The sequence below is a fragment of the Dermacentor variabilis genome, chromosome 2 (assembly GCF_050947875.1).
Source record: "Dermacentor variabilis isolate Ectoservices chromosome 2, ASM5094787v1, whole genome shotgun sequence".
In the NCBI taxonomy this organism is placed as follows: domain Eukaryota; kingdom Metazoa; phylum Arthropoda; class Arachnida; order Ixodida; family Ixodidae; genus Dermacentor; species Dermacentor variabilis.
Window position 1 is genome coordinate 211,211,184 of NC_134569.1, and position 72,089 is coordinate 211,283,272.

Genomic DNA, 72,089 nt, shown 5'->3' on the forward strand with positions numbered 1-72,089 from the left:
GACTTCCCTGAACTTTCACCTGAATGCTTCAGCTGATAATCTGTACTTTTTAAGCAGATTTGCTTTGACTTCATCGAAGTCCTCTGCTTCTTCTTTCCCCATGCGGGCGATAATATCAGCTACCTCACGTGGCAGTAACGTAAGCAAGCGTTGCGGCCACGTGTTTCTCGCGAATTTTGCCTTCTCACACGTGCGCTCAAACTGCACCAGAAAAAGACCTATGTCCCCTCCTACTGCGTAGGGTGCCATCAAGTCTGTCATTCTGCGCTCGTTTTCACGTGCCTCTGTGCTAGGTCTTTCGCTATTTTGTGCTTTCAGAAGCTCAATCTCTAGGCGCTTCATTTCGATGTCGCGCTCTTCTTTGGCCTCACGTGCTGCCCGCTCTTCTTTTGCCTCACGTGCTGCCCGCTCGCGCTCCTCTTTTTCCTCTAGGCGCTTACGCTCTTCTTTTTCCTCTTTCTCGAGGCGCTTACGCTCTTCTTCTTTTTCTTTAATGCTCTCGAGGCATTCCGTCAGTTCCTCGTCGTCTGCCCCGGTCGCTTCGATCGCCTCAATGATCTCCGGCTTTCTCTTTGATTCGACAATTTGGAGGCCCAACTCTTTGGCCAAGCTCAACAATTCCGGCTCCTTTAGTGCCTTCAAGTTCATGGCTGCCCTTAGTGCTGCTAAACCTTCACTTTATACAACCTTGACGTACTCAAACTTCCGTCAACGGATTAAAGAAAAATCACTGCTATGTACTTTCCAAAAAATACGTAAAAGCCAAGTGATATCTCAGTGAAGAAAAGCCGTGCACTCACCATATGCAGTCATGATCCGGACGCCTTCCTTCCGAACGTTGTCGCCAGGACGAAGAGGCTACGATCTCGTAGTTGTCGTCCAAGCTGGGGTCTCCCGGATTCCGTATCCCAATCGCTGCCAGCCAGTTTGTTGCACTTCAGGGGCTATCCCACCGTTAGGAACCAGTTTGTTGCGTTTGTAGGCGGGCTGCAGGCATCCGGTAGATCATGGCGACCAAGCAGGGGCGAGACGATTTGCTAGTGCGAAACTTGCACTGTTTATTCAAAGGTATTTGAAAGAAAATAAGAAAAGCATGAAGTATGAAGTCTCAAGTAAGAAGTGTATCAAAGTACATTTCGGAGCCCCTTAAATAGCTCTCTACAAGTGTGGGCGGGATCTTGCTTCCATCGATGACACGTGACAGGCACGGAGAGAGGGCCCCTCCTCCTGCAATACCAAACACGGGAAGGAGAGGTCGATCCTCTCAGCGACGAATTCGGTCGGGTGAATGACCCCTCCGGTGCACGTGGGCTCTGTTTCAGGCAGTGTAGGGTGAATGACCTGTCGCCACGTGGTGTCAGACGCCAACCCTAACAGCGGAGATTGGTTAAATTTGCAGATACGCGATTGCCATTTGCCATCACCCAACGTGGTCCTTCATGCATCAGTTAACTATCCATCCAGTTATTAGACAAGAAAATCCCGTATCTGCAAATTTAACCAATCTCCACGCACATGCATTCTCAAGTCATTCTTTTCGTGTTTTCATGTCACTTATCTTTTTAATTTTACTTATCTGCCTATGTATTCTGCGCTCGCGCAATAAACATACTTGTTGGGAGTCAGCGTCTGCGTCGTGTGCCACTTTTCCGTGCCCCGTTATTCGCGCTTTTTGCTAAAGAAGGAAGATACACATAGCAGGGTGCCGCGCATATCCCGTGACATCACTTGCGCATTGCGTGGCACCGCCACCTGCTGCCTCCGACACCGTGGCCTCGGCTATAGACCTTGATGATAAGAGGCCACGTACACGCTCCTCCAGGTGACCCTGCGATTCCAAAATGTCATTAAAAGTTATTTTCAGCGCGCTAGGAATACTTATAGCAAGCCGCTGCGCCAATACGTTGCTCCTCGGCCGAACGCTACTCATCCGAAGCTTGTTTTTCACCTGTAATGAGAGTTTTGATTCGTTGTCGAAAATTAACGGGAACCCTTTGAAACGTGAAATTTGCCTAGTGAAGATGACGGCGCTAAGAGCAGTGAATGGCGCAACATTGAAATTTTTTTTTTTATCAGGGGACCTTAGCTGTGGGAGAGGGCCGAGCGGCCCTCGGTGCCCTATCATTGCATAACTGAGTGGGCGCCTGCAAGCCTGCAAGTGCGCGACAGTTGCGTGATAGCTGATCCTCTAGCACATGAAGGCCGCACAGCTTCGGACTTCGTTGCGGGTGATGCGGGCTTTCGTTCCCAGAGGGAACAGGACCCCCAAATTATTGTTTGGTCACGTGACTCAGGTTAACTAAGTCTTTACTACGTATATAGTGCCGATTGGCTGTTTTCAAATTCCTATATTTGCTGATCACTTCACGCTCCTCACAATACCAAGAACTTGAGTTTCATTTTAAAGTTTATTATTGAACTATTGCTTATATCTTCAAGGTTTTTGCCGCATGACAGATGACATAATAGGAGTAGTTTAATATTGTAGCATTATTTTGCCGCATTTGTAAGCAGGAAATTGGTTTTTTTTGAGCAGAACCGAAAATTTGATAATGAACTTCCGTGACCTTGCTGAGAGTTTGTATACAATGCTTCGCATTAAAATGCCATTAGATGCCCGATGGCAGAATCGAGCTTCGGCCCCTCCAGCACACCATCTCGGTGCTCTAACCATTAGACCACAATCGCATTTACACTTCTATCGTTCCAACGCCGACTGAATCTTTGCGATCTCCGCGGGCCTCACATTGAGTAGCAAAGGTGCGCCAGTGCGCACGCGCGTGCCGCCTAGCAGATGCGAAGGAGCTGCATTTGGACAGCTGGTCACCTGGTTCATGTGATTTCGGTGACTAGCCTGGGCATAACCAGGGTCTTTCGATACTTTAACGCCATAGCGTAAAGGGCCCCGCGTCGTAAAAAATACAGCTTCGGGCGTCCAGCGTCGACCGTCACATCGGGAATAATCATACCGAACCACGCATACCCAACCACCTAGGTCCTCCGTTTAGCGCAAATAACTTGCGGAACTAATTGGATTTGTCGAAGTAAAACGCGTCCGAAGAACCGTAACGAACGACTTTCACACAACCTACAGGCATGATAGCGTCGGATTGTAATTGGAATATGCGAGAGAAAATTGGCAGTGGCTTAGGTCGGCTACGGCAGGATATACGTAGCGAAAGCTAAGGCGTAGCATGGTTAGCCTTCGTTAATCTTGATTGCAAGTCCAGGTTAGACTGCTTGTCTAGCTATGCAGCGGAGTTTAACCCTGTTCGTCTGTTTCCTGGGCGATTCATTTCCTCTTCCTCTCGTTCCGATGTCGATTGCAGGCCTCCTCCTGATTATCAGTATTGTCGCCGTCCATACTGCCGCCTCAACTGTGGTTGCGGCGCACGCGAGCTCAGTCGGGCTACTCGGGCGACTAGATTGCTTTCTCGGTGCGGCCGCTGTTGACGTAGAAGGACCAGGAACCTCTCCAGGCTACTCCTCGTCCATCGCCGTAGTTGAGGGAACAGCGTCTCCCACAAAGTAGCTTCAAATTCTCAGAGACAAAACGGCAGCGTTCCACACAGGACACTTCGTCGTCGTCGTTTGCAGAACAGAATAATAGGCGGATAATGAATACCTTCTTTCGCAAGCGGGATAGCCGAAAGCGGACGTGGAGGAGCCCGAATGGCGATACTAGAAATGAAATAGACCTTATACTCTGCGCTAACCCTGGCATCATACAAGATGTGGAAGTGCTCGGCAAGGTGCGCTGCAGTGACCATAGGATGGTAAGAACTCGAATTAACCTAGACTTGAGGAGGGAACGGAAGGAACTGGTACATAAGAAGCCGATCAATGAGTTAGCGGCAAGAGTAAAAAAATAGGGGAATTCCAGATCAAGCTACAGAACAGGTATTCGGCCTTAACTCAGGAAGAGGACCTTAGTGTTGAAGATATAAACGACAATCTTATGGGCATCATTAAGGAGTGTGCAATAGAAGTCGGTAGTAACTGCGTTAGACAGGATGCCAGTCAGCTATCGCAGGAGACGAAAGATCTGATCAAGATACGTGAATGTATGAAAGCCTATAACCCTACCGCTAGAACAGAACTGGCAGAACTTTAGAAGTTAATAAACAAGCATAAGACAGCTGACATAAGGAAGTTTAATATGGATAGAATTGAACATGCTCTCAGGAACGGAAGAAGCCTAAAAGGAGTGAAGAAGAAACTAGGAATAGGCAAGAATCAGATGTATGCGTTAAGAGACACAGCCGGCAATATCATTAATAATATGGATGAGATAGTTCAAGTGCCTGAGGAGTTTTATAGGGACTTATGAGTACCAGTTGCACCCAAGACGATAATGGAAGAGAGAATAGTCTAGAGGAACTTGAAATCCCACAAGTAACGCCGGAAGAAGTAAAGAAAGGCTTGGGAGCTACGCAAAGGGGGAAGGCAGCTGGGGAGGATCAGGTAACAGAAGATTTGTTGAAGGATGGTGGGCAGATTGTTCTAGAAAACTGGCCACCCTGTATACGCAATGTCTCATGACTTCGAACGTGCCGGAACCTCGGAAGAGCGCTAACATAATCCTAATCCACAAGAAAGGGGACGTCAAAGACTTGAAAAATTATAGACCGATCAGCTTACTGCCCGTTACCTACAAAGTATTTCCTAAAGTAATCGCAAATAGAATCAGGAACATCTTCGACTTCTGTCAACCAAAGGACCAGGCAGGATTCCGTAAAGGCTACTCAACAAAGACCATATTCACACTATCAATCAGGTGATAGAGAAATGAACGGAATGAGCTTTCATTGACTAGGAGAAAGCGTTTGATTTAATCGAAACCTCAGCAGTCATGGAGGCATTACGGAATCAGGGTGTAGACGAGCTGTATGTAAATATACTGAAAGATACCTATAGCGGCTCCACAGCCACCATAGTCCTCCATAAAGAAAGCAACAAAATCCCAATAAAGAAAGGCGTCAGGCAGGGAGATACGATCTCTCCAATGCTATTCACAGCGTGTTTACAGGAGGTATTCAGAGACCTGGATTCGGAATAACTGGGGATAAGAGTTAAGTGAGAATACCTTAATAACTTGCGATTCGCTGATGATATTGCCTTGCTTAGTAACTCAGGGGACCAACTGCAATGCATACTCACTGACCTGGAGAGGCAAAGCAGAAGTGTGGGTCTAAAAATTAATCTGCAGAAAACTAAAGTAATGTTTAACAGTCTCGGAAGAGAAGAGCAGTTTACGATAGGTAGCGAGGCACTGGAAGTGGTAAGGGAATACATCTACTTAGGACAGGTAGTGACCGTGGATCCGGACCATGAGACTGAAATAATCAGAAGAATAAGAATGGGCTAGGGTGCGTTTGGCAGGCATTCTCAGATCATGAACAGCAAGTTGCCATTATCCCTCAAGAGAAAAGTGTATAACAGCTGTGTCTTACCATTCCTCCCCTACGGCGCAGAAACCTGAAGGCTTACGAAAAGGGTTCTACTTAAATTGAGGACGACGCAACGAGCTATGGAAAGACGAATGATAGGTGTAACGTTAAGCGATAAGAAAAGAGCAGATTGGGTGAGGGAACAAACGCGAGTTAATGACAGCTTAGTTGAAATCAAGAAAAAGAAATGGGCATGGGCAGGACATGTAATGAAGAGGGAACATAACCGAGGATCATTAAGGGTTACGGACTGGATTCCAAGGAAAGGGAAGCGTAGCGGAGGGCGGCAGAAAGTTAGGTGGGCGGATGAGATTAAGAAGTTTGCAGCGAAAACAAGGCCACAATTAGTTCATGATCGCGGTAGTTGGAGAAGTATGGGAGAGGCCTTTGCCCTGCAGTGGGCGTAACCAGGCTGATGATGATGTATTCAAACAACACAAAGTGGTTGCAAGGAGATGAACAGCTGAATTGACTAGCAGTGGTGAGTAAGAGAAGCGTCAGCCTGGACCCAACGTTTCAACAAGCAAACATATTTGTGAGAGCTTGAGTCCTCCGGACGCTGAGGCTTCCATTGCTCGTACACTGTTAATTGGCTGAAGATAAAGCCGAACTCATTCTTACGGCATATTTCAAAATCGTTTTGGTAACACACTGTGCTCAGGTTTGTCATCTGCTGTTTAAAGAGAATGATTTTAGTGATTGGTCATGCTGGTTAAGTGTGTAGTAAGCCGGTTGTGTGAGCTTGCCTTTTCTAGCTATCTCTTACGGTGCAGGGCTAACCTAGTCATTTACTGCATGCTAACTTTACATGAACCATGTTAGAGTGACTACCAGAGATTCAGTCAACAGTCAGTCAGTCAGTCAAGAACTTCAGTGAGGTCCTGAGGAGTTTTAAGCCGTTAGAGATCCCATGCGGGGAGCTCCTCGGGCCGAAACCGTAGGCGACGCCCAAGTCGGGACGGGAACGTGGTGACGCTCCGCCAGTTCTTGGGCCCTCTGGACGGCCTTGAGCTGCAGTTGGAGGTCCGGGCTTTTGAGGGCTTCTTCCCATTCGGGCTCACTAGAGAGAGGACCCTTTGGTAACGCGGTACATTGCCATAGCATGTGCGAGAGTGAGCAATAGAGTTCTTGGCAGTCTGGGCAATTTGCCGGGATGTCTGAGTTATAGTGACTCAGTAGGCCTCGTGACGGATACGAGTCCGTTTGTAGCATTCGAAACGCGGCCGCCTGCGCGCGTTCGAGTTTGGAGTGTGGGAGCGGAAATTTCATTCTGCCTTTTCGATAGTATGAGGTGATTTCGTGATAAGTGAGTAGCGGGTCATTAAATTGAATGTCCAGCCCCTCGGAGACCGTAGGACCGTCGCGGCGGGCAAGTTCTCGCGCACGGTCGTGGGCCGTTTCATTGAGGTTAGCTTTTTGCGGGTGAATGTCTTTCCCCATATGAGCGGGGAACCAGGAGAGGCGTCGTTTGCTCTCCTTTGAGCTCGCTAGTAGGATGTGCGCCACTTCTTTACATACGTTGCCGCTTTCGTAGGCCCGAATTGCGGCACGCAAGTCCGTGAGGACATGAGTAAATGTGGGGTCTGCCATGGCGATGGCTACGGCTATCTGTTCTGCTTTAGCGCTGGTGGTCGTTTTAACCGATGCGGATGATCGTAAGATTCCGTTACCGTCCACGACTGCTATCGCGAAAGTGGATGCGTTGCCGTACTGGGCCGCATCCACAAATGCGGTGGTTTCACGATCCGCGTCGGTGCGATCGAGAATCGCGCGGGCGCGGGCCCGGCGCCTGCCCACGTTGTGTTGTGGGTGGACGTTTCTAGGAAATGGTGAGACCTTGTAGTTGTCTCTAATTTCGCTCGGTAGGGTAATCACATGCTCGAAATAGGGAGATGGGGAGATATTAGCTTCGTTTAGGATTAGTCTACCGGCTTTGGACGAGGATAGGCGTAGTATTTGCGCCATAGTCTGAGCCTCGATTACTTCGTCGATGTTGTTGTGCATTCCTAGCTGGTCAACCTTTGATGTACTTGCTCTTTGTGGAATGCCCAAGATCTGTTTGATGCTCTTGCGAATGAGTGTGTTTAGTTTCGTCTTTTCTATTTTCGTCCAGTTGTGGGCAGAGGCGACGTAATTAATGTGGCTCATAAGGAATGCGTGGTATACGCGCAAAAGGTTATCTTCGCAGAGACCCTTTCTGCGCCCCGAGACTCTGTGGATGAGTCTGATCATGTTTTCGGTTTTGGCGGTTAAATGTTTGATAGTGTGTCCGTGGCATCCGGTGGCTTCGATTAGGAGCCCAAGAATGCGTATGTGATCGACTCGCGGAATCTGTTGTCCGTCTCTTGTGTGTAGTGCTATCGGAAGTTCGTCTAGAGGTGTTAGGTAGCGGACTCCTTGGCAAGACTGAAACATGAAATATCATTTTCTCAAAAGTGCATTGGGCGCATTTGATTCTGTAAAAATTATATACATTTTCGTGTAAAAATCTATCGTTGTGATGGAGCATGTCATACTTGGTGGTAATGTGCACGAAGCTGATTTGCAAAAAGCAGATCACATAGTTTGTGCACTAATAAGTAGGAGCTTGCTACATAGCTTCATGTTCTGGTCGACATGTCTATAATGACTACAGAAACGAAACAAGTTGGACCTCAATATATTACTTCTACGTTTGTCATAAAATTGCCTTAAAAGCAAGTAACGTTGTACGCCAAATTTTTTGCATTCCCGCTCGGTATGATACAAACAGACTGCTGCTTTTCCGGCAGGCTCACACCGCTCTAAATGGCAAACTGGCAGACATTTCATGGTGAGGTACATCGTTCAAAAGGACTTGTTGTCCTTGTGGTCACTGTTTAGCTTTTTACGGCATGGCGTGGGCAGCTTGCAGACCAATAATCTCTCTTTTGTCCGTCTTCCGAAAAAGAGAAATGATAAAGCCATCACAAGAGAGAAGAATTTATTTAGAGAAAGGCAAAGAGGTCGGCCTGAGCTATAACTTGCTCTGGCCTGCTACTCTACACTGGGGAAAAGGGACGGTGAGGGAAAGGTTGATGAATGATGGTGGTATAAGGAAGAGATGCGTATATACAAATTCACAGTTGTGGCCTCTCTAAAGCCGTGCGTCCAGCCCAGTGGCTTGGAGAAAAGCTATAGTGGCTCTTGTTACCAGGGCTGCGCTGTTTGCATTAGGCCAAGGACCTAAAAGAAACTCGTCTGATAGCAGTCTCTCATGGATCTTTGCAATGGAAGAGACAAGTTGCTGTCGTTCTTGCGCGTTGGCGGGACACACACAAAATATATGTTCAAGTGTCTCTGGCACCTCACAGCATTCACAGTTTGGGCTAGTATCACTGGCACCTATTATATATGTATAACGGTTGGTGAATGCGACACCATGGCGAATCCGGTGCACCATGCTCGTGTGGCTTCGTTTGAGCTTATGAGGCATACGAAATTTCATTTCTTGGTCCCATTTGTGTAATCGCTTGTGTCGTCGATCTGGCTGGGTCCAGTGTTCTAACGTAGAGTTGCGGTTTACGCGACGAAGTAGGGGGTTTGTGTCTGTTCGTGAGAACGGAATGCGTACTTCACAAGCATTATCTAAAGCAGTTTTCGCTTCAGCGTCTGCCTGTTCGTTCCCGATCAGGCCACAGTGTGAGGGTATCCACTGAAAGGTGACATTGTGGCCATTTCTAGTTGCGTGGTCGAGACGTTCTGTAATTTCTATAGCCATGGAATAATACGGGCCGCGTCTGAGGACACAGTCAATCGTTTGAAGAGCTGGCTTGCAATCGCAGAATATCGTCCATGCGTGAGGAGGCTCCTCGGAGAGAAATCGAAGTGCCTCCCGGATAGCAAAAAGTTCTGCGGCGGTTGATGTTGAGCGATGGTCTAGTTTAAACCGCCGGGCGATGATCATATGTGGAATGACGAAGGCTGCAGTGGAGGCATATGGTGTGACAGAGCCATCGGTATGCACGTGTACAGTATCTCCGTACTTTGCAGAAATGTGCAACAGGATGAGTTGCCTGAAGCCAATAGATACAACGGATGACTTTTTAGTGATTCCAGGGATCTTCAATGTAACGACAGGTTTTGGCAGAACCCACGGGGGTATTCTGGGAATACAGGCGGGAGAAAATCTTGATTGATGGCAAAACACTCTGATGGTGCGATATAGTCCTTGAAATGCTGGAACCTGGGTGGGTGGCAGGGAGCCATCACAATGATGCAGGTATAACATGGTGGAACAAACGTTAGTGCAATAAATCAACAAATCACGGTTTTAGGTGAAGTGTTCAGAAACATACCTCGCGAGGATTCTGGGCCTTGATGTTACTTCCGGTTATGACACATTCACTGTCGCCTTGTACGTCCAGAGGAAATAAAGCCCAAAAGGTTAACAAAAATGAGCAACAGCTTGGAGGCTGGAGTCGAACGAAAAGAGAGCCACAGTTAGCATGGTGAAAGTGTGGGTGAGGTTGTGATTCATTATTGACTAATAATTGTGCATAAAAAGCTCTATGACTGAAAAGCTCACACACACAACGCTGTCTCGTGTGTGCATTTCTTTAAATGGGGTCCTTGTGGTGGCAGTGCGTATTCAAGCTTGGATTAGATGAGAACTGTGTTTCCCACTTTTAGGAAATGACCACAGGTATCTGTTTTATCCTCACGCGCAAAGAAATTCGAAGTAGAAAATGGGAAGAACTGCGTTTTTGGTCGCCGATGCGCACGCCTAGAGGCTGCAGTGTGAATTCGCTTTTGAGGACAGTCTCCAAGCATATTGTACTAGGTTCTAGCGATGAATTTTCGCACTAGCAAGCACATTTTCTTTGAAGCAACACGTCATTACGCGGCCAGACTTGGCAAATCACTAACGCCGGAAGCCGTACAGCCTTGCACCAGTGAAAGGTCGCAGCTGATAAAGTTCCCCTTCTTTAAACACGTTCGCTTGGTGGCGGCGAACGAATGTTGGGCGCATAAACTGGCTGCCGTCTTACTATTGTCTAATTAAAGTGAACCTGCGTGCTGATGCGCAAGGGAAACGACCACCCCGATGTTGAAAGTAGCCGCCGTACAATTTGAATCGATAAACGGCCCGGACTGCAATCGGAACCAATGAGGTCTCAAAACCTTTATTCACCCAATACAGTGTAGACTTAAATAACAGAAGTCCAATAAAACCAACGACTGATTATTTTGTAGAAAAATGACATGCCAAATATGTTTGCCCGTTATTATATGGACAACTGTAGATGGCATATTCAGCCGTGTTGAGCGCCCCTAGCAGAAAAATACGAACTGACGTACACGACCCAACTAAAGTAGTTCACCTTAGGCGCTTCATGCTGGGAGGCGCGGCGTTTGATTCGTCGTCCTCTCTGGCGATCGCTGGAACTTGAGTCTGCGTGGCCTGGTGTTCTACTGCGAAGGCCAGTTCGCTCGCTGCTGCTGCTGTGCTTCCTCATACCAAAGTTTTTCACAGCGAGTTTCCGCGTTCGTTGAGTGAGGTGTTTTGAAGTTTGCTTGTGTGCTCGTGGCCCCAGGCTTGTTAATTTATTTCATAAGCAAACGTTTACAAGTTTACACGGCCGATAAAACTCCTATCCTTAGTTCGTATATATGTATAATAATTTGCTCTTGCAATCGATGTTTTGCCTTTCTATATACGAAACTACGACTTTTTATTACACAACACTTCAATATTCCGAATATCAATTTCAGTAAAGTAGCACGGTGGTAAGAATTTGGGTGATTCAGGAGCATTATACGTTTTAGTAGCAACGAAGTGGAAAACGATCGCTAGCTTTTTGGTTACAAACACACGCGTGCTTAGAGTAGCAAAGGATAGCATACCGCGTTGCTTCGTACTGTGAAGACGAGAGCCAGATATGGTGCCACAGTGTCTCCGTGCGCCGCCTTTATGGCAATTAGGCAAGCATGGGAATCCTTTGTAGTACATGGACTTTTGCAAACTCTGCAACTGTTCTTTTCAGTTGCTTTCTTCGTGCTAATTTACCACGGCCAATTTCGCGTAGGACGATTATAGCATCATTTGGCTTGTAAATTTTATAATTGAAATGGTTTCGGTGCACTAGCAAATGAAACTGTTCAGGCTGTCAAAACAAATTACCCAGTCCCATTCTTCACGCACCAGTATTACTTAGATTTGGTGACACACATCTTCCACAGAGTAGGTAGTTGCTTATGCGCTGAAAATTTGAGTAAACGATATAACTGACTTATGAAATTACAGCACATAACATATATCAATATTTTTTAAACCTATTTAGGCTAGCGGTTTCTGCAATTGAATAGGGACTAAGAGGAAGAATATAATCGGCAGTGCCTCGGTTGACGAAGCCGTGCAGAAGCGTAGTGACTTGCCATTATTAATGGCTTTCGAGGTTGCTCATAGAACTTCCAGATCTAATTTCCCGCTAGTAATCTTAAGATAAAAATAAAGATACTTAGGCACACACGCTGTACAGCGCTACTGCCTATTAAGAAATTCCGGTATTTTATCTGTCAACATAACGATCTGATCATAAGGCACCCCTTAGTCGGTGGCTCCGGAATAGTTTTGGAAACCTGGTCTTAACGGTGCTCTCAAACCATGACACACGAGATGTTTTGCATTCCACCCCATCGGAATATAGCCACCGCGGCCGCAACCAAGCCGGCGACCCCGAGCTCCGCAACGGCACGCCACAGGCACTGGCTTGCGGCCGGTTTCAATATATCGACACTCGCAGCAGGAAAATGTATAAAAATAAGAGACGCAACCAAAGTTTTATGAACTAGATGGTGTCCCGACTTCACCGTAATACCTTCCCATCAGCTGCCTGCGCTATCGGTCTTGCTGCTGCCAGCAGGTGCCTCTTGTTGTCGGGCGCACAATCTTATCGCTGTCGCACCTATCTGCCTCAAGGGTCACTCGAAGAGAAACAACGCCTCGGCCCACTGTGTTGAAGCACTACCACTTGGCACCTGCCGGCACAAATGGTCTTTCGCGCGTACTGCAAACGAAAACACCTGCTATTTAACGCGGATATCGAATTAACGTCTCCTTTCAGGCAACGCAAAGATGTGAACGAGCAACTAATTGTTAACATGGTGGTTGTACACGATGACAAAGAAATCAAGGTATCTTATGTAATCGTTTGACTCACTTATACTGCGGTAAGTTATTGTTACGTACATTACTTTGGTCACGCGGTCTGACTGTCTGAGCCGATCGTATACGCGCCCCTTCGCGTTTTCTTCCGAGTATCTTGCTGCCGCTGCCCACCGCCGCCTTTCCTAGTAGCTCGCACAGAAGAGCAACAATATAACCAATTGGCTTGCACCGCATGTTTCACGTAATTTGAACCAGACATTTAAAACAGAGTGGCACACATTAGAACATTGATACCAATGGCGTATTGATAGTGCTCTTCAGTTACTCAGCTCACTTTCTTCCAAGTGTGGTTGATTAGCTAATTAGTTACATTTAACCACGAAATTTTTTTTAATATTCGTTTTAATCCAACCCGCCGCGGCGGCGTAGCGGCTATGGTGCTGCGCTGCTGAGAACGAGGTCGTGGGATCGAATCTCGGCCGCACGACCGTATTTCGATTGGGGCCAAATGCAAGAACACCCGTGTCCCGCGCATTGGGGGCACGTTAAAGACCCCCAGGTGGTCAAAATGAATCCGGATTCCCCCACTACGGCGTGCCTCATAATCAAATCGTGGTTTTGGCACGGAAAACCCCAGAATTCTTTCATTCGCTTTAAAGCAGTAGCTGTATACTGAAAGTTGCAGAGCACCCTCAAAAACCTAATAATATTGTTTGCATGACATTTTCTTTTACGGTGTTAGTATTCCAGGGTTCCGAAAGAGGTAGCCCGTGTAAATGCATGTAAACTACGTCACTGCGCATTTCCGCGTCTGGATGGCGGCGCTCCAAATCATGTTTCGAAAGAAGGGAGCCCGCGTGCCCATCGCTAATGAAGGAGCGTTCGGCCACGGCGTGCGCCAGCACCATCATTGTTAAACTGAAATCAGCAAAGATACTTAATGATAAGCAATATAGGCCAGCGCTGAACATGGGTTAAAAGAGACGTCGGCTTTCGACAGGTATGCAAGATTCGTTCTTTGAAAAGACGATCGAAAACACTGCAGTTCGGAAGCGAAAGCGCGCAGTGACGTCATGTATATTGTTTTCTTACTGTGCGCGTTTTATTCAAGGCCCGGCAAAAATAATCATTCAACGCACTCTTGCGTGATTCTGACAGCACTGTACAACGCAATTACATGAAATAAGCTATCAAATTGAACTTAAAGAAGTAGTCTGAGTAATTAAGGCGGCACTTGCTGTGGCTGTAACCAAGATATGCGGCACTCCGACGAAAGCACCGGGGTCAAGTGACCAGCTTCGAGGAGTCGAGCCATCTCTGAGCGGAGGCCTCAATGTCCTTTGCTGCACAATCGGGCATTGTCCGCATGGTGTAACCGCGCGGGGAAGCATACCTCGCCTTGGCCTCATCTCCCGATTTCCCAACCCCATTGCCCTTAATAGCGGAGAAGCCTTCCATTTTTTGATAAAGCTGTACCCTACCATACTGAAGGCGACTACGAGGCTATGAGCAATATGTCGCAGATCTCGTTCTATTATGATTTTACTGCGAAAATTAAACAAAAAGGTTTGGTTCAAGTTAGGTGACTCATCCGGTGCACTTCAACCATCTGTACTACCTCTGTGGATGTGCGGGTTGCCTGCTCCTTTCTCTGCGGAATTATGCAACGAAAAAAATGGCACTAACACGCTCTCAGTGCAACATATATAAACGTCTTCAAGCACATAATTTTCTAAAAGAACGAAGCATTCTATGCCTTCTGAAGGGGGTTTTGCGCTTCTGTTCGATCGACTTCTCGCTGAGTAAGGTGAGCCGGTCTTAGAGACCAGACAGTGGAATAGTAAACTAGAATTGATCCTCGAGATGACGCGATGAAATGTGGACGGAGCTAGGATAAAGTATAATCCGCGGTCGCATTGGTCACGTGGGTCGCACGGTGAGGGTTTGTGCGAATTGCTGCTTTGTCACGCGAGCAGGTAATCGCTATGCGGCAAAACACGTTTCAGAAATAAGCGGTTAAAAATAGCATTTAGGTAATCTCTTCACGAAAGCTCAGCTTCGCACTGAGTCCTGCAGCATCTGCGTTGGATATGCACAATTTTTTTGCGTTATGTTTCCATCAGACTACCCACTCTGGCACAAAACCGGATAGATTCGCAGTGTGTTAAATATAATATAACATTACGTAAGAACATCGGCGCAGAAGTCACCTCACGGTGACTGTAGACGGTAATGCGATTAGCATTCGAGCGATGTAACGACAAACCGTATTCCTAGAGGCACTTTATTTGCCATCTGTAGTGGTGATTGAGTCGGCTGTATGCGACATACACCGGTATCGTGCCCCTTTACAATGGCACTCAGTTGCCTCTTATAAGGGAACAGACAATTGGGCAAGTTGGTTAAGCATCATCTTAACAATAGCGCAGATAACACACGGACCCCCGAAACGAAAACAGGAAACTTCTTCCGCAAGTAATTGACAGGGCGGCTGTCTTGATGAAATGGCCGGGCAATGCTACGAAAAGTTCTTATTGCAAAAATTGTCGCCGCGTTTGCCTTACCTGGGAAGCAAACACACAAATAACCAACCAATTAAACAAGCAAAAAATCGAACATATAAATAAATAAATAAATAAATAAATAAATAAATAAATAAATAAATAAATAAATAAATAAATAAATAAATAAATAAATAAATAAATAAATATTCCTGATGTCCTGTCGTGCAAAAGAATAAAGTTTTCAGTGAACTTAGCAAGTGTATCCGTACGTCGGCTGATCTCACCAGCAGACTACACAACGCGGAAGATCAACACGTCGCGCAAGGTTACCGTGTGGCTGTGTGTTCCCTTCCATGATTGGCTTCTCAGCTTTGGCTGCGCTACACCAAATGAGTGAGCGTCGTCTGGGTTTCCGCAAAGCTTTACCCGATGTACCACCAATTTGTGTAAAGCGAGAAAGCGTGTAAGGGATTAGAGCCTGAGTGCGACGACAGCTCAGTGTGAGGCGTCTTCCTCTCCCTTGACTTAGTCCAATTACCTTAAGGGACCCCTTCCTGAGATATCACATTTGAAGTGAACGTACAAGAATATTGCACATGGTTGGCTACATATTTTCAACGCGACATACAACCTGTTACATTACGTATAAAGGTGACGGCGATAGATATGGTGATGGCATGACCACTGATTCATTACACTTAGGTGTAGAAATGTTAGAACCGTGTGGCAATTTATAAGGCCCTGCAATAAGGGGTGAAGTTATGCGCACTCGCTATTATAAGCAGTTTGACCCTATAATGTGGCGCGACGCATACAAAGGGCAACAGTAAGTTGGTGCACCAAATTACCGCGCTTGTGGCGTGCCTGCTCCCCCTCTCCCTTTTTTTTACCCCTTTCTCTTCCCAGGAATTTCTTCCTAGGCGATGTGCCTCAAGCGACAATCACTTCAAAGCGGTGTCGGTGTCGGCACGCGAGAAAAGAGAGAGACAACGGAGGTAGGAAATGGAGGGAGGTTAACCAGAGTAAGCCCACTTTGCTACACTACACGTGAGGCACGAGAGAAAAGTGCGCATGTGCCTGTGATCTTATTGGCAGACTTCATGGGTAGAACTTTGGTGCTGGGGTCCATGGTTCGCTACCGTGATCGGACATGTATTTTCTTCCTTTTATTTATCCGAGAGAAGGTTTCTTTGCCTCTTCACCAGGCTTTCAAATTCGTTGTCGTTTCCTCACTAGATATAGAATTGGTCAATATGTGTAGACATCCTTCTTTTTGACGGTGTCAGGTGCCACTCCAAGTCTGAAAAATATAGTGGACTGGACGGGGATTCGAAATTACCACCTTTAGATTAGAAGCCCAGTGTTCAGCCTCTCGTCCACGCCATAGCGCCAAATCACGCGAGGATCAGTGGCAAATATATCAACTACCTTCGGTTTGGAAGTATCACTGTCCTGTTCAGCAACACTGGCGAACAATTGCTACAAATTATCGAGGACATTAACCGGGAAAGTGTTAAGAGTAGGGTTGAAGAAGGATATATGGCAGAAGACAAAGGAAAAGCTCAACAGCTTGGCTAGGAAATAACAAATCATTATCGCCAGTAAGCCTATAGAATTTATGTGGGAGTACGTTTATCAATAGGCTAATTATTCACAGGAGACGCCGATCATAAAAAAGGAAATTTACAGAAGAATAGAAATGGGTTAGAGTGCACAAGGCGAGCATTACTGAGTACTGACTAGGCGCTTACTGCTCTCGTTGAAAAGAAAAATGCACAAGCATTGCATTTTACCGGTTCTAAGACATGTGGCAGAAACTTGGAGATTAACAAAGAAGCTGGAGAACAAGTAAAGGATCGGGCAAAGAGCAATGGAACGAAAAATGTAAGGCGTAACGTTCAGAGGCAGGAAGAGAGCGGCGTGGATCAGATAGCAAACAGGGATAGCCGATATTCTAGTCGATATCAAGAGAAAGAAATCGGAGCTGGGCAGGTCATGTAACGTGTAGGGCAGATAACCAGCGGAGCATTGGAGTTAGAGAATGAGAACCAAGGGAAGGGAAGCACAGCCAGTGATGCGAAAAATCAGGCGAGGTGATGAAACTAGGCGATTTACAGGCGCAAGTTGTACTCTGCTAGCGCAAGACAGGGGTGATTGGAGATGGTCCTGTAGACTTAAAGATAGGCTGCTGCTGCTGATAATGATGGCAGACATCTTCCGCCACTGAGTATGTGCTGGCTGCTGTCCAGCCTAGTAAAGAACTTTTGTCACTGGGTATGTACAAGTGGGTAAGTGCCAGTGACAGTGTGCCCGTTTTTCGCCAATCTCCCGGAATGGATGTGCCACTGCGACACAAAGGGCACGAAGTTTCAAGCGCATTCCTACTGCGTGTCCTACTGATCAACACCTACCGTCAACAGTCTTCCCTATAACAGCCATCGCACACCGCATTCGTGCTCGTGACGCAGACAACAGCTAATGGTGGTGATACCGTGCTTGCATCATTAACTCCTGCGAGTATCTCGCAAAGTCAAACAAGCTTCGTGTTATTTAGATGCCAATATTGCGCTAAGTGTGCGGTAAGCAAGTAGAGACAGCACTTACGTAGACCTGCCTATCGGCATGGTACCTGGTATTTAGAATTAGAATTTTCCCATTGCCACCTCCGCCGCATCTACTCGTCGATGTGCCCATTTCACGAACCTGAAAAAGTGAGCGTTCAAGCTCGAATACCACTCTGAGCATATATCAGCTATATTCGCGAAATGATGGCCGTCAGGCTAAAATCAGTACAACAGGATGGACTGTCGAACAAGTCCGATGATTTAAGATTGTGGCTGAAATTATAGGCGGAAAGCACGGGTGGCGGTTGCATACACGTGATGCGTAATCGATTGTTTATACGAGCATACACAAGAAGGGATATAAAATAGAAGCGGAAAAGACCTGCGCCGATACCTTGGAGAGTTGAACGCATTGGTGACAAAGTGAGAGTAAATTCACGCGTGTATAAGCATATAGGTTACATTGCGGACAACATATTTTGACGCGTTAACGTTAGAAGTATCAAAGGTGAAAGTATATTTGTGTGTGAAGTGTGGGAAGCCGGTCACGTGGCAGAGGGGCGTGTGTGTATCTGCACGCGCGCGCGCGTGTTTGCGTGTGTGTGTAAGAAATTTATTTCTGGGGTTTGACGAGCCAAAATCACGATATGATTCTGACGGACGCCGTAAAGGGGGGGACTCCGAATTAATTTTGATCACCTGGGGTTTTTTAACGTCCATCCAATGCACGGTACATGTATACGTGTACGCGCGCTCGTGTGTTTGTATGTGTGTGTGTGTGTGTGTGTGTGTGTGCGTGCGTGCGTGCGTGTGAGTGCGTGCGTGCGTGGTCTGCTCCAGACCACCGTCAGTTGCACTTCACCTTCTTGAAGAGGCAGGACGTGTGTCGAGTGAGCTCCTTTCAATGTAGTAAATGTCGTTTTAATTACGGATTTGGTATTTCTAAGAAGTGCGACGGTTTTATAATTACACTTTTCTCCCGCACTTACCGCTAAACTTTCACTGTATTTTTTTTTTATGTTTATATGTGTAAGAATGCTGTAGGAATTCAGCCGAGACTGCGTCCAGCTCATCATCAAGGTATAATCGCGGTCTGCTTTTCAGCGAAATGAAGAAAAGGCTTCGGAGGCGAACCGCGAACAAGCAAGACCGTTTCTGAAAAAAAAAGAAGTGCGAAGTTCTCCTATATATTTTAGCGTGAACTCGGAAAGAGAACGTAGATACTTGTAAGGAAACGTAGGTGGATAAGACAAAATGCACGATTGAGTGTTAATTGACTGCTTTCTTTTGCACGGCTGGGCAAATGCGAAACCGTCACACGTGGAAGGTGCAAGTTCATTCAGCCCCTGTTCCAAAAAGCCGAAAGCGCTGTCAAACTTCGCCAGCTTATTCGGCGCAGTAGCACGTGTGCAAAATCTCCGCCCCTGTATCTTTCTCTTGATTGCTACAGAAAATTCTGGGCCTGTATGGCCGTAGACCTCAGTATCGCGACTGCGATGACGTCATCGCAAGTAACGTAGAGTGCTTCGAAGAAGCCTTTGCCCTGTTGTGAAGTTACGCTTCACTGGCGGCGGTTAACCCTCACGGTATGCCGCCACTGTATCGTCTTCGGCGCAGTCTCCCCTGCCTTTACTGTGGATGCGCTTCAGCAGAGCAGCTACCGGATACAGCGACTTATGTGCCAGACACACCTCGACATGTATCTGTAATGCGACCGAGGCGCCTCATCGAGCCGAAGGTTCCTCGCACGTGCAGTACTGACATGTAAAGTAAGTGAACCACTGACTGCTTCTGAAATTTAAAGGAGGCTACTCGCAAGGTATGATAATTAAGTCGAAAATTGGGATAGTGCAACTAACAACCGATGAAGTCAATCGTCGCTTGCTTTTGTCACAGCCGACGCTTGCCGATGTTCCGGTTGCCCTATAGCGTGTCTAGCACAAACTGGACAGCATTGCTTTCCGCTTGAGCACCTGGCATCTCTAATGCGAATGCCACTAAAAATGTACGTGACAGAAAAGCCGAACGAGCGAGACACGCGTACATAGAGCCATTGTAGAATGTTCGCTCCCCCCCCCCCTCGCCTCTCTACTTCTTTGTCCGCGTACACCTGAGGCAGGCGTGGAGGCAACATTATCGACTCGGCACGCGCATAAAGCTGCTCTCTCCAAGCCCACAGCACGACGCACGCAAGAAACGGCCCGGCGACAGGTGCTCGTTCTCTCCTGAGATCGACCGCATCTGCGGTGCCGAGCTCCGATATTTTCCCTTCCCCTCGAATGAAGGTTCGCGCTCGGTCTCAATTGCGGCGCTCTAGCAGGAGGGGGGAGCTTCCAGTTAACGGGAACAGCGCAAATCCCCCCCTCCCCTCCCCCGAGGAAAACACGGGCAATCCCCGCCTCCTGCGCGCGATCGATAATCCGCCGTTTCGCGGATCGCACTCTGGATTGGACCGCCTCTACGATGACGTCACACTTGGTGGGGGCGGGGCATGGTTGGTCATCCGGAAACACGCCCGTATCCGTGCTCGGTTTGGTCGATACTTTCGAGGCAGGCTTACTTGGATTCTCCGCGAATAGCTCGCCTCGTTCCACCGCAAATGTGATGGCGCGCTCTGAATATCGTGGCAAAGACGGCCCGAGACGGATAATTGGAGGTACGATAATGAAGAAAGTGTTGCAGCCAAGTACATTTATTTAAAATCGTTGAACGGTGATTTCATTTTTCTCGATTGTTTCGATGTTCGTGATCTGGAACTGGCACGTCGTTCTGCTCAGCGACGGGGAAGAATTGGCAACGAAAGAAGAAATGTGATCCCCGCGGCCTTTGTGGCTAAGGACTGCGAGAAAACAGGTCAGTGTATTCTTCAGTTTGCCATATTTAGAACACTCACTATACTTAGTATTTAAAACAACTTAATGATGCCCATTTGATTTATTAAGCAAGAGATAATGCGAAGACACGTCGCCTTTTGCCTCTCCGCCATATTTGAAATGGCTGCCTCTTACGTCCTCTATTTCCAAATGTAACCCAATCGGATTTCACTTCTAGAAAATCTTCGGATTGATATAAGTTATTCGAACGTCTCACTTTTCCCAAATGTGCAAACAAAGATCTTAATAGGGACAAGATTACTGACATAATATTTTATCGAAAATGTTGCAAAGAGAAATGTCGCCTGTTTCTGCACATACTAATAAGTGTAATAAAATAGGTCGTTGGCACGCGGAAATGAACCAGTTTTAAATAAAGGAGAATGAAATAGATATAGCACTTCCACAGGTCTGCATCAAGACACCTCAGCAAACTTAAGTCGAGAATGCACATCGCAGTTGCTTATATAGGCGAACGAAAACGTGGGCAACAAAGTACAGAAGCTACCGCATAGTATTGCAATTTAACGTAAAAATCAACGGGCGCTACATCAAAGTTAAATACAAAGAGAAATTTGTACGTTTATTGGCACTCAGTACACGAAAATAAATCTTGCAGGAGGTTTGAAGAAACACTCAAGAAAAAGAAAAGCTATGGTTAAAGGTTAAGCTAAATCTGAGAACATGGCTAGCCCTGGAGCAGTTTCTTCATAATATTTTGCTGTGTTTGTCGGCCGAGAGTAGCGTATACCTAATAAGAGACACTTGACAACATATTCACCGAAAAAAAAAATATTAAACAAAACAAACTTACCTTAAGGAGCTCTTTCTGGTAGAATGAGTAGCCACCAGGTAAGTGATGTGTCAATAAATCGTACACTTCCGTTGACAAATCACAAGAAATTCATACAGAACTACCTGGGTCAACTGCCTGAGTTGATTATGGGTCGCTCCATTAAAGAATACGAAACGTGAGCTGTGAAAACGAAACAAAACAAAAAGCTTCATGAAAGCGTGTTCATGTTGTATCACCACAGTTGGCAACAAGTCATGTAAATGCGGTGCTCTATGGACTGGGAAAAGAAAGAACTGATGACAGATCTTGGTTATGTAAAGAAGTACGGAAACTATACTTTAAGTTTCTTGCTAAAATTAGGGAAGTAATCCTCCACGTATAAGCTGCCGTCGACGTAAAACATTGTGCGGAATAGTCCAGTGAATCCCTCTCACAAGAATGCTGATATGCTATCATAGATTATAATAATAACATAAGTGCTGTGTCGTGGTGGTTAGAACAGCTGACTAAAGACAAAGAAAGAAAAATATATATATTTTTTATTTGTGTCCATGCAATGTCGTGATGAGACATCCAGCTTTTGATGGACCGACCGGAGGAAGGCATTACGCGAAGGCGCATCTGTGGTTTCTGCATGGCTATCACCCTTCAAAGACGGCGTATTAGTTTTTTTTTTCAACGCAAAATTGATCCTAATTGCAACGCTAACTAATTTTTAAGCGGGACACACAGGCACTGGTGCTTTTGATAGAACGTGTTGCTGGACAAGTTGATTCCGACTTGCACGCTTGTAAGTCGACACCTTAAACGGGCCAAACTAGCGTTTCTAGTTTGTCTGCTTTCTTTTGTCCCGGCTAAGGAGTGCGCTTGTCAAACGTCCAAACTGGCACTATTAATTGGTCGTCTGTATTCTTTCTGCAAAGCTCTGTATGGCTACTCGTGTAATACTTCTTGCGCAAATTGATAAATCAGAGGGGAAGAGACCGGAAATTAGTTTTGCACACACAGGGGCCGAATTCACGAAGCTTCTCGTTCGTAAGTGCTCTCTTCAATTACCCGACCGCCTTGGATAGTAATCTGTACACCATGTGTATTCGTTGAATAGACTTTTAACGAGCGATTCAATGCGTAAGATGTTTTTGTGAATACAGATCTAAGAGTGAATGACTCCTGCAAAGATATTCGAACGTACCAAAAGCAAGTGAAAAGAACTACACTGGAGGAACTCAACATCAAGGTATTCCAGGGAAGCACGACTGAAAAGGAGGGATAAAAAGGCAGCAATATTGGGGTAAATTCTGGATGGCGTTAACATATTTGTGTGCTATATATTAGCAAATCATTTTTAACAGAAATACTTTGTTTTATGGGAGGGGCCAGGTACTTGAGTGCAAGGAATAATATATTGCTGACCATTCATTATTATAGCGTGGTAATTATAAAGTGTACAATGTATAAGGATGACACTGTTCGCGCTTTCGATCTGCTTTCCATAAATACTTGCCAACGCTGGCACTGGATGTCTCAACAAAATGTTTTGTCGTTCGCGTTTTATTTTCATTCCACTGCAGAAAGTTCCGTTCCGGTTGTGCTCCGGAACGAAGAAAAAGAAGCCCCGTAACTCTTCATAACGGTTTTGGTTTGCATGCACAAATTTTCGAAGGAAAGTAAACATAAAAACATGGCGTTTATTTTTGTTAATGAGCGAATTATGAATTCTGAGTTCATGCTCAGCGCCTTGATTCAAGCCACTGAACACGATCTCAGCAGCAGCACGTCATCGAGTGCACTTGCCGAAATGCGGGACCGCTGTTCCGACAAAACCAACTTAAACGAACATACACGAACGATGAAACTTCGGTAATAAAGCGTTGTTCCTGAAGAAAACGAAAGAATAAGCTCTTCAGCGCACAAGCCCTGGGATGTGTTACGATGCCGATCGCTAGTCCACCAAGCGGCAGGCTTTGATTAGTGGAGCTCTCGACCGGCTATGTCTCGCACTGTCCGTGCCTGAAATACGCGAAAATTCTGACATTGCCTGACGTCGGTTGTTTCGGATGGCCGACTTTCCCCTTGAACCTAAAACGATCAAAAATATTTCGGTTTCACCGAGAAACAATAGAATAAATAAAAATTCGGTTGCACTTTCGTTCCGGCAAAAAAATATCGTTCTCATTATTTCGTTGTTGTTTTTGCTCTGTTCCGACACACTGGGCACAGAGAGCAAAACCAGCACGTAAGATAATTGCTGATGCTGTATCTGGCTTCACTTCATCGGTTTCTTCGATCACAAGATGTCTGTTTTCACTATCGATGTACACTTGTAGCGCTTATGTAAGTGTTGACATACTAGGTACAGCTTATGCTGCTGACTGTGGACCACATACTTAAGGTCTGTATTATCAGCACAGAAGGAAAAGCAGCTATTAATATTCTTTGTGCAGAACAAGGAAATCATAAGTCAGAGTTCTCGGTCATTCTTGAAATGTTGTTTCTCCATCGAATAAGTTTTCTTTTTTAGAGTTTCGGGACGAATTCGAAAGGATTTTTGCTTAAGTGCTATATGCCAGCGGCTGGCCCCCTTCATCGTGACCAATGTGCTTCTATGTATAGTTCAGGCGTAAAATCTTTTTTGTCCGTACACCCAGGTCGTTGAGAAATTGGCTCGAGCTTCTTTAGTGTGAGTATCGCCCGCCATTGGCTCGTGCACTGGGGCGGTCGTCAGTGACCAAACTCACAACGCTTCTGATTTTTAAAGTGCTGTTTACAATTGACTAGTTTCCCTCGCTAACAATAATTATGTCCGTCATCACGACTGGCTGGCATGTGACGTTACGAGCAGTTCTAATGTAAGGGCTTTTTTGTGGATAGAGGCTTTCAGCTTTCATGAAGAAAAAAAATATCTCGTTTAACCATAAGGGCGAATCAGTGAATGCAACAGCAACATGTTGGAATATTACACGAGAGAGAGAGAGAGAGAAGTTTAATGATATGAAATGCTGAGAGGTCGGCCTGAGGTATATCCCTCTAGCCAGCTACTCGGCATTGGGGGAAGGGGAAGAGGGAAAGAAAGAGGGAAGAGGTGCATGATGGGTGACGATGACGATAGAAGGAAGGAGTAGAACATATCGCAAGCAATTTGGCATGCTCAAAGTCTGCAATCCAAGCCCGTTGTTTTTAAAAAGTTCAGTAATGCCTGAATGGCCTTGAAACTCGATTGAGGATCTGGCCAAGGGCCTAAAATAACGTCCTCCGACAACGGTGCGCTGTCGAGACACGTAAGGTCGTTGTCCAACCTTTCACGCTCTTCCACGTACTTAGGGCAGTCACAAAGCACATGACCTATAGTCTCAGTCACATTGCACACCTCACAGCGTGGAGACTCGGTGCGTCGCATGAGGTGCACGAATCCGCGCGTAAACGCTACCCCCAGCCTTAGTCTGTGCAGAAGACTGGCACAGCTTCGTTGAAGTTTCGGTGGTAGCCTAAAAGTCATGGCAGGGTCCAATCTCTGGAGTCGTCTGTGGCGATTATCCGGATTGTCCCAGTGCTGTGCTGTCAATTTTCGGATGACACTGGAGAGGAGACAGTTGGCGTCCGCTCTTGAAAAAGGAATTGAAAGCAGTGACTCTCGTTCTTCGAGCGCTTTCTTCGCTTCGGCGTCGGCCAGTTCGTTGCCCTGTATACCACAGTGACTGGGAATCCACTGAAATGTGATGTGGTGGCCGTTTTCTTGTGCTAAAGTGTAGAGCTCGGCAGTTTGAAGAGCCAACACTCTGTAAGCGCTTTCTTTCAACACCACTCTAAGTAGTTGAAGAGCCGATTTTGCGTCGCTGAAGACTGTCCATATTTGAGGAGGCTGTCGCGAAATATATTGAACGGCCTCTCTGATTGCCACTAGTTACGTAGATGTTGAAGTCGTCTTGTTATGGAGACGAAACCGTCGAATGACTTGATGCGCAGGCACGACGAAAGCCGCACCAGACGCATACGACGATACCGATCCGTCTGTATACACGCTCACCGAGGAGTCATATTCTTTCGATATATATTCAAGTGTTAAATGTCTGAGGCCGACGGTAGGTATTCGCGATTTTTTAGAAATTCCCGGAATAGATAGACGCACAGGCATTTTGGACATTACCCATGGGGGCATATGTGGAAAGTCAGCCGGCGCAAAGTACGCTGGAATGGCAGATTCTTGCCATTGAACGGCTCTTGAAAAAGTGGAGTCCGGCCGTATATCGGGTAATGTCGATAAGGGAAGGTGTCCATGACGACAAAGCAGTCGCAGGAATACTCGCAGAGGTTCGCATCGTAGAAAGACAGGTAAAGGGGTGACGCGAGCCTCCTCAATTGTTCCGTGGGTTGAAGTGCAACGTGGAACACCGAGACATGTTTTCAGTATCTGTGCCTGGGCACTTTCCAGCGTGCGTAAACATGACGGGCTCATACCTGATAAAACTGGCATGCTATACCTAGTGTATCCGACGTAGAGAGTCTGGTACAGCCGGAGTAGCGAACGCTCAGATGGACCCCACTTCATACCGGCCAGAAAGCGAAAAACTTGAGCAAGCCCAGTTAATTTTTTCTTTAACATTGCCACATGTTTCGACCATGAAACACCGCGGTCAATGACAACGCCGAGGTACTTGTGGTGGGTGACATATGGGATGGCATTTCCATTGATCATAATTGGATACCAACACATAAGCTTCCGTGTGAACGCTATCGCAGCGCACTTGTCTGGGGCCAGTTGCAGTCCTTGGCACTGCAGGTACTGAGACGTTAAGGAAACAGCACGCTGCAATCTGGCACGAATTTGCGGTCGCGTGACTGCGGATGCCCATATGCATATGTCGTCTGCGTATGTACTGATGTGTACTGTATCAGGAATTATTTCCGCAAGGCCAATAAGGGCAACATTGAAAAGAGTCGGGCTGAGAACTCCTCCTTGAGGCACTCCACGGACCACAGCTTGTCTTGTCGTTTCTCCATCATTCGTGGACATGAAGACTGTACGACCATTTAGGTAATTATCAATCCACATGTAGAGACGGCCGCCGATGCCTAAATTACTGAGGGCATCAAGAATGGCTTCGTGCAGTACATTGTCATAGGCTCCTTTTATGTCTAAGAAAACTGCTCCTACAAGGCGGTGGCGCTTCTTTTCGTGTTCGATCGTGGACACGAGATCAATGACCCCATCTATTGCAGACCGGCCACGTCTAAATCCGGTCATCATTTCAGGATAAAGCTCATTCTTTTCCATGAACCATTCTAATCTAGTGAGCACCATCCGTTCCATCACCTTACCGACACAGCTAGCTAAAGCTACTGGCCGGTAAGACGACATTTCGTAAGGCGATTTTCCTGGCTTTAGGAGGGCGACCAAACGGCTGGTTTTCCACTGCTTCGGGACTGTACTGGATGACCACGTGGCGTTATAGTATGACAGCAGGACTTTCCGACCTTCCATCCGAAGGTGGCACAAAGCAGTATACGAAATACCGTCAGGTCCAGGGGCAGAAGAACGTCTCGACGCAGCAAGTGCAGCTTCCATTTCCGGCATCGTGAAAGGAAGGTCAAGACGATCATCTTTAGGAGGTAGCACGGGTCGATCCAATGTTGGACATGCTGAAGCATCGGTACGGGTGACTCTCTTACAGAAGTCTTCGGCAACCTGCACTTCCGTCAGAGATTGGTGAAGTGCTAGAGCACGGAAAGGATGTTTTTGCTGAGGAGGGGCACGAAGGCTTCGTACTATCTGCCAGATCCTATAAAGTGGCTTTCGAGGATCTAGAGACGAACAGAAGGTCCTCCACCGTTGTTTTCCCATTTTTTGAAGGTGACGCCGTATTTTTCGTTGAGCTCGTCGACATAAAGCAAGGTCTACTGACGATTGAGTTCTCCTAACCTTCCTTTCCGCTCTCCGACGGATCGCTCGGAGCCGTTCATATTCAATATGAATCGCCGTTCTGGATGTAGGTGCACTGATGAACTTAGTTGTCTTCTGCACTGATGATACAATAATGTCTTCTATATCAGATGGTGAAGTGATGTCTCCACAGTACTCTTCGACAGATGTAGTGAATGTGGACCAATCAGTGCAGCGTACAGCAGATGCAGTTGATTGCACAAACCACTTCATCTGCACATATGTTGGTATATGATCGCTCCCATGCGTTTCTATGTCCAAGCACCAGTTGACTAAGGGCAGGAGGCTCTGAGATACAATAGTGAGGTCTAAGCAACTTCCGTAGGTAGTGCCGCGGATGTAAGTTGGAGATCCATCGTTGATGACAGCCAGACCTTCAGTGTCTATGAAGTCCATCAAGTGCCTACCCCGACAGTTCATTGCGGCACTTCCCCAGTAAGGATGATGAGCGTTGAAGTCTCCAATAACAACATGAGGGCCTGGGGAACTTTGTAATACAGTGCAGAGATAAGAGAGTTCAAGTCTTTGTCTAGGAGGTATGTAGGCGCCGATGATCGAAAACACATGCAGTTTATGTTTTAGTGTCACACACACATATTCATTGCTGTCATGTGGAGCGATCGTGGTCCGCACAAACGTCATGTCACTGCGTATACACATTAACACTTTGCTCTTGTGTCGATCTTCACGTGACCAGAGCTTAACGTATCCGGAAAGGCGAAATTCCGACGTGAGATTTGGCTCGCATATCACGATCACTGGGAAGCGGTATTTGAAGACTCGTTGCCTAAAGTCAGACATGCGGCCGCATAAACCTCGAGCATTCCATTGCATTATAACAGAATGATGCATCTTTTGTTCCAATGTCCAGTGTTTTATCGTGAGAGCCATGATTAACACCCTTATTTTAGAGCCGCTAATAGCGGTTCCATAGCATCTAACGCCTTCACGACCGATAGTGCAGTTGGCGTTGCCATTTCGGAGAGTAATATACGCATAGCGTTCACTAGCTGTTTGAGAATGTCTATCACCTTTTCATTTCCAAGCCTTTCATTACCCTCCCGGCACTTGGGGAGGGCCGAAGGAGTATCTCCTCCGGAAGCCCTTAGTGGTAGCGAAGGCCACTGAATAGCCGAAGAGGTTGGACGCACGTAGGATGACGCCTCATTCCTTGACGGGCACGGTGGTACTGGGGAAGGCGCATCTTGTGTGTCCCGGCCGTGCACTCTCTGTGGCACATTTTGCATCCAAGTACTCAAAGGAAGTGCCTCTTTCCCTCCGGGCTTGCTCTGGGAGCGGCGACGCCTTTGCCGCAACCGGCGCCTTTTCTTGCGGACGGAATCGGCAGCCTCCTTGTGCGTGGAGTTCTCTCTCACCATTTTTCTCAGGATTTGCCTCTCCTCTGCCATTTTGGGGCAGTCCTTGGATGTCGCTTCATGGGCTCCGGAGCAATTTGCACATTTCATGGCGTCAGTCTCACAGGAGTATACATGATGTGCACCACCACATCTTCGGCACGACGTAGGATTCTTACACACCGCACTCACGTGGCCCAGTTTGAAGCACTTGTGACACTGTAACGGTCGTGGTACATATGGACGCACTGAGTGCCTCACATAACCTACTTTGACCGATGCTGGCAAAGAGTCTGACTCGAAGACCAACTTGATGCACCGCGAACGGCCGAATCGGTGGATGTCGAGGATTCGCACTGTCGACGATAAAAGAGATCGCAGGTCTTCATCCTTTATGTCAATGTCCACATCTGATATCACACCAGAGCAGGTATCTTTGCCGTACGCTAGGAATGAGCGAACTGGGATGTTACCAACCACTTGAATGCCTTTCAAAGCCTCCAATACTGCCTGAGAATTAACGTCTACTGTCAGAATGTTCTTCCGAGCATTAATGCGGATCTCTCTCACATGTCCTGAGGCTATTCGATCGAAGTATTTGGTCAGTGATTGTCTGTTCAACGAATTCATATTCGTACCTTCCGTTGTTGGCGTGTAGCCCACGGAGAAGACCCGTTCGTCACATCTGCTTTTATGAGTAGAATCACTGCCTGCTGACGTCCGGCGAAGCTTGCGCTTCAAGTGGCGCGATTGGACTAGCGTGTAATCACTGTCCGATTCCATCTCTGCCGCTGTGGAGCTGTCAGATGAATCGGGAAGCCTATAGTCGGTGATGTCGCGGTTTCCCACGGACAGGGCCACCGCCGCGGGACTCGCCTTGCCATGAGGGCGCGGAGGTCCTCCGTCCTCCATTCCGGAGGATGACGTCTTCGAGGAAGCTCCTGATATGCAGAAGTCGCACAACTTTGAAGAACCACAGAACAAGGTCTACCGTTCCGCACTTCTTCGTCGTCGTCCCTCCACCAATATTACACGAAGTGTAAATGTGTATTGGCAGCTGTAGTGACAGTATCAAGTGAAGTAAACGTGAGCTGGCTAAAAAAAAAAACCTACTGTTGTGCTAGAAGTCCTGTGTTTGACTCCTGCCATGGGACAATTTCATTTTGGTTTATTAACTAAAGCCAACGTCTTCTTTTAGCGACTTTTCCACCATTTTCCTCTGTAGGGCATGTTTCAAACTCCTTTCGTGGGCCGATCCAGGAGGTACGCGTGTAGAGCCGCATCAAAAGAATGGCATCATTTTCGTATTTGAGCTGTTATAATTGATCACATTAATTATTTAAGTCTGTGAAGATTTAAGATAAAAAGCATGCGCTCCCATTGTTTCATTTAACAGCATTTGTTTGTGGGCTGTCATTCTCAAAATTGAAGGAATATTTTGTTCTAGAATATAAGACTTGGTATGACCAACTTTAGCGATAGATTGTAGTGACAATATCACTCGCATACACCGCATGTCATATAGCATGGCGTGGCGTATAGCATACATATACCTAAATACATACGGAACCTCACGGCGACGTGGACGACGGCAAAAATTCGATTGAGTGCCCATGTGATTGATATCGCAATGAAAAGTACTTACGATAAATGTGTTCTGGAGAGCAGATACTAGCCAGTCGTAATGGCGGGCATGGTATTACAGGAGGCAGTGGTGCATGGAAAAAGCACTTACGGACGGGCTTATGAATTTATAAGCTTTCTTAATTTTATTACGGAGTTCCCATTCAAAAAGCAGTTTTACACAGGAATTGTTCGTAATAGAAAATTCTAGCCAATCCTGGTGCTGTATATATTCCTAGTGAATCGAGTGGACCGGCCAACCTCACAGCGTAATCACGAACGAAACGATTTGTGAACTCACCCGTTATTATGCCGATCTCTACCATGCGGGCAGATGCCCGAAGGCCAGGCAATAAATTATTTGATGTACAAAGATTTGTGAATAAAGTCCATCACCCGAATTCTCACACAGAAAAAATCATGCAGTTACGGCCTTGCTACTCAATTATTCAATTACTCAATTACCAACAAAAGCTATTTGTTTCGATTATTTGCGTTTAGAATTAGACTTGCACATAATTAAGCCACACCCACTTGAAAACGTTGCTCGCATGTGACTCACACGTTTAGAACATTGTCCACGTACAATGCTTTCGAGAACTTCACTAAGGAACTTTTAGCAAAAGCTGTGTGCACAGTTAACTTCTGCACGTGAGCCACAACGTTCCCCTATGTCCAGCATATTGATCCCACTGGCTGATATACTTCTTAGAATAGCGATACATCAATTATCCGGCGTTCTGAAAACGCGTTTATAACGGTCTGATGTGCTTACGGAATCAGGGTGTAGATGAGCCATATATAAAAATACTGGAAGATATCTATAGCGGCTCCACAGCCACCGTAGTCCTCCATAAAGCAAGCAACAAAATCTCAATAAAGAAAGGCGTCAGGCAGGGAGATACGATATCTCCAATGCTATTCACAGCGTGTTTACAGGAGGTATTCGGAGACCTGGATTGGGAAGAATTGGGGATAAAAGTTAATGGAGAATACCTTAGTAACTTGCGATTCGCTGATGATATTGCCTTGCTTAGTAACTCAGGGGACCAATTGCAATGCATGCTCACTGACCTGGAGAGGCAAAGCAGAAGAGTGGGTCTAAAAATTAATATGCAGAAAACTAAAGTAATGCTTAACAGTCTCGGGAGAGAACAGCAATTTACAATAGGCAGCGAGGCACTGGAAGTCGTAAGGGAATACATCTACTTAGGGCAGGTAGTGACGGCGGATCCGGATCATGAGACGGAAATAATCAGAAGAATAAGAATGGGCTGGAGTGCGTTTGGCAGGCATTCCCAAATCATGAACAGCAGGTTGCCGTTATCCCTCAAGAGAAAAGTATATAATAGCTGTGTCTTACCAGTACTCACCTACGGGGCAGAAACCTGGAGGCTTACGAAAAGGGTTCTACTCAAATTGAGGACGACACAACGAGCTATGGAAAGAAGAATGATAGGTGTAACGTTAAGGGATAAGAAAAGAGCAGATTGGGTGAGGGAACAAACGCGAGTTAATGACATCTTAGTTGAAATCAAGAAAAAGAAATGGGCATGGGCAGGACATGTAATGAGGAGGGAAGATAACCGATGGTCATTAAGGGTTACGGACTGGATCCCAAGGGAAGGGAAGCGTAGCAGGGGGCGGCAGAAAGTTAGGTGGGCGGATGAGATTAAGAAGTTTGCAGGGACGGCATGGCCACAATTAGTACATGACCGGGGTTGTTGGAGAAGTATGGGAGAGGCCTTTGCCCTGCAGTGGGCGTAACCAGGCTGATGATGATGATGATGATGATGATGATGTGCTTGCATTTGTATTTACTGTAAAGTGCCTATTACACGCACACCCTTACAACGTTGTCTGCGCATCAGTCATAATCTTCCTCCTATTTGCGCAAAATATGGGCAACGAGGCTGGCTCGTTTAGTCTACATAGGACTTCGCGAGTGCCTCTTATTTTCGATGGATATAGTAGATAAATTAAAGTTCAGTAATTATTTGCAACAATTATTGATGAACATTAACATATCTCCGCGCATCACCCTTACCACAGCTTCAGTTTTCACCGAATGTGAAGTCGGTGTCACGTACAGATCTCTTACCACGCTGGGTAGGACCGAGGATGACGGCTGTACGCGTATTTGAAGCAACTACTAAAGGATTTTTTCAAGTATCTGTACTCTGTCTACACACATTAAAAACCTCAAGCACACTGGTGATAATGCTATCTATCTTACATTAAATTTGATAGTAGTGAAGATTATAGTTCAGCCAAGTCAGTGGGCTAAATTCCGCGCCGTTCGTAATACACGCCTATATATATGCACTGAAGGGCTTGCATTCGCGATTTACCTCAAATTGTGTTATAAACCCATACACCTTGATATTTGCTACACATCACCCATAACCATGCACTTCGCTTGCACCAAATACAAAGTAACTCGTGTAGTTATGTGAGGAAGCCGCGGGCGCCTCGAGATTTACAACTAATCTGAACTCGTTGTATATACACAGAGTTTTCTGGGGACATTAAGAAACATTGCGGATCACGACCTTAAAACGCATTTGAATACTTAATGAAGAATTTAAAAAGTATCATATATCCACATGTTTAATTTCGCATACTCACTAGTTATAACGTTTCCCGTATTTTCACTAAATTTGACGCTGATGAGAGCAGCAGTTCTGTCACGACAGCGTGCTGAATTCGATCATTAACTAAAGCATTAACTTCGCGAGCTTATTGGGCGTAACGTTCTCCCCATTTTCCCTGAATTTGACCAAAGTGACAATTACACTGCTGTCAAGAAAGCGGCATAAACACTGCATCATGCATAAAAAGCCACGTTCGACGCTCCGGTTCTCTTGCACATCTAATTTATGACAGCGGCTCCAAGTGACCCTCACAATTCGTACTCAGCCTGTCCTGTACCCATGAGCAACGTTAGAACCACTTCACCACGTTCCCTTTATTTTCAGTAAATATAATAGTTCCAAGAATCCTACTACGTGGTAGCTGCTTGCGAAATCTACTGAAACATACTTTCAGCAATAAAAAAAGCCTTATTTTGCACACACTTGACAACGAATGAAAGAAGGCAACAGGACAGAACACTTTGTCCTGTCACCCTCCTTGTAAAGTGTGCGCGAAATAAGGCTTTTCCCACTGCACGTGTCGCGGAAAGCATGAAAATGCGGCGAAAATGACAGTTCAGTAATTATTAGCAACGCTGAAATTGAAGCAAAAGCGTTAAATTTTGCCCCGCACGTTACACTTCACTTGCGCCCCCACTTCACTAAATATAGATTGCAATTGACGGATGGTTCTTCTCTTATTTTACGTTTGAAACATGGGGACGTAGGCTCCACGTTAGAGACAGCTATCTAAAGAATGCATAGCTCAGGCTACAATAAAAAAAGCTAGAAGATTCGACAACAAGCATTGTACGTGCACGAACACAAGAAACACTAAGAATGTCCTAATATGCGGATATACACCTGCGCCGAAAGCTAAGTCCAGTAGCTATAGGATGGTCACACATCTTACAGGAGTTGAAGAGCCTGTGCAAGGTGTCTCGTGTGTACGTGTATAAGGACAACATGGCCGTGACGTCAGTTCATTAAAAATAAAGCAGAGTGTACAAAAGAAAAAAAACGTAATGCAGCTTACATGCAGCACCTGAAATCTACACTAAGAAATCTCGAAAGCCAATCACGGGACTTCTCTGTTTATCTCTCGTGACACAGGGTAACTGCTGATAACAGCCCTAGCTGTAACAGTACAACGCTTTCGTGCACTTGCTTTAGTTATTCTTTTCAGAAAGCTGTAATTTATTGATGCTCGTGAAACCTTGCCCACGCACCCCGCATAAGTCTTCTTTTATTCCATTACAATGTCTATGTTGTGGCATGCAGAGTTCTTTCGGGACTTTGGGCTAACTTCCTGTGCCGTTCTGAAAATACCCATATAAGGCCGTGGAACGCTCGTATAAGAATTTTTCCATAAAAGTTGTAATTTGCATGCGCACTTCAAATTTTCGCTACACGTCGCCCATAACATGGCCCTCATTTTCTGCATGCATACAAAATTTCCAACGCCTTCGGATCTTCTAGGGCAGCGGATAAACTTTGTAAGCGTTTGCTAGAACTCCTCTACCATACGATGGTTTATCGATTTTCATTCAGCCCTTAATTGATCAATGCAGTTAAACGTTTCCTGCATCACCCTTAATGTTCCGCACATGGCTTCAGACTATAAACTGGATGAATAGCGCACTTTGAGAACATCGTAAAAAACGCGCATATAACGTTTTCGAGCGTTTCTAGTCACATTAACAGCTTCGCTGTGAAATGCGGCAATTTAGTCGGTAGGGCGAAGCACTGTAAATGGAAGCACATCTTAGCATTGCACTAAAACTACTCGTACAGTATTTTAGCAATAAGGGGGCGATGATATGGTAGCGACCAGCCGTCTCTTTACCCTGGCGTGATAAGAAGCGCCGCGAGTGGCATTGTAGCCGTCGAATTTATTGCTAGAGTAGAGAAAGCCACAGCTGATACCATCAACCACCGAGGTAAGAAGTTTATGCCCGTGCGAGGGATCAGATTTTTTTAAGCATTTGTAAGGGCTTACCAAAAGAGGTTTGCTATAAAGGAGTTCGACATCATGCACACTTCAGCACTACATATTGCGCGTGCCACTGTTAATTGAAAGATAAGCTCATGTGCACGATAAACACTCATGAGTAAACACATGAGTGTTTACTCATGTGCACGATAATGAATTACCGTGCACATGAGTGCAAAACTTTACCAATATTTTTAGAGCAGAAAAGACATTATTTAGCTTATTAGCACAGCTTGTTACTGTAATGCGAGCTGCTCACCAGGAAAGCAAGCTTCATGTTCCTGAAGTTGTCCCTCAGTTTCCAGTCTCCATGTGAATTCATGTTTTACAATGTCTGATCAAATAAAAGGTACAGAAATTCTGAGAATTGTCTACTAATGCCTAAGCATTATTTACTTCGGCTCTCACTTCGTTTTTGCGCAGTGTTGCTTACTTGCTTTTTCTAGCTTATGCGCGTCTACCCATGGCCTTGCCGGTGGCAAAGAATGCTTAGGCCTTAGAACAGAATTGTTAGATTTTCTGGCCGCACTCGGCCCTTCAATGCAATGCTACCAATTGAGCCGGAACGCCGGGCACGAGCGCGCCTCGACGGAGCAGAGCGATTGCAAGGGAACACCAGCTGCCGCAGTAGCGCGTGAGGCGTTGCGTGAGGGGAGGGTGAATCGCCGTGATGCCACGTCACCCTCGCTGTCGCTCACGCAAGGCTATGTTATGAGCTCGTTCCTTGTACAGGCAAGCAATCGCCCGAGTTCTGACTGCGTCTCGGCAAGGTCCCATAAAAACATGCCAAGCGTCTCAACGCGCTCGCTTGCTCGCGAGGTGTTCATAACTCAAAAGACGCTCGGCAGCGTTCAATTGGGCACGTAGCAGTCAACACTGTGGAAGCTATGCATGATGTACGGCCAAGAAAATTGTCACTACGCGCATTCCGTCTGTGCTTCGTTGGGCGTTCGTTCCATGCCTCGCTGCTCGCCAACAGCCGTTCGCTCGCTCGAGCATGCCAGTTAGGCTCCTTGCGACAGGTTGCAAATAAAAGAACAAAAAAAGAAACAGCAAAAATAAAAATTATTGCGATAACACATTAGCAGCCGCATATCACAATGTGTTTGTTTCTAATGATTAAATATTGGCAGGGGCTTAGTTCGGCTATGCCAGAATATTTGTAGCGAGAGCTAAGGCAAGCATGGTTAGCCTTGGCTAATCTTGATTGCAAGTCCAGGTTGGTCTGGTTGTCTAGCTAAGTTGCGGCGTTTAGCCAGTCGTTCGGCGCTGTTCGTCTGTTTCCTTGGTGATTCGTTTCCTCTTCATCTCGTTCCGATGTCGATTCCAGGCCTTCTCCTGCTTATCAGAATTGTCGCCGTCAATACTGCCGCTTCAACTGTGGTTGCGGCGCACGCGAGCTCTGCTTTTTAATTCTCCGACATGTTATCAGGCATGCAACGCAGCTGGCGAAGCGTGCGGAGGCGAACGCGACGACGAGGAACGCGGTGTGACGTCATGTGCCTGCTCGGAGCACCGCCACGGCGAAATCGCAAGTTCGCGGCCAGTAAAGCTTTCGCTTTAAGACTTGTTTCATTCAATACTGAGCTCCTATATAAAAACAGTTGCGCACAATTGCGTTAAAAAACGTCGAACTATATCCAAGTGCGAATGCAGCCACTGCAGAAAGCCCTAGTGTCCACAGCGTTGACTGCTATGTATCGAACGGAGTATAGTTAGCCTACACCCTAATTTGCAGTTGGCCCACCCGCAAACGTAAGCCGACCCATGCCCAAATTGCAGTTGGCCCACCCTGACCCCCAAACTTCTAGTCAACCCACCCCTAAGTTTAAGTTGACATAGCCCTAAATTTGTATTGGCGCAACCCCAGATTTCAAATTGGGCCACGCCCGAATTACAGTTAGCCCACTGTGAAGTTTTAATTTTGCCCACCCCCAAAGTTCACTTGGCCCATGTTCAAATTTTGAAGTAGGCCCACCCGAAAATTTAAGTTGGCCTGCTCCCAAATTTAAGTTGCGCCCCCCTCAAATTTCAAGTTGGGCCACCATCTAATTTAATTGAAACAGAACAGCGTGGTATTCACGGGGCAAGAAGGTAGAAAAGACACGGACGAGCGCTGACTTACGGCGCTGACTTACAGTTGTAAGTCAGCGCTCGTCCGTGTCGTTGCTCCCTTCTTGTCCCCGTGAATACCGCGCTGTTCTGTTTCAAATATGTCTTACCAACTCGCCCAAACGTCTGTTTTATCTAATTTAAGTTTGCCCACAACCGAATTTAGGTTGCCCGCCGCCGGATTTCAATTTGGCCCACTCCCATATATCTGTTGGCCCATGTTCAAACTTAAAGATGGCCCACCCCCAAATTTCAAATTGACCCGCGACCCAATTTTAAGTTGGCCCACCCCCTAATTTAAAATTGCACTGCCAAATTTCAAGTTCACCAACCCCCAATTTTAAGTTGGCCCATCCGCAAATTTCAAGTTGGCCTACCTCTAAACTTCTAGTTGACACAACCCCAAATTTCAAGTTGACCCACCCTCAAATTTCAGTTGGCCCATCACTACATACATATTCTAAGGAGTCCAATGCAGCTCTGTTCGTACTCTGTTTTTATTTTTTTTTTTGCTTTAAATTGTTCCTTATTGCTTGAAAGCTACCAATCATCTGCATTTACACCAGCACGATTAAATGTATTAACATTACAAGCTACGCATTTTTGGGCATATCCAAGGCCCGTTTCGCCTAACAGGACTGAGGAGCTCACCAAAGAATGCTTACGAATTAAGAGAAACTCGCCTAATGTACCGAATGCATTAAAGTTAGTGTTTAAGATAAATTAAATCCAAACTCCTATCACAATATTTTGAGTAACTGAGAGCTGAATACCTGCAACCGGTTGCGCGTCCATATAGCAGTGGAAGTGTTACGCACTTTCGTCGCTGATCCAGTTGCAATAAATGTAACTCTAACTGAAATGCGATTACGTGAGTTGAACGCGAAAGAATGAGAACTCGTCTTACTGGTCACCTAAAATTAAAACTACACCTTAATCAACTTAGTTCTAATTCGCACCAATCTTAGTCCACCTTGCTATAATTTTTACCAATCTTAATCTACTTTAATCGGTCTTAATCCGCTTTCATCCTCCTTAATCCAATTTTGTGAGTGGGCCACGGCGTCCTGCTCGTCGTGGGATTTCGCAGTGCGAGCCGCAGCAGGTACAGCGCTGGTAACATGACGTCATCGCTTCTTCACGTGGGTTTTCTTGCAGTCTGATGCTAACGCCGGACACTGGCCCGGATTTTCTGTTTCATGGCATAAGATACGCTGCGAAGGTACTTAAGACAGCTAATTTTGAAGTGGTAGCTTTAAGATGCTTGTGTCGCACAAAATCCGATGTCGGCGTCCCCGTGCGCAAAAATTTCTCTATATATTGACGTGTATATGTGCACGCCACGCCTTGCGATATTGCATGCAGTATATGCGGGCTGTATTGCCGCACCATTCGAAAGCGAAAATTGCTCATATCTTGTCTCACATTCTTGACAAAAGACAGGGAATGCGGGAGATGAAATTTCAAGACGATCAGCAACCATAGAACAAGGTGAGTGCAGAAGATAATTTTTCGACAACTGGACCTATATTTTTCAAGGCCTTGAAAAAAAAAACAAGTTCACTTGTCGGAACGTTGGCTCCTGCTCTCACCTTGTTCTCGTGTTGCTGACATTCATGGCAAAGTTATTCCTCGCAAATTTGAGGATGACGGCGCATATCTTTTATGTTAAATCTTCTCAGACTGAAATATGAAAAGTGCGAAACAATAACGGAAACCTGAAAATGATGTAATTTTTTTCGGCGCGGCTGTTCACAACCTCCGTGATCGTCCCACACATTGAGGCTACGTTTCTATCAGAAAGCTTGCCTTAGCGCATAGCATTCGCCGCCAGCGTTTCCTGATTAAACATTAAAGTTACGTAAGTTGGAGTTGCCGGGAAGCGTTAGAAGCAGTCAGGCATCTCTGAATGCTGTGGTGTTCCAATCTTAAATACAAAGCTTAAGCATCCTCCGAATTTTTTTTCAACACAGACACAGGGTCGACATGTGTCTTGGTGTTACTGGCCTTAGGCGCGAAGCCTGGATGTCCTAACAAATTTCATTGGATGTTGCGTTATCAGTACTCGACAGGAAATAACACTTCTTTTGGAAACACACAGCTTGTATTTTGTAATAAGCCTAGTATTTACATAAACAAAGAAAAAGTACTCGATCTGAGCACGGACTCCAACACAGCTCGCCGAGAAGCGGTCAGTTATCATCTATAGCAATAGCCGGGGTATGCCTTGTTTTCCAACCGTATTTTGTAGTTCGGCAGCTGCACAGAAGAGCGCGCGCTATTTCGCAAGTCGTCTAATATACTTAGGTCCCTTGAAGTAAGGATTAATATGTCATGATTCGTCCATCTGTGATGCCGCCTATGTTTTGATTAATGTACAGATAACAAGGTGCACGTCAGGCAGATTTCTGTCTTAAGCCTAGTCATCCCAGACAAGCTGACGTCTAAAAGTATTTCAAAAGAAAGAGGTAACCTGCTGTAGGAAACGCTACTTGTTTGAAAGGTTCGTCCTTGCAGCCGCCATGTGGGCATTACAGCATCAGCGCTCCGTTGTCGAATGCGCGGCAAGACACAACGTACTAGGGACCACTTGTCGAAAAGAATTGCCATTCTTATCTGGACAACACTGCAAGATGAATTGATGGCGTGCGTCGAGCACAATTTGCTGCGCCGCTGGTATGTAAAATTATGGACAGTTAGTTGATAATGCCTGTCTAGATCCTGTATTGCATTAACACAATATTTTGTACCGCTTTATGCAATATTATATGCTACACCGTTAGTAATGATAGTTTCATTGTCTAGAGCCTGTATTGCATTAGAATCTCATTATTTTCGCTCCTTCACACAGGATGCTTTATGAGGCTCTTCCAAGCCCACATCTCTGCAGGAAGCCGTTCGGCTTAGAAATTTCTACGTGTGTTGCAGTTGCCATGAGCAGCACCATATCTGTTTACGTGTCACAAAGCTAACTTGTTTTAACGTGTCACAAAGCTGAATTAAAGCTCCATAATAGGTTCCCTTTTCTAGCTACAGCTGCAATTGACGCGTGGGCAGATGCAGCCAGAGCGCTAGTTTGCTTCCTGCGGTGTATCGGCCTGAGAGATAGGCTCTGATAGTGACGTGTGTCATTTCTATCTTAAACGCCAATCCCCTTTTCTATGCTCTCCTTTCTCCCTTGCTATCTGTACACGTGTCAATGTAAATTTTCCCCGGCAAGATAGCAAAGTGGATTTCTTCTGGTTAACTTCCACGTCTTTCGTTTGTCTCTCTCTCTCTTTGCAAGCCTGCAGCGCTCTACAAGACAATGAAAAGAACCTTATACGAGGTCATTTAGCTCGCGAGCTAAGTGATTCTCAGTGGCGACGCAGGCAGCAGGCGCTACCAACGCTACCAACTAGAAAGACCAGCAAGATAATGTGCTGTGCATTATTCACCCTTCCCTGACTTGTCAGTTACGTGGAACACCGTGGCATGTTCAATATGAATTTATTGTTGCATGCTTATTAACTGTTGCAGAGTGGAGAGCTTTACTCTGTGGACGCTTGTCGGTCGCATATTCAGTTGTGCGCATAGATGCGTAGAGAAGGCGAACAGGCTCACTCGCACATGCAGTGCTCACTTTGCGGCGGCGCCGTTCCTTCACTTTAAGCACTGTATCATTTTCACTAACATGTTATCACCCAATTGTGGAGTTATACTGGGTGTTTCAGCGAATGTTTTCGAAAGGTGCTAAAATTTCCTGTGGAAGATAACGCTATTCTATCCCATGAGCTGGTCTACTCGAGGAGAGGGAAACTACTTGCACAAGAACTGAAATATATAAAGGAGTAATCCACAAAATATTCCCAATTAGGTCCTTAACTAATTATCTTATGGCACAAATTGCAATCTAGAAATTCTAGCCGGGGAATCGGCAAGCCGGGTCCACTTGAAACGAATTCTCAGTATGACACCAGTTTCAAGATAATTCCCGAACTTTGCAAAGGAATACGTTGGCGTTCTAGTTACTTTTGTGCTTCAATGCATAAGACGGCATTTTGTTAAGCAAATATGTGGAACGACAGTGCATTTTTACTGCAAATTCTCGTCAGTGGTGTTACATACACAATACTTTTTCAAGTTGATATGGCTCATATTCTCACCCGCCAGAATTTGTAAATTGCCACGTGTGCTATAAGGTAATTATTTAAAACATAGTGAATTTATGTTATTTAGGCGATTATGCATTTCAATATTTTTTGCAAGCAATGTCCGCCTATCCAAGTACACCACCTCATGAAGCAGAATTGTGCAATCTGCCACAGGTAACTTTGACAGAGAACAAACGTTTAATGATGCGAATCAGTGAGAGAGAGTTCTTTGTCCACCTAAAGTGGGAGGCCTCCTCAGTCCAGGTAGCCATTGGCCTTTGCTGCTTCCCTGGCCTGGTCCACCAGCTTTCGCTGGTTCTCAAGTCCGGGGCGGCGAGTATGGCCTACCACAACACTTGGAGGTCTTCTTCCGTGCTTTTGTTTTCGGTTCCTGATTGAGCTTCTCGGTTGTTGGGTTCAGCAAGATTAGAACACGCCGTCACATGTGACAAAGGGTGTCCGGTGCGCAGCAGGACAGGCAAAGGTATCAGAATCGGGTCGGGTGCGTTCTATGCAATATAATGCCGTGTACGTAGGAGGTAACCTTGAAAAAAAAAATTAAAAGGTTCGCTGAAACACCCTGTTGGCTTGATCAACTGGTAGGCGACAGTGAAAAACGTTTTCTTCGTTGCTCTTCAACGAAGTGCTTGACTGTGCTCGACGCACAGGTGAGTTTACGTATTCTTCCTTACTAAACGAATGGAATTAATTACCCGTTTCTCGTATGGCCTATGCGAGCCAGCGCACATTTCAGAGCAATTCTACTAACTGTGTTTCAATCTTCAGTGTAGCCTTATACTTAAGTGTCGTGTCTTCATAAGTGACAAAGTGAAAAATGTGTTCATCGTTCACGCTCGTATCACGTACGTTTGTAGTTTTTTTTTTTCATTCGTACTCTTCGATGTTACAATTTGTTCTTTATAAGCTAAAGATTCTGCATGAAAATTCTCTTTTAAGTAACGGTTATCTGAAAGAGTTTACAAGGTAAGCACCACAGGTGGCACTAGTAAGAAGACTTCTTTAAGGAGCCTTCATCTAAGTTCTTTACCGCCAGCGTAAAGGCTCCTTAGACGTCTTTGGCTTCCAAATTCTCGTGCACCCCTGCTACATGAATTTTATTACGATACCATAGCAAAGCAAACGAGAGTTCTAAGCTTTAACAGTGGTTCACGATAACACAGCATGTACTAACTGTCGCGAGAAAACGCTGCCTCGACGGCAGATAGCTCAACTAAATGAGCGAGATTGCGCTATCCAAGAAAGTGAGAAGCTCTGCGCTAAATACTGCGACTTTGCTTTACAAATTGTTGATCTGTGAGCGTGGATGTTGCCCTGCTTTAAAGCAATAAAAGTTAATTTCACATGACTACGACATTTAGCAAGGTTGTAAATATACATACAACCACTCGAGAGATCGCAGTCGCAATAATTACTTAAATATTCGTGAATTGGAGAGAATCAGTGAGCTATTGTTTCGGAAACCTAGCGTCGCAGGAATGCTCTAACAAAAACCGCACATCAGTTAGTAATATTTGAAATTAAAAGTGAATGTTATTTTTACAATGTCAAAATGTGCTTCCATAAAGGCTTAAATGTGTTTGGAGTGTATGCTTATAGAAACTATATCTGACGCAATGTTTCAGAGAACATCTACCGCTAACGCTCTTTTTATCACTTCATTTATATATTGTGTACAACTCCTGTGTGCGCTGCTCCTGGCCATGGCGTGAGCTGCACTGTGTGTGTAGTTACCGTACGGCAAAAAAAAAAAAAAAAGGCGACGGTTTTTCGTGTGAATGCGCGAGAGGTGCAAAACGAAACGTCTGAACGCAGAGGAAGAGCGCGGAGGTGATCGGCGTGGTATACGCGCAAAGAAAATTCGGCTGTGAAAATGACGACTTTGTTATACTGGCTGTAGGGAGCAATGTTTCCCGCCACTGCTTTACCAATAATTCCGACGCAATGTGCTCTTAAGCTGAAGCCATTACCCGAGCTATGTCAACGTGCATGTGACCGACCAAACGATAAACCTCCCTTCAAGGCTGTCTCCGGTCTTGGCATCTTCTGTTATGGCGATAGCAATTATATGGACACTCTAGGCGCATTTCCGCCGTCGTCCTCAATGTCGCCGTGATGTTCAGTATAAAGTTCAAATGCGATAACAGCGTGGCCGCGGGCCATATACTGTTGGTGCGATTTAAAGCGTGCGAGGGCGAGCCAAGGATGGTGCCTCGATCTCTCGCACGCAAGGGGGAAGGTGGAGAGGGAGCGCTCCGTTTCCGTCGCGCACAATGCACCGTGGGCGTTTTACTCCGACAGCGAATGCGTATGGCGCGACTAAGTGCCGCCGCGCGGCTCCTATATTGAAAGCGATCTTCGACGAGTACAGACTCGGCGCGCAGAGGGCTGACGCCTTCGCGTGTGCTGTATTCTCGCCGCTTAGTTCGCGTTTAAGCGAGCGGCAGCACGAAGGTCAATTCGCTCGCTGCTGCTGCCGAGCTTCTTCACGCCAGCGTTTTAACAGCGAGTGTCCGCGTTCCTCGCGTAAGATGTGTTCACATTTGACAGTTCGCGCGTTAATTAATTTAGTAAGCGATTGTTTCGAAGTTTATACGACGGATAAAACTACAATCTTCACTTCGTATAGCTGTGTAATAATTTGATATCGCAATCGAATGCTTGAGTTTCGGGCGAAAGCGACTTTTTAAAATTTTCCATAACTTACTTCGGTTAGTTTGCAGTTTCTTTGGAGTTTGGAAACACACGCACGCAGGTACGCACGCACATGGGTGTGCGCGCGCGCTCCAACGCAGGTCAAAGTGTTTGCGGTGCTCGTTTGTCTTATGCGAAACAGAAAACTCGGGTGAGCAACATTTCTGGAAATGCATATAATGACGTCAAAAGACGACGTTTGTGATCCTCTGGTGTTGAGCAGCTGACAGCCATCAAGCTGTAGTTGAGACGACGTAATTGAGCTATTAAAACACCACAAATTATTCGATGATAATTCTGTAATGAAGCCATGACTGGCTGTTGGCTCTCTAATTTTGCAATATCAACACATAGGGCCAAATGCTACACTCGCGCAGGCCACTCTGGACGCGTAACTTTTCTCCTGACATTTATCCAAAGAGAACAAAAGCGGTGAATCATGGCCTAAATTTACTGTGTCCTTTGAAAGCAATTTACCCTGTCTGGTTAGGTGCAGCTAATTGCCGATTATATTTACTAAGTGCTTCGGGCACTGCAGGCTACGCGCAGATGCTACCCGTAAATGTTTCTGACTCTGGCCGTAAAATGAGCAACGAACATATTTGTTGGGACGGCAGGCAGCCTGAGTGAAAAATAACAGCCAGTAAATAGTCTCGGCATGAAAGCATACAGGCCGAGTATTCTGGCTCTATGTATCAAGCTGGGGCTTCGCAACCTCGCAACTTGATATACATACACGTTCGCACCCTATAGCTCACATCGCTAGACTATAGCTTCCCAAGAGTAAGCCTTGTTTACCATCATTGGTCTTGAAGTCTACGCTATCATTATGTTTTCTGTTCCTGCTGCACGTCGCAACCTGCCAGGGACCACCGTGAATGACAATGATCAGCAGGGGCAGAACAAGGAATGTCGCAGGAGGCAACGTTTTGACTAAAGGACGGGTTTCCCAGAGCTTTGACGATGGCATATCTTTTCGCCGAAAAGCTGACTGAGCCTGAGACGTCCTTTCGTCTACCCCTGTTGCTCACTTGGCGTCTCCACCTTATTGTGAACCACCTTGTTGTTCAGTTTGTTAATGACGGTTACCCCTTTTGCCACCCAGGTCAGGAACGAGAGCGCGAAGTCAGCCTGTCATCGATAGAACCGAAGCAAGCACAAGCGCCCAGGGCACACGAAAGAAGCCGAGCGAGAGCCGAGACATGGACCAGTTCGACCTGAGCCGGGGATTCCTGCAGCACCTGGAGAGCCTGGGCGGCGCCCGTCTGCTGCAGAGCTCGCCGGACCAGGAGAACGACGAGTGCTGCCGGCCCCGGAGGTCCCGCAAGCGTGGCGGCGGAGGCAGCTCGCAGCCCCGCTGCTCTGGCGGCGCCCAGCAGGCCGCCCATCAGCGGCAGGCGGCCAATATGCGCGAGCGCCGTCGCATGCAGTCGATCAACGACGCGTTCGACGGGCTCCGGGCGCACATTCCGACGCTGCCGTACGAGAAGCGCCTCTCCAAGGTCGACACGCTGCGGCTCGCCATCGGCTACATCGGCTTCCTCACCGAGCTCGTCGACTCGGGCCGACACCCCGCGGACACGCTGCAGCAGCAGATACAGGAACAGCAGGCCAAGAAGGTCATCGTGCAGTGCAACAAAGGCGAGTGCGGTGCACTGTAGCTGGCCCAGAAGGTTGAAAGGGCCAGCGGAACAGCGAGCACGCAATGCGCAGTGCTAGTTGTTAGAGAGCTTTAGATTAAGGGGACGCAGGCGTTTGGCGCACCAACCGGCAGGGCGCGCCAACGCCTTGAGTCCCCCTAATGTAAAGCTCTCGGTTGAAAAGACGCATACCCGGCCGTCTATCTACGAAGACTGTCAGTAATATTAAAAATAGTGATATTGAAATAAAAGGGCAGTTCCCTCAGGAACATACCGTCAATGGTGGTTACCATGGTATGATGTGTGATACGCGGTAATTAGTGGCTAATTAACGAAAATAGGTTAATTGCCTTTTAAACCTCTAGTCTCAGCAGCCTTATCGTAATCCGAAAATTTAAGCGATTTCTCCGTACAAGATTTATCAACTTTTGGATTTGGTAGCACGCGGTTACCCGCGGAACTGTAGCACGACGAGATTTGGCTGTCAGAACGTGCGAAAACAAAACTGGGAGGGCTTTTTTTTTTCTTTTTACGACTTTATTTCTATAAATCCGGAGAAATGCCCGAAGAAAAGGTCGGAATAATTTCACCTAACAGAGATTCGGGCCCCCACAGCAAGACGACAAATTTCAGTCAGACTTTTCCAATTTCAGACTTTCAAGGATTAGGATGGAAAACTTGGCCTGTTGGTTTAGCATATTCAGAGGTGAAATGCACGTAGGCGACGACACACATAAGAGAGATACACGCAGAGCGGGCAGCCTGCGCGCTGCTGCGCTCTGTTCCTCACTGTCGGAGCGCGCTGACTGCCCTCTGCTGGGTGACGTAAGCAGAACGTCGCCTCGAGGGGCGCGGCTTTGCGCTCGCTGCAGCCTCCCAGTATCGGTCTTTCTTTTTTTTTTTTGCGCGCTCTCTGAAGGCAGAAATTTGTCGTGCCACAGTTACGCGGGCTATGACATTTTTCAGGATCTAAAGGTCCGTATGGCTTGGTACGAAAAGCTCGCGTCAATTTCTTAATTACGATGAACTGAAACTAAAAGATAAACAGCGAGTTATTGGATTTTTGTTAATTAGCGACTATTTACCACGTATAACCCGCCATCCCATGCTCACCACCACTGACGGTATGTCTCTGAAGGAAATGTCCTTTTATTTTAAAACAGGTATTTTTAATATTACTTACAATCTTGCTACAAACAGCCGGTTTATCAAGTGAGCAACGCTTATGCTACTTCTTCTTTTGAGAACTTACTTTTTAGAATTGCTATTGATGTATTTGTCGCCTGCATTTTCAATTAGTAAGTAGATACAAGCCAAATCTTTGAGAAAGCGCCAGCTCCCGCTGTAGCGCATAGTGTACACGTTGATAATTTTTAAGTTTTACACAATTTTTATACTCGCCTGTGGCACATAGGGTAATTCTGATCGTTAAGGTGGAGTAAAGGAAGAGGCGGGCATTACTAGCATGATAAATGTAAACATATATTGAACTAACTGACAAAAGTTGACTAATTAAATACTGAATTGATTTACGGCACACATTGCAGCCGGTGAGTTTGTGAGACGCTTTTGTTGAAATGAATTTCTAGAATGACAGTAGTTTCCAGACGTTATTTCCCGAAGTGTGAGACAAAATAAATGATCGTTCCACTTACTTTTGTGTTTCAATGCACAAAAGAGTGTTTTGTTAGAAAATTAAGTGGGCCAACAGTATATTTTGACGGCGAGATTGATGGCGCATATCTAGTAACTGGTGTCATCCTGGAACTTCTTCCGAATTGGATACGCTTCACAAATTCACTGCCTAAAATTTGTAAATTGAAATATGTGCTGTACAATTAGTTAAGGAGTTAGTCAAGTTCTGCTACTTATTTGAATATGTGTTTCGATTTCATTCTGCAAGTAATACCCGCCTCTCTGAACCATCCAGCTCGAAAATTACAATTATGTCCTATGCAACAGGCGATATTCGAAAATGCCATAAACCTTCAAAATGATCACTCCGTATAGCACGAACCCTAACTCTACGACTATAGCATAGAAGTGCGAGGGCACGAGACACACGAAGGAAACAAAGGCCACGGAACAATAGCTCTTCCCGCCACCTCCTTGTGCCTTGAGGTCGTGTGCTACTGCAGATCATATCCGGTCTATACTAACTACATGATATGGCAATATGGTATCTTGCACAAACCGCACAATGGAGATATGAAGCTCTCTTTTTCAACGTGTAGCGACCCTGAGCGCAGGTCGCCCAAATAAATTTACATCTTCACAACAGCTCACATATGTGAGCCAGAATGTGCCAGAAATTGAACATCAGTAAAGTATTACGTAATTTTGACGCATCCCCACCGAGAAGAAAAAGTGGAACAGAATTGATGATGGCCGTTATTAGATCGCGGTTATATATGGTCCGCGTGCGCGCACATGTATTGCGCTGTGAACAATCTGACGGAAGCAACCGCACTGAACTTCGGAGTGGATATTGTGAATGACAGTGCAAAGTTCTAAGTAAATGTAGCGATGCTAAATAAAAGGAACAGTGTCTATTGAGAAATGAGCACTGTGAGGCATTATGCGTCTCTCTCCGATTATATTAAGTAATGTTGGCTTGATTCTATCTTCATTTCTGCTTTCCTCTCCTTTTTACTCAGGCTCGATTCGCCTCACTCTTTTTTTGTTTCGCTCAGGCTTTCTGTTCACTACTCTTCTGTAGGTTATTGTAATTATTGTTCTTTTTTTCGAGAAATATGTGTCATCACAGTCACACATATTAATCTTTCTTCTGTAATAACTTTGCACAATCCGATGGCATTGATCAGTCTTGAGGGTGCTCATCCTCGTCATAACTGCGTCGTTAACCCATTTTCGGTTTTAAGTGACACAGTACTACTAACTTTTCACATTTTTCAACATCATGAAAGTTCTAATACATACTCGAAATATAGCAACGGCATAAACTTTACTCTTTCACCATGCTACTTGATAACACGCAGTCGACCTAACAAACAAGAATTTCATGCCTACTTCAGTGCTGCATTCCTGCCAGTGTCGCGTTTGCATCGCACAAACAACACTCTCAAGCAAAATTAAATTTTTTTGCCAAGCAACAATAATCGTCATCTGTCTTGTCCGCATTTCCTTTGTTTAACGCGGCGAGCCCGGTACTTCGCAGTAACGAACGGCATGCGCGTTATCAGCTTGGCATAGCATTCCCGACAAGAACGTAGTGGGCGCGGTGTTTTCAAGAAAGGAAACGCAAGCAAGGCAGATGAAGATTATTGTGTGGCAGAGATGCACCCTAAAGGATGTAACTTTGCCTACGAGTAAAGAAGATGGCGGTAGCAGGGTGCAATGTTACATAATAATAATATTTGGGGTTTTACGTGCCAAAACCACTTTCTGATTATGAGGCACGCCGTAGTGGAGGACTCCGGAAATTTTGACCACCTGGGGTTCTTTAACGTGCACCTAAATCTAAGCGCACGGGTGTTTTCGCATTTCGCCCCCATCGAAATGCGGCCGCCGTGGCCGGGATTCGATCCCGCGACCTCGTGCTCAGCAGCCCAACACCATAGCCACTGAGCAACCACGGCGGGTGCAATGTTACATGCGACTAGACCACTTAGTGTTTGCCATATACGAATGCAAGAACGCGTAAGGCATCCCTGATATGAAAATTTATTCTGAAAACTTATGAAAGTTAAAGACAGCGGAATAAGAGGAAAAGCCGAACCTGTGCGTGCAAACTGTCCCTAAAACACGCGCTATGCGAGATTACAATTTTAGCATGAAGTTTCCATTATAAAGCAGGCGCGCCCCTTACTGTATTTTCTTGTATTCTCTTTTTCAGGTCTGATGAACGGTTCCTACCTTCCCCTGGCTGGCCACTCGTTGTCCTGGTCTTCAGAAAAGCAGGGCCCCACTGGCAACGTGATGGTAGCCAAAGTCTGGACGCCCGAAGACCCCCGGAAAGTGCAGCAAAGGAACAGGAACGACAACGAGCCATGAACTTCTCGCCGCTTTACTGCCCATCTTGCTGAATTCCTATAGTCTTCGCCACGGATCACTAGCCTCCAACACGAGGGGCGTCAGAAAATGGCGTCATCGTGTTCAATGCCTATAATAATTACCCGCGCATGCGTTTTGAGATGTAGTAAGCTCCGTGCATCTACTATTTGCAACGCCAGATCAGGCAACGCTCTTTCTTGCCGCCTACTTAAGTGTGTGGCGTACGACGATCTCACTTTCTGTGCGCGACTTCAACTGTGTTTACGTTTTCTTTTGACAATTTCTCCGGCCACATGTCTCAACTAATCAGTGGGCGCGTAATCTGCGCAATGGAAATGGTTAAAGAAGCTGAGAATTGTCGATGATGCGCTTATTTAAAAACCTCTATATAGGGATCCGCATGGAAAGCTGTTACGTAGTCTCACGTGTTTCTTTTGTTTGTTTTTAGTTTTGTTTTTAGACAAGAGACACCTTTGTCTTCTAGTCCAAACGGTGGTCAGAATGACGGCGTTGCATTCCTTTCGTTATGTGGAAAATGCGCTGGATGGGACCTCGAATGACGAACGATGAGAGAGAATACTGTTCTAAACTTGTATCTGTTAGGGCAAATCTGTTCTGTGGAATTCCACAGAGTGGAGGAAGTTTCATGAAAGGAAAAAGTGTCATCTATCCGAATGTAGCGCGAAGCTACAAAGGAAACCCATGCCGGTTTCCCTTGTAGCTGCCTGCTACATGCGGGTGAATGATAATGTTTCCTTTCCTGTATCTGTTACCTGAGTTGCCATCGAGTGCGTTTGCCGTATGGCACAATGGGCGAACCTTGTAAGCTTTGGACTCTGATAGAACGTCTAGTCATTACCTCAAGACACTCAGTGCATTGTATAAGCGTCTGCTCACTTGTACCGGTGTAAATTTTTGTGAATTGCTGTTAGTTCTTGCGGCTCTATGTTGCTTTGAACAAGTTTGCTTATCTAATAATTCGTGAACACTTTTCAGTCGATGGTGGGCCACAGAACTTGTGTTTATTCGGCATAAGAAGGTACCAGTAAATTCCTGCAGGCGCTATCACTTCAGAGTCACATTGTGTGCAATCTTCGTTGGGTGGTCGTTGATTTTTTTATATGCGTTGCTTTAGCCCATGTTAGTTTATGTGAACAGTTGGGTCATATTGGCGTGCTTATTGTCATTCCACTGTAGATTGTATTGCTGTTCACAGCCATTATTTTTACATGAACAGAAGAGATACTGGAAAAGTGTCGTATCTTCATTTTTTTTCTTTTGTGACAGTGCTTACTGTGCGAAAGAAAATGACTGTCAAAAATATTGATTGATTGACTGATTAAACGATTGGTTCATTGGCCAACCTAGTGACCGAACGACTGACTGACTGACTGCATGATGGGCGATTAGTTAGATGCAGCTTGGTGCCCAATGCCATCAAGTGAGTTGTGAAAGACGTCGTAGTATGGGGCTTCTGAGGAATTTGAAGCATCTGGAGTTGATAGGCCTGCAGCGAGAGCCTTATGCGCGAGTATTTCTTTATTACCCCCTTACGGGAGTGCAGCAGTGGGGTCCAGCGACGGAATCCGCGACGCTCCCATCATCATCTTAGGAGGAATCATAAAGGAATCTCAGAGCAAGACAAAACTGCAATTTTTCTGTTCCTTCGTGCGCAAGATGCTCGAGTCCCCTACTAATACAGCCGATGAAGCGATTTGCTGACGCGATTGAACTAAAATTTGTTGTGAGAGAAAAAGCAAGGCAGCGAGCATACAATCTATAACGTAACGCAATTCATTTTCGCGCTTCGTGAGTGAGCCCAGTGATGCTCCGCAAAAATTAACAATAAAGGGCCGTCGTGAAGAAGATTGGATAATAGGAAAATAGTAGAATCAAGGACAAGGATCGTTGCATTAATGCAAGCCTAAACTTTATCGACCATAACAACAAAATGTTCATATAGGGCTTGACTTTTAAAAATAATGCCACAAACCCAGTATCAATCTCAGATATCACCATTCTGCAAAATAGCATAGCAGGCAGTCTCAAGTGGAAAATATGATACGTTAGTTGCATACAGTCTGTGTGACATGGATAGGTTATTAGCGGAGGTCCCGAGACAGTTATTTTCCTAGACTATTGATATATCTTAAATCGCTGTGTATGCGGTTTTCTTATCTTTAGATGTCTTAAGAGATGCAGCTGACAGAGTTGTGACATTGTTTGCTAGTGTAGAATGGCAGAGTTCTTAACCTGACGCGTCAGCTTTATGATATTTTAATGTTGTAAACAATTCCCGTTAAAAAAAAAAATGGAGTGCGCATAATCAGAAGGCTCTTTTTTTTAGAATCGGTAGAGTTTCAATGTTTATTTTATGCGCTACAAAGCTAGTGAAATTCAGTGCCAATGCATTTAGATAGGGACTCGCGATTTGAAGCTGTTAATCCTACTAGGCACGTACCCTTCCTCCAGCCCCCCCCCCCCCCCCCCCGCTGAAATTTTACAGTGCCTGTTATAGAACGACGTGCGACGACGCACGGCAATTTTTTTACAAAAAATTGGCAAAAAACGTAAATTTTCTGAAAACAATAGTATGAAGTTCATAACTATGTAAGTTAGCAATAAAAATGATATCACAATTCTGTCAATTCTATCTAATAGTACATCTAACGCGGAAAAAATTGATGTATTATATATGGCCCTCAAATAGACCAGTAAAATGCTAGTAGGCCTTTTGCAAAACTTTTGGAAAAAGTGTAACACGTTCACGTAACATGTAAATTGATAAATCCAATTTCTCAGTTTCAGATGTTCTAACGGACGCAGTTTACAGAACTGCGTTATCTATTGTAGGTGCGGCGCTACGAATGTGTAAACTTCGTGATTCTGTTCTTTTCAAATTTGCCAGTTTCTGAATATGTCACTATAAATTTCAGCCCCTAAAGCGAAATTGCGCTTCCAGCAGTCACTACAATTGAGCTTTCTCTCTCAAATGCAATACTTCTCATTAAAATCGGCCGTGTAGTTATCTCCGAAAAGCGTTTCAGCGTTTTACATGTACTTGAATGGGCGACATCGGAGTTGGACCCGAGGCTTACTCTTAAGGACGGAAACGAGAAAACGTTTTTAACGTAGAATATCTCTATAACACTCATTATACGTTAAGGATGAAAAATGTAATCAAGTAGAGGGCAAGAAATAAGTTATATGTCAAAGTGAATGTCTTAGATAACGCAGCTAAAAAAAAGATGCCTTCATAAACGTATACTAATCCGATCGATTCCTACATGAGAGACCGCGAAGCTCGATAAAGCCTTCACACCCTTACCTAGTCCTAGGGGTCTGTTATGCCACTGCTTGAAACCTACCCATGACTTTACAAACGCTTTCTTTAGTACCTTAAACGCTGCATTATATTCGACATACGGTGCTGCAAACAACGCACGTTCAGATTACATTGACAGCTGTTCGTGACAGCTCGTCACCGACGCCGCCGCTCAGCTGCGCGTTCCCATCAACGCCTTGGCCCTTGGTCGTACGGGTGGCTGATTCGGGGCTCCAACATAGGCTGCGATGCTGGCTGGTGTTTGACATTTGATGTCTACCGCGCGGCCAAACGCAAAGCGTCGTGAAACGCATTAACAGATTCGATTTAAAGTCGCTTTCATCGCATTGTATCGCGAAAAATAAACTATACAAATGGCTCAGTTCAGGAAAACATAAGGCGTAGGATTGTTCCTTCGACCCGGTAGGCGGCTGTATAAAACGCAAGAGATGACGCCCGAAAGAAGAAAAAAAGAACTTTAATGACCAAAGACGCGCTGGCGCAAGGTCTTAACGAAGAAATAAGAAAGAAAGAATAAGAAAGCAAAGCATCACAAGCTCAACACTTTTAACTCAAACCTAAAGAAACACGCTGTGCACGACGACTGACGCCACGTAATCCACAAGAACGCTGCCTTCTCGGGACGAGCAGTTGTGACAAGCCTTGCAAGAGCTTGCGCGTAGATCTTGGTCAAAGTCAGCAGACGCACACTCGACAGACTTCCCGTCTTCTCTCCTTGCTACTCAGTGCATGCCCTCACGCCCTCTGACTGCGAGGTGCGTGGTTGACCTCGACCAGTTCCACCCAGTCACTCACTCTTCTTGGGGTCGTTCTCCTTGGAAGGTGCAGCAGAAGCCGCTGCGTTAGCTCTGTTCCGGAACACGTAGCCGCGACGACTTCCCAAGTCACCCCCTATGAAACTGTTCCCGGCCTCAGAGGGCACCTTGAGTTCGTCCGGGACGAACTCCTGGTCGTCGATGACGTCTGGCAGCGTCTTGCGAGACATGATGGGACTAAAGGGAGCTTCGACAAAGAATGCGTCGCCCGAACCTCGGGTCACGTTCTCGTGGAACGGGACCTGCGCGTCGGGGGAGCAGCATTGAATCGAATCGCCGCCGCCGTTGCTCGTCGGTGCTTCTGACGGAAGTGGCTTCTTCGCGACGCTTCCTGCGTCTCCGGTGGCGGGCTTGGTGTTCTCGCCCACCTTGTCACAGGGTCCGAGCTGCACGCTATCCATTCCTGCACAACGAGAGAGACAAGTGCGACGCTTGCGAGCCTGACGGAATTCTCCGAGAAAATGAGACCTTTTTTTTCTGGCGCACGCGCAGCAGCTGCCGCTTCTTTTTCCTTTCGTCTGAGCATGAGGTCCGCGCGTTCCTGACTGGCTGTGGCAGGAGCGAATTGATTGATTGAAAACCTTATTATTCCACCGAGCTGGTGTGCCCGCCTCTTAACCTTAACACGTAGGTATGGGGGAAGGACGAAGCAGTCCCCGCGCGTTGAGGACAGTGAGTCTTCACGGCCTCAACGGCCAGGATGATGATGATGATGATGATGATGATGATGATGATGATGATGTCCTTGATGAGTTTGGCGCTTACCCACTCGCAGGGATTGGCCAAGAGTCGGGCAGACTTTGCTTAAGTGTTCAGGAAATGGAGGTAACAACCTAAAATTTTGTTACATGAATTTAGGCGAGAGAAAATCGAAACGGTTCAGTAGACTGTCATGCGACGTAGAGGAAAAAAATTATCTATATCAATGCGGCAATAGAGGAGGAATAAATAGAATAATACGGTCATCAATGAAATCGGTTTGATTCAATAATAAATTTTTCTAAGGCGAAGCACACATTCCTGTGTGAGTGCTCAAGCACAGATGCTCCGAAAGACAGAAGTACCGGAGTGTTCAATGGCAGGCCAAGCTGTCGCACTGTAATTTCTGAAGTCATTTTCCTCACGGAGGAGAAACGCCGGCATTACATCAAGTAGTGCTCAATCGTCTCTAATGCATTGCAAAAATGGCACAATGGGGATATTGCCAGACCAGATCGGTGCATGTAAAAATTTAGAGATGGGACTCGACAACGTAGTCTCGTTAACGTAACTTCCGTTTGTCTTGTTTTGCAAAACTTCCTGCTCCAAGGGAATTGTAAGGGGCGTAGTTCCAAGGATGATTTAAGGTTCGATTGTGATGTTAAAAGGATGTATCTTCTGAACCTGGCGGACGTGATAAAACCCATCGTTGGAAGAAGGGGAAGCACTGGGCCGCTGATAGAAGCCTTGGCCAAGCTGTCTGCCACCTCATTCATAAAATTCCCAGGTACCCATATTAATCGTAAACTTCTCAAATGACTAGGAGCCAGTGAGTAAAAAGTTTTCAATATGTGTGACTCACCGGGAGCAGTAAGTGAGGTGCACAGCGACAAAGAATCTGTGATTATTACCGCCGTTGTCCTGGAAGATTGTAGCTTTCGTAAAGCTAGGACAACAGCTAGGAATTCCGCTAGGTATATTGGAGTGAAGTTGGGAAGCCGAATAGAAAAAGACCAGTCCAATGATGATGAGAAAATTCCAACTCCTGCCTTTTCTTCACTCTGCGAAGCATCCGTTGCTATAATTACGTTAGTGTGGAGTTGATTCAAGTGATCCTGGAGGAAGCCGTTAAGAATATGCGAGGGAAGCTGCTTTGCATTATTTGGGTATAGGTCATCATAAGTAAAAACTAGTGAATTTGAGATGCTGTTTTCCGTGATTATATCATTTATATTTACGTCTAACGGATTCAATAACGATTGCGATACAATGACTTGTGGTGTGTGAAACCGTGGCCATCTGACTCCAAAAAATTGGACTCGTTGTTTGATGAAGATAGACTGGGATCTTCTTAGTGGGGATTCATAGAGCCTTATAAATGTTTGGACAGTAAGTATTTTAAATCTCATTTCAAGGGAAGGTAATCGTGCTTCCTTGTAGAGCACAGCGTTGGCTACAAACTTTGGTAGCCCCAGACATAAGCAAAGCGCTTCCCGTTCCAGCAAAACTAGTGGGCGTAGCTTGTAAGCCGCGGCGCCGGAGAATAACACACAACCGAACTCTACTTTAGGTCGAATATACATGCGGTAAATCATTATGAGTGTGTCTCTGCGCATGCCCCATCGATAATTACTTATCCTTCGTAATATCCCCATTGCACGAGAAGCTTTCGAAGATATATGTTCAATATGCTGACGCCAATCAAGATTACTATCATAAATAATTCCAATTTATTTTTATTATTATTTTTTTTTATTTTTGGGGTTTTACGTGCCAAAACCACTTTCTGATTATGAGGCACGCCGTAGTGGAGGACTCCGGAAATTTTGACCACCTGGGGTTCTTTAACGTGCACCTAAATCTAAGCACACGGGTGTTTTCGCATTTCGCCCCCATCGAAATGCGGCCGCCGTGGCCGGGATTCGATCCCGCGACCTCGTGCTCAGCAGCCCAACACCATAGCCACTGAGCAACCACGGCGGGTAAATAATTCCAAGGTACCTGACCTTTTCCACTTGTGGGATAGTGGAATGACGGTATGAAAGGGATATAGTAACTGGGTCTTGTAGGGGCAAGACAAGAACGGCACTCTTATTTACATTAAGGGACAAGCGAATACTGTCCAGCCATGCTTCTAGCTCGCATAAGTATTCCTGTAAGCATTCGTACAGAGACTGAATATCCCTTGCTGATGCAAAAAACGCTATATCATCAGCGTAAACGTACGTGCTTACATTTGGATGATGAGGAATCGAGCTGAGTAGGATGTTAAACAGCAGCGGGGACAAAACTGCCCCTTGAGGAACCCCGCGTGTTTGTCTGAATTTTCCCGATGAAATTCCGCTTTGGGCACAGTAAAACTCCCTGCCCTGCAAGAACTCGGCAGTCCACGTCGCGAAGTAGTCTGGCAATCCAATATCCTGCATCCTTTTTAATAATGAAGGGTATTCCACACTATCGTATGCTTTAGAAATGTCTAATGTGACTAGGGCTGCATATTGTTTTTGGTAACGAGCCAACTGAATTCGGCTTTCTAGGTCGATATGTGCGCACCAAATGGACATCCCAGGTCTAAATCCTAGTTGGCAGGGGCTCAATAATGCTCTTGTGGTCGTCTTCATCCTCGCTCTGGAGCAAGGCAGCCCAGGCTTCTCTACTGTCAATGTTTTCCTTTGCCGCTGGGAAGCCAGCACACTCCCATGTTATATGGTTTAGCGCATCTTTTGCATGCAAATTTGGCTGAGGGCGTCGTTATAGTCCCTCGTCTATGTTAAGTTGGTTCTCTGGAGGCGCCGCCAAATGCGAGCATCCTCCAGAGAGAGACAGAGAGAGGCCGATGCGGAGGCCGAAAGATTCTACTTTCAGCTTTGTAATGATCTACAATTTCCCTGTACGTGATGATGCCATCTTTGATCCCTGGAACTGGCTGCTCTAGAGTTTCCCGGTGGTAGAGTGCTCGGGCGAGCTCGTGAGCGGCTTCGTTGCCTGGGACTTCTTCATGGGCCGGAACCCAAATAAATGTTATGCTTCTCCTGGGAGGGTTTTTGAGTAGAATTTGGAGGGCCTCTTTCAAGATTCTCCCTTTGTTAAAATTTTGGATAGCTAATTTGTTATCGCATAATATTACTCCCGCTTTTGTAACCGCATAAGCGAGCGCTACCGCAACTTCCTCGGCTGTACAGGCGTCCCTCGTGCACGTAGAGCACGCTAGCTTAACGCACCCGTCGCCATCAACCACCGTCGATACCGCAGCCCCATCTCTGCCGCAAGAAGAAATCATAAACCTGTCACCCAGAGCAGGCGAAAACGTTATCATGGCGCTAGATATCAAAGGGGCCTTCGACAACGTTAGCCACGAAGCCATCATGGAAAGACTGAACAACGCCAACTGCGGCAAGAGAATCCACGACTACGTGAGGGCCTTTCTGACCAAACGCACGGCAACAGTGGGATTGGGGGATCTGCGAAGTGACGTGTTTACCACCCCACGCAAAGGCACTCCGCAGGGCTCCGCGATCTCACCAATACTCTTCAACATCGCAGTGATCGTGCTGGCTCGAAGACTCAGCAAGATTGATGGCATCTAGCATGCAATATATGCTGACGACATTACGGTCTGGGTCAATCGAGACTCCCTGGGACATAAGCAAGAAAAACTGCAGAAGCGGCCGAGTGCGTGGAAGAATACGTCAGAGAAAGGGGCCTGGCGTGCTCCACCGAAAAATCAGATATCCTGAGAGTGGGAAAAAACCCCACCAAGGAAGAACTAATAGTAAAACTAGAGGGACAAAACATACCTGAAAGGAGCATGATACGCATCCTAGGCATGTGGATTCAAGGAAGCAAGAAATGCAGCCACACAATCAGCTTACTCAAAAAATCGACAGAACAAGTAAGCCGAATGATAACGAGGGTATCTCAAAGAAGAAGCGGAATGAGAGAAGAAGACACAATCAAACTGGCCTAGTGGTCAGCAGAGTCACGTACTCGCTCCCGTACCACAACATGACCAAGCACGAAAAAGAACAGGCGGAAACGCTACTAAGGAAAGCGTATAAGACGGCGCTACATCTGCCTTGAAACACGCCCAACGATAAACTGTTACAGATGGGCCTAAGCAACACCTTCGAAGAACTCGCGGAAGTGCAGCTCGTTGCACAGATCGCCAGACTCCAGCAGACTGCCACCGGCCGCAAGCTCCTAAAAAGAATAGGGCATAACACAGACGGAATAGAGGATCGGGCAGCTAGCATCCCAGACAGCGTTCGCCAGACACTGGAGATTCGCCCCCTGCTGAGAAACATGGACCCGAATCTCCACGCCGCCAGAAGGCAGGCACGAGCAAATTTCGTGGAACGAAACCTAGCCACACTAGAAAACGCAGCATACACAGACGCGGCCGTATACCCATAGAACCACAACAGTAGAATGTTTAGAGTCGCGGCAGCAGTAGTAAACCACACGGGACAACCAATTAGCTGCGCGACCCTGAGAAACTGCACGGTAACGGAGGGGACGGAAGTCGCCGTAGCTCTAGCGGCGGCTGAAGGTTACCGCAGGAACAAATCTCTGATAATTCTAACGGACTCCAAAGCAACATGCAGGAACTGCATACAAGGCAGAGTTAGTAAGCAAGCACTGAGAATCCTCCTCAAAACAGAGCCTCCTAACAAAAACATAAAGCATAGGATCTTCTGGATACCGGCACACACCGGGATAGAGGGCAACTCAAGGGTGGACCACCTAGTTCGCGAACTCACGCACCGAGCAGGGCAGTCAGAAGCCCTAGAGGCCCCCTTAACGGTGAAGCCGACGTATGCAGAAATACTTAACCACTACAAAGGAAGGAGACTTAAATACCCCCACCCCACACATCGCTCACACAACATGAGGCAGTAAGCTGGCGAAGACTGCAAGCAGGTACGTTCTTCAACCTGCACACATTACACAAAATGTTCCCTACCCAGTACAGGGATACATGTCCGTGGTGCGGGACAACATCCACGTTATACCACATCACGTGGGAATGCAAGCGTAATTTCGCATTCCATAAAGTAAATAACCCAAGTGCGGAACAATGGGAGGGTCTGCTCAGCAGCAGCAAGCTCGCAGCCCAAGGGGAAATTGCTGCCACGCCTGCTAGCAGCAAGACTCAGCGGTGCCCTGGAATAGGGGCGCCGACCTTGTGAAGCGGCCAGGAGTCAAGACATGAAGACACCGGCCCATCGCCAATCTCTCTGAGATCTAGAGAAATAAAGTTTTTCCATTCCCATTACGTGTATCTACTAGAGCCTTAGCCCTGTGAGCTCTCTCTTTGTTGTAGATAGGATACATATTTTAAGGTAGGGGGGCGATTCGCAAGCCTTTATACACGTCGAACGCAATGTCCTTGTCAGTCGGGGCACCCCTGCCGCATTGGATTCCTACCCATTCCATGATTTTTCTCGCTGTTTTAGACTGGCCTAATCTTTCCAACTGAGATACTCGCACTGCCTCAGTGAGCTCAACTAGCGTGTTGTGAACCCCCTATTCGAGGAGGAGGTCTGTCGAGGTCGAGTCTGGGAGCCCTAGGGCTCTCTTTACGCTTTTCCTAATGATCGCATCTATTTTCTCCTTTTTTTCTCTTTTGAATACAATATACGGCGTGGCATACGCTATTCGGCTGGTTATGAAGGCTTGCATGAGTCTGAGGAGGCTGTTCTTTTTGAGGCCCCTGCCTCTGAGTGAAACTCTCCTAAAGATCCCCGTGACCTGCGCCGCTATCCGTCTAGCTTCTTGATTGTCGTGAGGTTGCATCCAATTCTGTGGATATGCATGCCCAGAATTCTGATTTCCTACACCATGGGAACCTCATTTACGTTTACGAAAATATTGATGGGTCTGCTGCTCCTAGCGTGTCCCCTTTGATGTTTTGGTTCAACGATTAATAGCTCCGATTTCTGTGGCGAGCACGCCAAGCCTCTGCTGGCTGCATACTCTTCCACCATATTCTCCGCTATCTGTACTTTAAGTTCGATGGCTGCGTCACTCTCATTGTTAACCCAGATGTTGATATCATCCGCATACATGTTAAATTTACTCGATCTAATCTTATTGAGTTCCCCCGGGAGACCGCTCATCGCTATGTTGAATAGGAAGTGTGATAGCACCGGCCCTTGCGGAGTCCCCTTGATCCCAAGCGTGATGGGAGGGGATTTTACATCCAGAAATTTTATCTTTGCCTCCTTCTGTGACAGAAAGTCTTTGACGTATGCATATACCCTGTGTCCCCAAACCTACCTCTTCGAGGTTTACCAAGATAGCCTTATGGCTAACGCTGTCAAATGCCTTGATGAGGTCGAGGCCTAGGATCGCCCTGGTGTCAGTTGAGTCGTATCGGTCTAGGATATCATCCTTAAGTCTGAACATGACATCTTGAGCACTGAGCCCTGGTCTGAATCCAACCATTTGATGCGGCCAGAGATCATTCTCCTCCAGGTACCTGGTCAGTCTCGTTTGAACAACATGCTTCATCAATTACCCTACAAACGAGGTGAGGGAGATTGGTCGCATGTTGTTCAAGCCAGGCACTTTGCCTGGCTTGGGAATAAAGACTACGTCCGCCTGTTTCCATGTTTTGGGGAGTTCTCCTATCTCCCACACCTGGTTCATGTATTTGGTTAATGCAATGATGAACTCGTCGTCTAGATTCTCGAGAGCTGTGTTCTCTATCCCGTCCGGACCGGGCGCCGATCTCTTTCTGAGGTTATTAATCTCTGCTCTAACCTCTGTCGTGGTGATGGGGGCATGGAGATCTGGGTTGGGAGGTCGCTCGTAGACCTTAAACACCTCACTCCCTGCTTTTCGAAGACATGTCTCTTGGAGCTCGCTAATGAGCTCGTCATCTGTGCCAACAAAATCATGCCTCGCTCTCACCTGGCTTGTACTTGCGTGCATTTTTTATTTACTAGGGTCGATGACATGTCTGAGAAGGCTCCCGGTATTGGAGAGACTCATATTGGCTTCCATCTCATCGCACTTGCTGTACCAATTCTGCTCGTTGAGCTTAATCGCATATGTTTCTATTTCTTTGTTGAATCTGGCTAGCTCGCGCCGGATATTCGTGTTCCATCTCTGTGCCTTGAGTTTTTTCTCCAGGTTATTCTTTCTGCTCCACATGTTTAGCAGTTTGCTGTCTAGCACTGGGGGTGCGTCCTCATCCTCTACAGTTGTAGTTGCTTGCTCTATGTGCGTTTTAAGGAGGTGTGTCTACTCGTCGATATTGTACATATCGTCCGACAGTGAGGCCTTCTTTCTTATCTCTCTGAGTTGATCCCACTCCGCTAATTTCAGTTGTTTGATGAGGCGAGTCTTGACGCCTTTTCCTAGCGTGAGCGAAATAATAAAGTGGTCGCTGTTTAGATTTTCTCCTGTGCTGTTCCACGTTGCTGTTCCCGCCATATGGCTTATGGTGAGGTGGGGTGCTATGTCCCTGGTTATACTGTTGCCTGTGCGCGTAGGGATGCATGGGTCAGTATGTAAAGTAAGCCCTAGCGTTTGTATATCTTCCAATATTCGTTTACCTTTAGGGTTGGAGCGAAAGCCCCTGCATGAGGTTTCCCACCGCTCACGGAATAGGTACATGACACTAGCAAGATGGCGTTCTATGGGTGCATAGAATTTCCTAGATGGATCTCTGGCGCTAGCGTCTATGGGAGCTGCAAGCATGACGGTTCAGCCGGCAAGAAAACAATGGTTGGAAAATAGGTCTGCCTCCGCTTCGTCTGTCTGGCTTCAAGCTACTTTGGAACTTTGGAAATGGTTCACTGTAGTCAAAATACTGCGTTATAAATCCAAGAATTTGCAATAATTTTTGATGCCCCCAGTTTCTTATTGCCTTCTGCATTTGGAAATTTAGAAACCTTTGTCACTCTAGAATGCTCTCGCAGTGTGGTTTACATCTGGCTAGTCGAGGTAGAGTGCTCCTATCACATTAATCTTCCTGTAGTACCGGTGTTACGAAAAAAAGTTCTTATTCCTCCTTCTGTATTGTCTGATGTGGTGCGCGTCGCTCGTCCGCACGGATGCATTTTATGTCAGTTTACTACTTCTTGTTGGGCATTCAGTTAGCTCGGAAAAACGGTGAACGTAACCCGCACATTCCTGCGCCTATCTCGAGGCGAGGGTGGTTTCAGTCTTGCTAACCTTTGAAACATATGTCGTCGGATTGCTGTGCACGGCATGCGAGATTTAATTACCGACAGGGACTATTGTGGCAGAAGTGTACTGAAGTACTTTCTCGGGAACTCTTGAACGCTTTTCTCAGTTGGTTATCAAACAACCCCGTCTGCCGAGCAGCCTCCACGATTTTACGCTTACATCACAATCTCATTGCTGCTAAACGATACCCTGCCTTACTTGATTTTGAGTTGAGCAACACTGCAGCGTCTCGACTATGTGCAGAGATTGCAATAAGGTCGCCGTGACAATGGTTAGCTTGAAAGTAGTCGCAAAGCTGAATGGTGGGCGTTCGCCACTCAAAGCTTAGCGCCAGACATAAGAGACTTCGGGTTGCTACGAAATTAACCGGTACTGCCAACGTGTGGTCGCCTTGTGGCGTGGCGTGTAGTTCGTCATCTATCTTGTCAGCAGTGCGGAAAGGAATAAACATCAGAACGCGCTCTTTCAGTTGTGTAGTCGCGTCAACTTTTGGAGTTCTCAGTGCGTCTCAGCACATGTAGCAGGGCACAGAATCAATTTATTGATGCGAAAGCATCAAATGGTCCGTTGAGCGAAAAAGCCCGAGGCGTTTGTTGCAGCGAAACGGCACCGAAATTCTCATTTGCTGCGACGCCACTTCACGAGCGTCCCTCGACGGAGCAGAGCGGGCGAATCAGAACGCCTGTTGCCGCGATAGCGTGCCACGTGTTGCGTTAGGGAAGAGGTCATCGCCGCTACTCCCCGTCACCAGCGCGCCTCGACAGACCAGATACACCGACGTGACGCCACGGGGCGAGGTGGGATGTCGTTGGCGAGGCAGTCACGTGACGCGCTTCCTTGCTGGCATGCGGCGTTGGCACCGCAGGCTACTGCTGCTTGCAGGTTCGGGAAGCACGTGCCGCTCTGGTACATTACTCGCAGCGCCAAACTCGAAGGACCACCACAGCGGCGTTTGATTGGGCATGAATACTCTCGCATTCGCTACTGATAAGTGCTTAGGTGTCCTCTAATCTTCAACCTACTATTGTGTGTTGGGGAATTTGTAATATGAAAAAAGCGTTTTTCCGCGGCCTTCAGTGGACAGCCACCCTTTGCTGTTGCGGCTACTTGCGCCTGTCATTGAATATTTTGTCTGTGAACTTGCGGTTCCCGAGGAGGAAGACTTTCTTCGCCATTGGTGAACATGCTTTGTGATAATTAGGAACAATCGTGCGTCGTTTCCCATGCTGCAATATTAGCCAGGTGTGTGCATTGCATATCATTTCGGTGTTGGCGACGGCTTTCGTTCTGGACCGTCCTTGAGAATTCTGTTTGCGCCCGTGGGCATTTCATTGCTGGAGTCTCCTTCAAACTGTTGAGTGCAATGTGGACCTTTTGTAATATGTTCATTTCTATTATTACCTTATGAGAATTCTGATTTCATATCTCTTCTTATGACACTTTCGCGAACGGCTAAGTTATGCTAATTTGATATGTTCTGATAAGTTCATTAAACGTTTGTTTCCACGTTCGCCTCCTTCGTCGCCTGCGCCCTCTTTTAACCGATCGTGTTATACGGAAGCATACGAATACTCTTCAATGTGGGTAACAACTTTTGAGCGGGCAACACCTGTCGGATTGGTCTACACCTCTCAATTTCAATTGACTACAAAGATAAATACCGCCATGAGGCATTCTGATATAGTTGAAACAAATTCTGAGATTTTACTTGCCAAAAGGATGGTATTCTTATGAGGCACGCTGTAGTGTGAGACTCCTTGTTAATATTGATAACCGGGGGTTATTTAACCTGCAGCCAATGCACGGTACACGACAGTGGCGTAGCCAGAAATTTCGTTTGGGGAGGGGGGGGGGAAGCTCACGTTGCAGATCGGCCCCCTCCTTATATGATTTGTCGAGGGATCATATACGTGAATAATAACTGCATTGCCATTGCCAAAAACGCTGCAAACGAATTCTTGAACGCTATGCACTGTCAGGAGAAATAAAATATGTATTTTTTCATAAAATAATATATTAGTATGTTCTAAATTGTGCCAGAAATATCTGATATCAATGCTTCCACGTTTTCCTGTCGATTTAATAGGTAAAGAAAATATCACGCGAACTTTATAAATACATCAGTTCGACACCAGCAAAGCAGTACATGCGGCTGATATGAAAAACGTAAAGGCCCTGAAATGAACAAGTTGGACACAAATATTCTAATAAATCTTTGACTCCGAGAACCTTGTTTACATATCCAACGGCCAGGGGAAGAAATCTGAACGATGCTGCCTTTCGTTCCAATGTATTGCGCAGGAAGAGCTGTCACCGGTCGTTTATTGTGAGTAATTGCACGGAAATTATAGTCCCCACGGACAGCAACTATAGAAAGCAGGAATTCTGAAACAATATACATTAAAAATGCGAATATACAATAGAATATACAATTGCGAAGTACAGCTTCATAAAGAACAAAAAGCGTCACTGCAACAAAGTTCACTGCACATATACCGAAAACCTCGCAACAAGATATATAAGTATACGTAAAAGTCTCCAATTAATCTACCTATCTAAGCACGAGTCACTCTATATAATGCGTCAAACAAGGCAAACAAACATGTGGCGCAATCACAGACCGCAGAACTCTAAGGCCTCCCTCCATTTACTCCCCCCGATGCATTGCGCACGACGGAAGGCGGCGCGCTTGCTCCACGCTTTTCTCCTTTGCGCACACAAGACTGAACCACCATGGTCTACTCACCCATCCCCACTCCCCCCACGTTTTCACTTGCACATAGAGCATGCGACGCGCAGTGACGATGCTATCGCCCTTGGACTTTATATGGAATACGATGGCAGCGGTAGGAATGCCCCTGGAGTGTCCACGTAATCGTACGAGAATGTCCACGCACGCGTTTGTGCCGCTGTGGACAAAAGGACGTTGGCAACTGAAGAGGAGGTTGAAGTGTCTCGACGATCGGTAGATGGTGTTACCCTAGCTATTCAGCTACAACCTTGTAACTCTATATATCGTAAATATATATACTTTCTCCCCGTAATATTTTGGTGGAGGTGCGGGGTACTCTCGTCACGAGCCAGCCCTGGATCTTCGCAGCGGGCGTCACATCGGTTCCACTGTTCTGGCAACTGACTCTGCCTCCGCCACTCAAACACCAGCGGAAGTAGTACTAATCCAGATACTTCACCCGGGAATGTTATATTGGCACTGGCAAGGTCCACGTTGAAGACTGCCTGACGTGGCATGAACGCGTCGGTAAGCCCAAGTGGGATTCCACACTTTTGCTGGCGAACGTCATCTTTTATATGGTAGGAACCGCGAAGGTATGGTTCGAGACGCATGAAGCCGACATTAGAAGCTGGGACTCCTGCAAGGAAAAGCTACGCGATCTGTTCGGAAGACCTGTGAACCGTCAAATGGAGGCCAAGCAAAAGCTAACGTCTGTGTCCAGACAGCAACCCAATCGTACGTCGCATATATTCAAGACGTTCTGGCTTTCTGCCGTAAAGCGGACGCGGACATGCTGGAAGCCGATAAGGTTGGACAGATCTTGAAGGGCATCGCGGACGATGCGTTCAACTTCCTGCTTTGCAGGGACTGCTCAACGGTTGAGCCCATCATTAAGGAATGCCGGAATTTTGAACAAGCGAAGAGCAAACACCTCGTGGAACGCTTCGGCCGATTTCCGAATGCGGCTGCCACTTCCTCCTGCAACTACTCTCCGGCGTCACATAACGACCCTTCGGCGTCACATCCACCTACAACGCCAAGCTTGACACAGGTCATCCGCCGCGAACTTGAGTATATGGCTCCAAGTTCTCAGTGCCCCCATACGCATGACAACATTACCATCTCGCTCATTCAAGCTGTTGTCCGCGAAGAAATTGCAAACACGGACATCCAGTCTGTCGTCCGCCCACGTCCCACCTCTACCGCTCCTGTCATTGCCTCTACTCCACCTCGACAGTCCTTCCCGAATCGATATCGGAACCCCTCTGAATGGCGAACACTGGATGACAGGTCAATTTGCTTTGCTTGCTCCCGGGTCGGTCACATATCCCGCTACTGCCTTAGTAGCCGCTGGTACTTCTCGCCTCGACCATATGCTGATCGCCGCTTCGACCGAGACCCTTGGCCTCTGTCGCCCCTGTATGAACCATACCATGCCGGCCTTCCCCCTCGGGGACACACTACTAGCCCCTCGCCGTCGCCGCAACGCCGTCAGTCCCGTTCGCCTACACCTCGACGTCCCTCGTCCCCGTGCTACGGGGGCCGCTTCTCGGGAAACTAAGCAATGCAGCCCCCGGAGGTGAGGCTGCATTGACGACTCGGACAGCAAAACCTCTGCTGACCCCTGCTGCTCGACCGAACCTCGTTGAAATCTTCGTTGATGATGTACTTGAAAGTTTGTGCTCGGATAAGACTCATCGCGTTATGTGAATCCCGGTGCAAAGGCGTTGCCATGAGATCCAGCCCGAGTTCGCAATGTTCCCCTCCGATATGTCTTTTCGAGCGTCAAACAGACATTCTAGATAAAATCCAGAATGATTTCCGGCGCTGGAGGCTGTTTCGGTCGGCGGTGCATGACAGCCCGAAAACAATTCTGGGAGGAGGGGGGTGGACTGCTGAAGCCCCATAAGACTCCCCCGTCCTCCCCCTGGCTACGCCCCTGGCACGCGGGTGTTCTCGAATTTCGCCCCCATCGAAATGCGGCAGCGCGGCCGGGATTTGGTCTCTCGCAATTAGTCTGAGGAGCGCAACGCCATGGCCAATGTTCCACTGCGGCGGGTTCATAGCGTAATAGGTCAGCAGGGTGTCTTCATAGAGCGACCTGCGATCGAATGTATAGAATGTGACATGACACCAACCTTCCATAGCTTCTGATTACTGACGTGCGTTCAATGTGCAGGGAATTACACCTTATAGGGTATGTATGACCTGATATGGCACTTACGCGTGCTTGTCAGAGACCTATAATATTCCCCTATTTCTAAATTGCTATTTATTTAGCAATGTACTGAAGATACCCACTTGGTGTTTCATGTTGTGCAGATAAGTGTTATGCATTTAGTGAGGCTTCGGTTACGTCGAGTCCAGAGGCTCAAGGAAAACACAGACACAAACACACACACACATGCAAAAACATACATACACAGGCACGCACTTACACACACACACACATTCATGTATTGTCACGTGGTAGTAACGTTAAAGAACACAGTAGTAATGCTGTGAAAGACAGAACTAGCTTTTATTGGGCATGCAAGCGCGTCCTGCGCTGTGCGATAACATTTGTTAGGCGGTGAAACGTGTCGCCCGATGAAGACAAGTACACGTGTCAATATATAAGCGCAGTGACACGCATCACTGCAAGCACGTCGTTTATGGTAAGAAAGTGCTAAGACGCGACGTCGTCTTTGTTTTGCATGCGAAACGGCAGTAACACGCTACAGGCCATGCGAAGAGCAGATGACAAAGCAAAGCGAGCGCAGATGGCGGCCATCGTCGCGTTATGATTGGCTGGAGATGCTTATTCTAAATGCCAGGCTAATACGAGTTCCATGCAAAATGACGTCACTCACGTCTTTCAGTCGCTTCTTGAAATGTTCTTCAATCTTTTTCTCTTCTAACATGAGGAAGCCATCATAGGCGTTTGTGAATTCGATGCAAGAATTTTCTTCTAGCCAGCGACTGTCTTGAAGTGCTTCTCATGATCACCTGCTGCGCAGTAGTCAACTCGACAGCGGTGACCGCGAGAAAAATCCGGCTTCAGTGGCCTGGTATCGCGAAGTCAGCAATGTGAAGCGTGCACGACACTGAGCGTGGTCACTAAAACGGGCTGTGCCAGCAAGATGAGAATTTGCGACGCTCAAATTATGCTGTCTTGTGTTCTCCCCTGGCGGCGCAAAGCTCGATCACTCATTTCAGTGCGCTCGGACGAATCTGCAACGGCTGAGTGTACTTAGCGGTCTAAATGCATATCGTATGGATCTTACTGAAAGAGCAAACGAACTTCACATCAAAGCCGTGGTGTTGCAGCATTCGGCTGACAACTAAGAAATTGCCTCCTTTGTGTATAACTGTTATATTTACGTTCAGCCACAACTCACGTATCCGTAAATCCTCAGACTCGCTTGACTCTGCCTCAGCGGTAGTGCCGGCTTCGCGTATTTAAATTCTCTGCAAGTGGAAAAAGCACTTATTAGGAAAGGGGTCAGACAAGGCGACGGAATCTCACCAATTATATTAGCTACACGCTAAGAAATATTCAACCGACCACAATCGGGAGGCTTTGGACTGAGTATCGATAGCGGATATCATAACAACCTTCAGCTTCCAGAAAACGTTTTCCTGTTAAGCAATGCTGGATGCACATCGAAATAAATTATTCAGTACCTTATCCGATAAAGTATAAGTGCAGGGTTGAAGATTAATATGCAGGAGACAAAGGTAATTTTGAATAGCCTGTCATGCGAACAAGAATTCATGATCGGCACTCAGCCTCTAGAATCTGTGCAGGAGTACGCTTATCTAGGTCGATTACTCACTGAGGACCCTGATCATGCGAAAGAAATTTATAGAAGAAGGACAATGGGCTGTAGTGCATACCGCAGGCATTACCAAGTCATGACCGAGCGCTTACTGCTTTCATCGAAAAATCTACAATCATCGCGTTCTTCCGGAACTAGCATACATGATATCAACTTGGAGGTTAACAAAGAAGCTCCATAACAAGCTAAGGACCGCGCAGCTAGCGATGGAACGAAAAATGTTAGGCGTAGTGTTAAGAGAAAGGAATTGAGCTATGTGAATGAGAGAGCGAACGGCTATATCCGGTATTCTATTTGACATTACGAGAATAAAGTGGAGCTGGACAGGCCACGTCGTTCCTATGGCGCCGATAATCTGTGAACGTCTTAAGAGGAAGCTTTAGCTCGTGGGCTCCTATCTGAATTCATGTAAAATGAGAATTCGTTTTTCTCGGCAACCAGTGCACCAAATTTGACGAGCTTTGTTGCATTTAAAAGAGAAGCTTAAACCTAGTGACGGTTGATTTCTAATATGTTTATTTAGATTCTCAATTGTTCATTAAAAATTCACAAAAATCGAAAGATTTCAGAAAGCGAAACTATCAAGTTTACAACTCTCTAAGTTAGCAGAGCAAAAATTATATCACAATTCTGTGCATTGCATCTTATAGCACGTATAAAGCGAACAAAATTGATATGTCACACATGAGTCTAAAAAAGTTGAGTAATATGAAAATACAGCTTTTGCGGAACCCTTGTACACAATGTAACAAATTGACGTAATATATAAATTGACATATCGAATTTGTCCGCCCTGAATGATGAAATGGATGCCCTTTACACAGTCGCAATATCTCTTTTTGATGCAGGGCTACTAATTTGTAAACTTCGTGCTTCTATATTTTTCGAACATTCGAATTTTTGGATTTTTTTTTTCATTTAATTCAGGCCCTAAGTCGAAATTCCGCTTCCAACAGACACTAGAATTGACCTTTATCTCTCAAATGCAACGAATTTCATTAAAATCGGTCCAGGGATTATCTCAAAAAAGCGTTTGTCCGTTTTACATGTATTTGAATAGGCCGCGTTGGAGTTGGGCCCGAGCTAAAGCTTCCTTTTAACGTACCGCGCGAAACAATCACCGTTAGCTGAGGAAAGGATAGACACGATATGATAGAGTGCATACTGCCAACTATTTAGTTTTGGGAGAACGAGTAAGCGAGTATATGGCATGATACACTTGCGCCACCTGGGCAGAGCCCTTCGTCTTTCTGGATTTATTTTTCTTCATTGATACATACATATGTATTGTCCGCCTGCGCGTACATAAGTGATTTGATACAAGCAACGCACACGTGATATTCGGTGGTCCATTAGAGCTACAAGGTGGCTGCTACAGAAAAGGAAGTGATGTCTAGGACGGCAGACAAATAAGTGGGTTGATGATATTAGGGAAATTGCAGGTACAACTTAGAATCAGCTAGTGCAGGTGTGGGGTGTTTGGAGCTCCTTAAGGGAGGCCTTCGTCCTGCAGAGTATATAAATATAGGCTCATTATTTTGAGCATTAATGACCACTGTTTTAGAGGTTGTCTGCAGTCGCCACTTTTGTGACGAAGACTAGACGAAAAATTCAAAGGAGAAGCTGGTTATATTGATGCTGCCCCCGCATTCGAAGTCTAGCCGACGTACACGGCTTCTAGCAACCAAAATGCTCGCAAACACCTGGCGAAAACAACCACTTGTTCAAGTATACCAGTGGACACAATGACATACGACAACGTTCGAACGACTGTATGGCGACGATGGGATGACTACATGACAACAGGAAGACGACGATGGAATAAGGACGACTGCATGATGGCAATGGTTTGAAGAAGCTGGAATGACGAAGATGATTTCACAATTACGACATCACGATGACCACGAATGCATGAAGATGACTGTACGGCGAGGCATTGACGATGATCGCATGACGATGACGACATGATTAAGATAAATGACAACAGTGGTATGACAAATGTTTGACAATGACGGTAAGACGGCTGCTGAACAGCGACGAGTGCATGAGCATGATAGCTTGACGATGACAATGATGGCTACAGAATGATGACGGAATCTTGATGACGGCGTGCTGACGAGGTGGGTACGGAAGTTCCTACATAGTGAAGACGTCGGCAGAGTGAAGACGGTGGAACGAATATTATTATTATTTGATATGAATGGATGGATGGATACAACTTTATTGTACGTCCGGCAAGGTTTAACGCGACCCGGCCTCAGGTCTCCCACGGGGGAACGTTAAGCCCCTGCCTCAACGCCGCCTCATGGGCTTGGTGGACTGCCCAAGTCTTGATGCCGAGGCCTGAACTGCGCAGAGCGGCAGCCCACCTCGACGATAGGGTCTCCGGTGCAACTGCCATCGTTCCTATATCTACATTGCACTCCCACAGCATGTGTTTGAGTGTTAGCACACATACAATGCACAGAGAGGGAAATAGGGAAGGATTGATTGATTAGTAGGGTTTTTTTGGCGCAAGGGCCAGATGTGACCAAAGAGCGCCAAGTCGATGGTCTGTACTTCTGAATGATATATGGGTGTTAATTGCGGGGAGTAATGAAACACGGCTGTATAGTGGCCTAAAATATTCGCTAAAAAGCGCAGTATATGCATGTAGTGCGATGTGGCTGTAAAAGGGCCTAAAATTTATTTGCTCTAAAGTGCGTAAAATACAAGTATATACATAATATAAAAAAATGACTGTGATTGATCGTTTCTGCGATGACAATAGATGTTTCACAAGATGGGGATGGTCAGTAAATTATGTAAAATCTGTAGCACTAGTGCCTCAGCAAAGCCTTGAAAGCAAGGGCTGGGAGGCAGGTGCTCTAGAAAATGTTTTCATTGCAGCTACGACCTCCAGGTGGAGGCCGCGCTACAAGTAGCCTGGCCAAATCACATTTAGGGTGTCAGTTTCAAATAAAAAGTTGAGTAGTGATCGAAAGGTAAAAAGGGGTTCATTGCTAA

General features: G+C 46.3%; 1 protein-coding gene across 1 annotated transcript; it reads left to right on the top strand.

The window, feature by feature from the left end:
- The first annotated feature begins 20,156 nt into the window (after positions 1–20,156).
- On the top strand, positions 20,157–50,845 carry LOC142573083 (pancreas transcription factor 1 subunit alpha-like). The gene is made up of 3 exons (XM_075682597.1): positions 20,157–20,500; positions 44,921–45,456; positions 49,312–50,845. Exons 2-3 carry the CDS (start codon positions 45,018–45,020, stop codon positions 49,467–49,469), a joined length of 597 nt encoding a protein of 198 aa, XP_075538712.1. The 5' UTR covers positions 20,157–20,500; positions 44,921–45,017; the 3' UTR covers positions 49,470–50,845.
- Positions 50,846–72,089: the final 21,244 nt, after the last annotated feature.

Excerpts from the sequence above, each read along its gene's own strand:
- LOC142573083 (XM_075682597.1), top strand. The coding sequence starts at position 45,018 with ATGGACCAGTTCGACCTGAGCCGGGGATTCCTGCAGCACCTGGAGAGC. Across the intron at positions 45,457-49,311 it reads CATCGTGCAGTGCAACAAAG|GTCTGATGAACGGTTCCTAC; the intron begins GCGAGTGCGGTG and ends TCTCTTTTTCAG.